Source organism: Phoxinus phoxinus (genome assembly GCF_949152265.1).
Source record: "Phoxinus phoxinus genome assembly, chromosome: 6".
Classification (NCBI taxonomy): domain Eukaryota; kingdom Metazoa; phylum Chordata; class Actinopteri; order Cypriniformes; family Leuciscidae; genus Phoxinus; species Phoxinus phoxinus.
Window position 1 is genome coordinate 29,620,638 of NC_136881.1, and position 60,948 is coordinate 29,681,585.

The following is a 60,948-nucleotide window of genomic DNA, read 5'->3' on the forward strand; positions in this document are numbered from 1 at the left end:
CGTAGTTTCGACTTTCTCCGTGAAACGGGGAGGGCGTCGATGAAACTGTAGCGAATAGCCTCTTTTTATAGTCTCTAGCACCCATTCTGAGACCCCGGGAAGTCTTTCCCATGCATCTGCACGTGTGACTAGGGGTTGAATGTAATCTGGGCCCTGGTCGCGAAATGGCGGCGACACGAGAGCAACCGTGTGCTGTGACATGGACGCCGTGGCGTGTGAGGCGGGGGGCATGTTTAACACAGTATGCATCCCGCGCGCGCTCAGCTCTCTGTGTCGAGAGAGAGCGCGCGGGACGAGTCCCGTAGGGCTCGTTATGTTTGTGAATAAACGTGGGCGCTTGGTGGCGGGCACATTTATAACACCGGGAACACTGTTTTTGTGTACTGACTGACCGTTCGTTAGTTTCGTTTTTACAGAAAACCGCGGAACGTGCAGTGTGTAGTGGCTGTGGGCACTTGGCAGTGGGCACGCTCACTACACGTAAAACACAATCGGCATGAGCCGATTTTATGTGTGCAGACCCTGTGTTGTTCAGGGCTGTGCTTGCACGGGTTGAAAAACCGGGCTCTGGTCGCGAAATGGCGGCGACACGAGAGCAGTCGTGTGCTGTAACATGGGCGCCATTGCAGCGTGATGCGGGGGCGCGCTTAATCGAGCGGGCAGCCCGCGCGCGCTCTCAGCTCTCTCAGCTGAAAGAGAGAGCGCGCGGTGCGAGCCCCGTACGGCTCGGCATGTTTGAGAATAAATGTGGGTGCGTGAACGCGGGTACATTTATAGCACTGGGAAGTACTGTCTATTAGAACTGACTGACCGTGCATTGGTTTCGTTTTTACAGAGACCACGGGACATGCAGTGTGTAGTGATTGTGGGCACTGAAAAGCGGGCACGTTCACTAACTTACATGTGAAGCACAACCGAGCTGAGTCGATTTTATGTGTGCAAGCCCTGTATTGTGTAGGGCTGTGTTTGTGTGTACGAATGGGCACTAGGTCGTGGGCATTACGGATACACACATTACATCATCGGCTGTGGCCGGGACACCGTGTAGCACAGAGAGTACTGTCTATCAGAACCGACTGACCGTACATTCGTTTCGTTTTTACAGAAACCACGGGACATGCAGTATGTAGTGATTGTGGGCACTGAAAAGCGGGCACGTTCACTAACTTACATGTGAAGCACAACCGACATGAGTCGATTTTATGTGTGCAAGCCCTGTATTGTGTAGGGCTGTGCTTGTGTGTACGAATGGGCACTAGGTCGTGGGCATTACGGATACACACATTACACCATCGGCCGTGGCCGGGACACCAGTAAATACATTTTCAGATTTACCTGGGGCGTCGTGAAAACGGCGTCTGTGTGCAGGCAAACGGGCATTGATGTCGATTTGGTGACTGCAAAATACACTGGCACGGTCGCGAATGTTGGGACTGTGCGAGCGAGACATTTTTGTGAAATCCGGCCGCGGCGGGATTTTAACACTGTAGCTTTCCTCGAAGCAGAAATGCGCATCCTGGCTGAAAACTGGGCTTTCCGGGACTCCGCGATTTCTTCGTGAATTCAGGAAGAAAAAGGCGCGGGTCGTGAGGACGGTAACGTACGTTCCTCTGCAGAAAAGCAGCCATCCAGCCGGTAAGCGCATCGATGCTGGTCTTTCTCCGTCGACGCTCACGAGCGGCGGGGGAGGGGAGATCCTCGGAGCTCGCCCATCCCTCGCTACCCGAAGCGAGGAGAGAACAGCAGTCGTCCTTCACAGACACGGCTTCATCTTCCTCGTCCATGACGGACGCGGCGGCACACAGCGGCCCTTGTCCGTCGGTCAGAGAGTCCAGCGAAGCGGGCGGAGAAGCTAGCGGCAGCAGCGGCGAGCACCTCGTGGTGAAGGGAGGTTCCGGGCTCCGCTGAGCACGGCGCTTTTCACGGCGCGGCACTACAGCGGGCGGAAAAGATGCAGCTTCAGTAAATGAACGCCAGGCGAGTCCGCAGAGTCACCGTAGGCATCAAATCACAGTGATGGCAGCCGCCATCGACGAGAGCTGAAGCTGCGTGATACTCACAGGCAGGAAACACAAGCACGTGGTCCCCGTCGCTGAGCGGGGCTCTACACGAGCCACAGGAGGTGCGAGACATCTTGAAAAAGACGCTCGGCTCTTTTAGTGTGGAAAAACTGTGTGACGCGACGGCGAACACACACACAAAACACACACACATAATGTAAAGGATATTCCACGCCGGAGAAGCGCAGCAGGGAACGGCGGCTGAAGGCGGCGATGACCAGCGGCTTCAGGTAAGGGCTCGTCCTGCTGAGGTGCTTGTATCCAAACGGCTGTGGCGGCTCGAATCAATCCAGCGATGCGTGCAGCTTCGTTGAATTTAAGAAAATCGGCGTGTTAGACAGCTATGCTCGTATTTATAGGCCTAGGCCACGCCTGTTTGGGCGGGAGGTGACGCAGAAGGGCGCGAAGCGTCCTCATTGGTCAGCGTCTCTGGCCTCGCATAGGCTGTGCTTTTCTGGCAGAGCAGCCAATGGGTGAGCTGTATTGCTCCGCCTAGGTTGTATGCTTCAGAAAAGCGTTTTACAATATTACAAAATTAAGGATTAATTTTAGGCTTCAATCTCGACAAAGAAATATCTTTCCCGTAGCGTTCTTTCGACGCAGTACGAGAGAACTCTACGTAAGAGAACCACATGCACAGCACCAAGAGCACCACTGTCATCCACATTTGATTCCATGGCACAGTTAAGAGAAGCAGTGGCCTCTGAACTCAATGTTTACATTTACATGCCATGTGTAGACCATGGAGAAGATCCACTGAAATGGTGGAAGACACACAAAGTCAGCTTCCCTAGGCTATGCAAACTAGCACAGAAATATCTGGGCATACAAGCAACAAGCTCTGCATCAGAGAGAGATTTTAGTGCTAGTGGTAATGTCGTGTCAAATCATCGCTCCTGTCTGAAACCAGAGAAAGTCGATATGCTTGTGTTTTTGTCAAAGAACCTCTAATGCGATAAGATTAACTGTTTAGAAAGAGGATTTGGAAGTACCAGTTGGTCATTTAAGATTTAGTGGTTTGGGTTTTCAACAGTTTATACAGAGAGTATATGTTACATTACATCCTGAGTAAATGTCCATGTTTGTTTGGACAAAAATGTTAAAAAATCTTATTTTTGTGAAAATGTGTATGTTTTTATTTGTCTTATTTATTTAGCTTTACTTTTGAGAAAATAAGTTTACATAAATACAAATGTTCATGTTTTTATTTATTTTGAAACATTTCTAGTTTTACAAATACACATTTTAACATTATCACTAATCTGTGTGTGCATTTTCCTTTAAAACCCATCAAGTTGACTCATGATACAATTTATTATAATCGCAATCGCATATCGCAATATTAACCTCAATAATCGCAATATGACATTTTCCCCAAATCGTGCAGCCCTATGTCAGAATCAGCTACATTATCAATTGTGCTGTCAGGAGTAATGTCAGAATTGATGGCCAGCGTGGAATGACCGTAATTGTATCCTGACTTTATGATAAAATGTCTTTAAATGTAAATAAACTACGGTAAAAACGGAATAAATCCACTCTAATACTGAATAAACTAGAGGTTTACTTACTGAGACCACTTGGGGGAAGTAGTTGTTAAGAGGGATAGAAAGAAGGAGAGTAGAAAAAGAGAAGGTTGTGCATGAGTTCTGTATAACAGTGAGTAATAAAGAAACATGTACCCGTTCACCTGCCTGGCCTGGTTTCGTATTGATATCTAGAACACAACAAGCGTATTGCAAAATCACAAACAAAAACCCCCGAGAGACAACATGGAATCAGCACCCTTAACGCATTAAAAACTCGAAAGCTTATACTTGCATATGGTTCTCTTGTGTGTGCTGAGGAAAGGAGGCGCGCGTGTCCTCGGAGCAGGTCGCAGGGATTTTGAAAGTCCCTTGCAAGTGAAGTTACCGAAGAAATAATTCAGGAAAGTTAATTTCACTCGTAGGAGGACGTGAACAAAGGAGAATATGAAAACAAAGACTAAAGACTAAAACTAAAGCTAAAAAGAAAATAAACGGAGAAGAAAAGGATGCTCTCTTTCTGGCGGACTGCCCAGAGCGAGGGTCAAGGACTGTTAAAATGAAGAGGTTCGAATGTAGACTAATTTGGATGGATGTGAAACACAGCAGACAGTCGGTCAGAACTGTGTGAGTTGACTCTTAGTTGAAATGACACACCAAGCAGGGTATAAGTTCACTTAATTTACTGAAGGGCTGGTTGAGTTGCATGCATGGTTCTATAACAAATTATACAAGAGAAATAAACATTAATATATATGTATATATATTCTACAACATAACATTTCAACAATTATCAGTATTTACAACAATCACATCAATAAAGCAATATTGGACAATGTTGAAGAATTATTCTGGACATCGCCACAAGAAGGCGCTAGTCGCACATAAATGCCGCTCAACTGGGCATGCCATTACGCATGTGATAAACAGCTGATCACCGTGTGATAATAGTCTCTAAATTAGCGCGTGCATTCGTTAATAATAATGTCCAACATATAAACTTCTAACTTCAAAATAACAGTAATAATAACAGAAAAAAAGTCAGTCCAAAATACACTGACTAGAAATAGTAATACAGTCAGAATGATACTAATCGGTTACTGTCTAGGCTGATAAACAAACTACGAGTCTCTTGATATCATCAGGAAATATCAACTTACTTGACATGTACGCACACAGCAACTCAATATATACTCCAACTGAATAATACTCGAACAACTATGGATGAACTAATGGAGCTGCCCAAACTTTGCACTCTGTCATGCGCTGCATTCCTTTTCTGTATCCCAACGCGGTTCTGCTTTAACGCAGGTGATGCCATGGTAACAATGTGCGCTGTGATTGGCCAGGATAATACGGGACATTTAAGGGCATCCGGGCCTTTTGTACAATTGTCTTTATGGACAAGGTTGTCTTTATAGCATCGATGTACTTTGCCTTACTGAAACCTGGCTTAAACCAAATGACTATTTCGGTCTAAATGAGTCCACTCCACCAGGATACTGTTATAAGCATGAGCCCCGTCTGATTGGTCGTGGCGGCGGTGTTGCAACAATCTATAGAGATATTCTTAATGTTACTCAGAAAACAGGTGACAAATTTAATTCGTTTGAAGTACTTGTATTAAATGTTACGCTCTTAGATGTAAGGAAAAAATCCCTATTATCTCTAGCCTTGGCTACCGTATATAGACCGCCAGGGCCCTACGCTGATTTCCTAAAAGAGTTTGCAGATTTTCTCTCAGATCTATTGGTCAACGTCGATAAAGCATTAATTGTTGGAGATTTCAACATACACGTAGATAATTCAAATGATGCGTTAGGGGCTGCGTTTACAGATTTATTAAACTCCTTTGGGGTCAAGCAAAACGTCACCGGACCAACTCATCGTCTTAATCATACACTCGATTTAATTATATCATACGGAACCGATCCAACCGATATAGATATCATTCCACAAAGTGATGGTGTCAGTGACCACTTCCTGGTAACTTGTATATTACGGACTACAGTACTATGTCATACTGCGCCGCGTTACCGACCAGGCAGAACAATCCTTCCATCCACCATAGATAATTTCTCAAATTGCTTATCTGATTTGTCTCAGTTACTGCCTGAACCCAAACAAACAGACGAATTAGAGGAAGTAACTAGCACTATGAGCACCATTCTCTCTAGAACATTGGATATTGTTGCACCCATTAGATTAAAAAAGGTCAGAGAGAAAAGTAAAGCACCATGGTACAACAATACTACGCATGTTCTAAAGAGAGAAACCCGTAAATTAGAGCGTAAATGGAAACAAACTAATTTAGAGGTCTTTAGAATCGCGTGGAAAGACAGTATGTCACGTTATAAAAAGGCCCTAAAAGCGGCAAGGGCTGAGCATCTCCGCAAACTAATAGAAAACAACCAAAATAATCCAAGATTTTTATTTACCACCGTGGCTAGACTAATAAATAAACAAACGTCACCTGACCAAAATATCCCGTTACAGTTTAGCAGTAATGATTTCATGAACTTCTTCACTGAGAAAATAGAAAGCATCAGAACCACAATTGTAAACACTCAATCTTCAATCGCGCCTTATAAATCAGCCTCAATTATCACCCCGCAAGAACAATTACAGCGCTTTACAACTATAGAACAAAAAGAGCTAAATAAACTTATCACTTCATCTAAAACAACAACGTGCTTATTAGATCCTATACCAACTAAACTACTGAAAGAAGTGTTACCTGTAGTGGAAGAGCCTCTACTCAATATTATTAACTCGTCTCTATCTTTAGGTCACGTTCCAAAAACATTTAAACTGGCAGTTATAAAACCACTCATTAAGAAACCACAATTAGACCCACATAATCTAGCAAATTATAGACCCATTTCAAATCTTCCATTTATGTCTAAAATATTAGAAAAAGTTGTGTCCGCTCAACTGTGCTCTTTTTTGCAAGAAAATGACATCTATGAAAAGTTTCAGTCTGGATTCAGGCCGCACCATAGCACTGAAACTGCGCTCGTTAAAATCATTAATGATTTACTTTTAGCTTCGGACCAAGGCTGTATCTCAATACTAGTTTTACTTGATCTTAGTGCTGCGTTCGATACTATAGATCACACAATACTCTTAGATCGACTACAAAATTATACTGGCGTTCAAGGACAAGCATTAAGCTGGTTTAGATCATACTTATCTGACCGCTACCATTTTGTCTATTTAAATGGAAAAAAATCGATCATAACTTCAGTAAACTATGGAGTGCCGCAGGGATCTGTGCTAGGCCCTCTATTATTCTCAATATATATGCTGCCACTTGGAAATATTATAAGGAAACATGGAATTAGTTTCCATTGTTATGCTGATGACACTCAATTATATATTTCATCACGGCCGGATGAAAACGCTAAATTATCAAAATTGACAGAGTGTGTTAAAGATATAAAAGATTGGATGACGCGTAATTTTCTTCTATTAAATCCAGACAAGACGGAGGTACTACTCATCGGTTCAAAAAACCGCCCACAAAACCTCTCACAATACAACTTTAACATAGTAGGATGTCCTGCTACTTTATCCTCTACAGTAAAAGACCTGGGTGTCATACTAGACTGCGACCTGTCTTTTAAAAATCATATTTCATATGTTACAAAAACGGCATTTTTCCACCTTAGAAACATTGCTAAGCTACGTAATATGCTATCAGTTTCTGATGCAGAAAAGTTAGTTCATGCATTCATGACCTCGAGACTAGATTACTGTAATGCTCTATTAGCTGGTTGTCCTGCATCCTCAATAAACAAGCTACAGTTAGTCCAAAATGCAGCCGCTAGAGTTCTTACCAGATCAAGAAAATATGATCATATAACACCTATCTTATCATCACTACATTGGTTACCTATAAAGTTCCGTATTAATTATAAGGTATTGTTACTGACTTATAAAGCCCTAAACGGCTTAGCTCCAGTTTATTTAACGGATCTTCTATCGCCCTATAATCCATCGCGCTCTTTAAGATCGCTAAATTCGAGGCTTTTGGTTATACCTAGGATATCTAAGTCCACCAAAGGAGGGAGAGCATTCTCACATTTAGCTCCAAAACTCTGGAATAGCCTTCCTGATACTGTTCGTTGCTCAGAGTCGCTCTCCCAGTTCAAAACTAGATTAAAGACGCATCTCTTTAACCAGGCATTCATATAAATGTTTTAATCTTACAGTTAAATCCGGCCTCTAGTTCATAACCGCCAGAGGAGAACTGGCCCCCGACTGAGCCTGGGTTCTCCCAAGGTTTTTTTTTTTCTCCATTAGGTCACCTGATGGAGTTTTAGGTCACCATTAGGTCACCTGATGGAGTTTTTCGTTTCCTTGCCACTGTTGCCTTTGGCTTGCTCAGTTGGGGATATTCAATTTAATGAATCAATCAATATTACTATTGATTAGCATTACCAAACATGGACGTTTAATTATTATTTTAATTTAATACTGTGAAGCTGCTTTGATACAATCTGTATTGTGAAAAGCGCTATACAAATATTCTTGACTTGACTTGACTTGACTTTATGTCACACCTATTTTCCGGTTATTAGAAACTGAGGCGGGAAAAACTTTCCTTTGTTCGGACCGTCCAACCCCCTTCTTAATTTATGGTGGTCTCAGAATATGAGCCTTATACTTTAGAAAGGTGATTCATATAGTAATAATCATATCATTGCAATCTATTATCGAGATTCAACTCCGTTAGGTCTCAAGATTTAAAATGATATCAAACACGTCATATGAAAGATTATAGGAATACAAACTACATAAGATATGCATTTTAGGAGCATTTAAAGTCTGATTAATACACACTAACATTGTAGACACCCCAATATGCCATGGCACATAAACTGCAACACAGAAAAGTATCATATACATTTGGTAATGCCTTAATACGATTAGTTTAAAGAAACGTTTGGGTGTGTCTGAGTGTCTGTCTGTGTGTGTGTGTGTGTGTGTGTGTGTGTGTGTGTGTGTGTGTGTGTGTGTGTGTGTGTGTGTGTGTGTGTGTGTGTGTGTGTGTGTGTGTGTGTGTGTGTGTGTGTGTGTGTGTGTGTGTGTGTGTAAGTGTGCGTGTGCGTGTGTGTGTGTGTGTGTGTGTGTGTGTGCATTCCGGAGGTCTTCTTAGTCTCTGGAGAGGCTCATTGGGTCGTAACAGTGTCAGGCTATACTCCTATATGGGGAGGCTGCAGACCTTTACGCCCCTGGCAGTTTTACGCCCCTGTTGTTCCTGATGCGTCCAGTAGGGAGATATACTGCGAAATAACATCATTAAATCGACGCTAACACATTAATAACCCGTCCATAGACTTGACAATTTTGTGTTTTTTGTTCATTTAAATATAAACGCTACAGTGTAGATCTGCACGGATTAAAATAGGAAAATAGATGCAGATATTCAGTCGGTGTTCACTCTCTTCACTCAGCCTACAGAAGACTTTTGTTTTTGTGAATTGAAAAATTAAAAATACACATAGTTGGATCAACTACGTGTTATGACAAGTAATGATATGACCTACTGCAGTTATAGGCCTATTCACCGTATGTTTTTATATGGAGACTAAGTGAAATATGTTGTTGTGAATTTATATAAAGTTACATTTAGATATTAACCATATTTAGACCATTAGACATACAGTACCGTGTAATCATATGGATCCTCGATTTAATATCTGCTGTAGCCTACTATTCTCTATTGGTCGTCATACAGCTACAAAACAGTGTCCTACATAGCCTACGTGGTAAGATAAATTTAAGCCAGATCGTCCTGAACTTTTTGGTAAATTCTGGGCAAGTTTCATCTGCATAAAGACAGAACCATCCAATGTCAAAACCTTTAAACTCAAAGGTTTCTAAAACAAATAATATCCTTGAGTCTGTTGTAAAGAACCTTTCATTTTTTATTGACAAAATGTAATATTGTATTGATTTGTGTAGCCTAATTCAATCTCTTCTGATGTCCGTATACCCCCCTTGTTTTTTTTTTGTCTGTTTGTTTTTTCCTCTTCTCACTGTTAATGTCTGTATCCTTTCATTTGCAATACAAAATAAATAAATAAATAAATTTTAAAAAAGATTAAAACATACCTCAATTCGTGTCGCTGTACAGTCTCCCCCTACTGGACGCATCAGGCACAACAGGGGCGTAAAACTGTTTGGGTCCTATATCTACCGGCTCCAGGTCTGCAGCCTCCCCATTCTCGTGTCAGGAGGCAATCGAAACCCAGCCATGTCGGAGCCATGGCGGTGCGGTGCTTTAGATGGTCGAGAGTCTTGATTTACATATCTGAGTTCAGAGTGTAAAAGTAAGGAATGTGCAGTTTGTGCAGGGAGAAATATAATCATGATTCTAGCCCATTCGTTACACAGGCTATTATGCAGCCATTGACTACAGCATCTGGCTATTGATATGTTTGCTTTTTTGTTGTTTTTATACCAACATATGTCACCAGATGTCACTAAAGTTAGCACATTTTTAGGTTTTGGCTGTCTGAACCTAATGGAATGTTTTTTTTTTTTACTGAAGTAAAATAAATATTATATATAACATAAAAATAAGCATATGTTACATAACAAATATGGTACTTTTAGAGGTAATACATTTTAAATACCGCAAAAATCACAAAAAAATTGCATAAATTGATAGATTTTATTTTAGCGAAGATGGTGATACGGTGATTATTAAAAAAAATTGGGATCACAGTCACCTGAGACCTTCGTGCCCACATTTGTCCACGAAGGATGAATTAAGGGCTACACAAAGGATGATTGAGGCTTCAAACAGAACGTTCAAATCAGGGTATTTCTGAATGATAAAAAAAAATGTTTTAAAAATCACACTAACATAAGTGCACCTCAGGAAACTATATAAAACAATAAAAAATGCAGTTTATGATCCCTTCAAGCTTTATGATAATCCCTGGAATTATCCTTTTGCCTTTTAGCTTCTGATACATTTGATATCTTTTTTTTCTGTACTTCACCAAATAGCGTTTTGAATTTTGCAAAAACATTTCTCTATCACACCTTTTTATAATCTTATTGTCCGTTTATTTTCTCCCAAGTCTACATTCATCAGTTTTGGAGGTTTCAGATTATTTTCATTATTTTATGTGTTGTTGCTTGGTAGACTTAAGTGCATCGATAGTGGTTGCTTCTGTTCTCTCAATTTTCAGCTGCAGACAGCAGGAGAAACAGATTGGATGGTCGTAGCAACTGAAAAAATGTCTAAAGGCCAAGGAATGTTGAAGCTGTGCAAGTAAGAGCTTAGTTTGGAGGCCAAGTTGTTACTGAATTGATTTGTGATTGAAAAACGTATAGTTTCCAAAAAGTTAGACACTACTCATTTCAGAAAGACATCAATCTGAGAATGTTATGCCATAATGGCAATTAGCAGCTACTGACTCTTGTCATGAAACTGCACATGGAACAAACAGTGGTGATCCAAATGCAGGCTTTAATAAAGGATGATCCAGAATACACACCGAGTACACAGGCAGAGGGCCAGAGTCCAGGTAAGCAGTCCAATACAGCAGAAGTACAATACAAGGGCAAGGCAAACGGGTAAACTAGATACAGGCAGGGAGTCCGGGAACTGAGAAACACGAAGAAACTAGGAAAACGCTCAGTTTGCAGTATGACACTAACAACACTTAGCAAAGAGACCAAGGAAAACCAAGGCTTAAATCATAGAAGCTAACAAGCATAATCAAAACCAGGTGAGAGACATAAAGCATAATCAGTCCAAATCAAACCAAAAGTAGTAATGAAAAATAGAGAAGGAGTGCCCCCCAGTGGCTCAAGCGGGCACTCCAGCCGCTGATTGTCACAACTCCATAGATTTGTTAAACGTTTATGTGGAATTTTATCTCAGGTGATCAGAATCAAGGCACAGTATCTAAAAAAAAAAAAGAACTAAATTAAAGTATTTACTTTACCAAAGTACATTTATATACTTTGATAAAAAATGACTGTTTAGAGTTCATGAAAACAAATACAAATTAAACTTTAAAACCATCTAGCTCAATTGCCTCAGCATGCAGTGCTGCTTTGTTTCCTGGATGGCAGTCATCACCATAGTCACAGATTAGGAGACTCAGAGAAGATGAACTCAAATCCAGGTTTATTGGAGGTACAGTAGGTGAAAACTGTGGTAACAGGTGAGTAGAACTGATGTGAAAAATAATAGTCAGGGGAATGTCAGAGGAATCACACAAGGAAATAACAACAGGCAACAGAGGAATGAGGAAACAACAGAAAATCCACAGAGTAAAACACAGGTGAGTAATCCACGAGTACACCGGGGTCCTTACAATGATACAATGAAGAGACAGATAATCAAGAAGGACATCAAGGCACGTCCGAATCCAATGTTAGTTTTGCTTCCTGTCTCCTGAGATATGTTCAACTGACCGATTTTTGAAGACAGCATAGACCTTTGATATCCCACAATCCTGTGGAAATTTATTGATTTCCATTGCTTGACAGCTAAGCTAAAAAATCTACAAAATGTCTGAAAGTTACAGTTGGTTACCACCTTTCCTGGGCTTATAGGAAAGCCACTATACACATACTATGACATCGGCTGCCTAAAACTCAGGCAGGCTGGAGTTTTTAAAGAATCGTTTTCAGAGGAGAATTATCCGTTTGTGTGTAAACAAAGGGCACAAATGAAGGGAAATGTCTCCGTTTTTCAAAATAACCGTATGTGTAAACGGGGCCTCAGAAGTGTGTGTAGTCTTTGATTGCTGGTAGATGAGGAACAGGTGTAAGGGAGTAATTAGTCTGGGGAGAATTAGTGTTCATGGAGTCAGAGAGCTGGGTGGAGTGGGATGTGATGTGACCCATGAATAAAAACAAGTCTAGCAGGTTAATGGTCCGTAAATATAAGGACAGAGAAAACGAAACTCTTCTAGAAAAGAATGCAGTTTAGCAATTGGAACCTGGACCTGGATTATTTGCTTCTGTGGCATTCGAGATATGGACAGACAAAACACCGACTACGCCACCCTGGGAGTTTCACCCAGGGAATGATTTTACTCCCTTATTGAAATTATATTAATACAATTAAGGACACACAGGTACACGTACAATACAGCCAAAGACGGGTTCAAATTTGAAGAAACTACTTTTATTTCAATGATTTAAAACCATCTCTCGGGGAAGAGAACACAGAAAAAAACAAAACAAAATAACAAACGTATAAATGCTGAGGCTTACCGATGGAGGAGAAAGGAGTCAGAGGCAGTAAGAAATCCCAGGGAAAGTTCCCCAGTAAACACACAACCACACCACAGTGAACACAAAAGATGATGAGAAAGTCAACAGCACACCGGAAGGGGACACTACCACCCAGACACCAACACCACCATCGGCTCTCAGTCACTGTAACAAACAAAGAAGAATGAAACAAGCACACACACACTCCTTTAACAAGGATTCACCAAAAAGAATAGAAAATACAGAAAATCTAAATCTTTAAATGAAAGGAACACTTATCAGAAAGTACAGACAATGACTGCCAAAACCAGCAATGGTTATAAAAGGGCAGTATAAAGAAAACTATATATATCTAAAGATATATAAATCCAGTAATCCGAAAAGAAAAGAAGGAATAAAACAAAATATAAATACACTTATTAATCCAAATTGGAATGAACAAACAACAAGAAAACAAACTTCATAATCAGCAAAATTATAATATAAAGCCCCAACCCCTTGAGCTATATTCAGACATCATAAAAACAATAGCCCACATGAAACAAATGACACATACTGTTGGCCATGCAGGCGTAATGGCCCCGTAACGTTTAGTATTAAATGGCAAGACGAGCGCACAGCAATATGCTCCAATTGCTGGTACAATATAAATATAATGCAAACAGTAGTTCAGGGGAACCAACAGTCCAGGAAAGACAGCCGTACAGGTCAAAACAGCCGTGAAAGCAAAACAGTGTCTGCAACACAGTCGTATAAGCAAAACAGTGTCTGCAAAACAGCCGTGAAGGCAAAACAGCAGCTAGCGAATCAACAGTGTTGCTGGCGACGATCTCCAGTTACACCGGCCTCATTCCGATCAAGCAGCATTCATTTACACCCGAGGGAGACAGCTCGACGCGTGCCGACGTCACCGATAATGCAGTAGCGTTTATTGAATGTGCTGACTGACGAGATGGAAAACTGGGCCCCGAAACGGAGATCTATGAGCGTCCAACACATAATAACCATCACTGCAGATAAGAACAATATATTGGTGTGGAGACAACGAAGCCACTACCCTACCTGTCAGCACAGCAGAGCACCGGAGAGAGCGACCCGGAAGCACAACACAACTTCCGTCACTGACGAGCAAGAGAACGCGTTAGAAGGACTACTCGCGATATTTATAGGATGGAGCCTCACATGAGGATTGGCCAAAAGTACGCCAGATACACATTACGTATTAATTAATACTGCTACAATCTACCCCAGCTTTTTGTATCGGCGCCCCGACGATAAGCAACTCTTGCTACTCACTTCCAGGGCCTAAAGAGGGCAGCACAACAGTAGACACAGAAGTCACGCACCTAAAACCATTTACGAGAACAAGCGACACACAAGTCCTCCAACATGATTAAAACACGAGTAAGGCACTTGTTACAGGTCCTCTGCCTTTACGGCTACTCGACGAGAAACAAGTGATGCCCAAGTCCTCTTACCATGGCGGTTAAATGACGAGAAACAAGTGATGCAAGAGTCCTCAAACATGGCGGCTAAATGACGAGAAACAAGTGATACACAAGTCCTCTTAACGTGACGGCTAAATGATGAGAAACAAGTGATACACGAGTCCTCAAACATGATACAAGTAAAAACAGAACCCTCAGCGGGGCATATTTTTAAGACTCGAACTGGTCACTCCCTAAACGTGCATGAGCTCGACAAACATTAAAATTACACTCTGTAACAATAGATACCATTCCGCTACTGTTGGTCAACACGAAATTAAAATCCACCCAACCATTTGACAAGATGGGGACCTGACAACCCTACAACCGGGTAACGCATTAGAGGGTGCGAAACTAGGTCCAGGGACGGCCGCAGCCTGTTCCTGGCGCAGCCTCTCATTATCGGCTCTTAACTGCTCAATTAAGTCGCTCAACTCCTGTACCTCTCCCTCCATACTTACCCTACCCAACCAAGGGAAACCCTACCCAACAAAGGGAAACTCTACCGTTAGGAGATAGGAAGGCGGAGGAAGGACGCCAGCTGCTGTTTTGCCTATAACACAAAAAAACACACAAAAAAAAAAAAAGAGCGAGAAAGACAACAAACAACAAAATTGAACACGTCTTGGCGTTAAATTGTACCCTGCCGACTACGCCAGATTGTGGCATTCGAGATATGGACAGACAAAACACCGACTACGCCACCCTGGGAGTTTCACCCAGGGAATGATTTTACTCCCTTATTGAAATTATATTAATACAATTAAGGACACACAGGTACACGTACAATACAGCCAAAGACGGGTTCAAATTTGAAGAAACTACTTTTATTTCAATGATTTAAAACCATCTCTCGGGGAAGAGAACACAGAAAAAAACAAAACAAAATAACAAACGTATAAATGCTGAGGCTTACCGATGGAGGAGAAAGGAGTCAGAGGCAGTAAGAAATCCCAGGGAAAGTTCCCCAGTAAACACACAACCACACCACAGTGAACACAAAAGATGATGAGAAAGTCAACAGCACACCGGAAGGGGACACTACCACCCAGACACCAACACCACCATCGGCTCTCAGTCACTGTAACAAACAAAGAAGAATGAAACAAGCACACACACACTCCTTTAACAAGGATTCACCAAAAAGAATAGAAAATACAGAAAATCTAAATCTTTAAATGAAAGGAACACTTATCAGAAAGTACAGACAATGACTGCCAAAACCAGCAATGGTTATAAAAGGGCAGTATAAAGAAAACTATATATATCTAAAGATATATAAATCCAGTAATCCGAAAAGAAAAGAAGGAATAAAACAAAATATAAATACACTTATTAATCCAAATTGGAATGAACAAACAACAAGAAAACAAACTTCATAATCAGCAAAATTATAATATAAAGCCCCAACCCCTTGAGCTATATTCAGACATCATAAAAACAATAGCCCACATGAAACAAATGACACATACTGTTGGCCATGCAGGCGTAATGGCCCCGTAACGTTTAGTATTAAATGGCAAGACGAGCGCACAGCAATATGCTCCAATTGCTGGTACAATATAAATATAATGCAAACAGTAGTTCAGGGGAACCAACAGTCCAGGAAAGACAGCCGTACAGGTCAAAACAGCCGTGAAAGCAAAACAGTGTCTGCAACACAGTCGTATAAGCAAAACAGTGTCTGCAAAACAGCCGTGAAGGCAAAACAGCAGCTAGCGAATCAACAGTGTTGCTGGCGACGATCTCCAGTTACACCGGCCTCATTCCGATCAAGCAGCATTCATTTACACCCGAGGGAGACAGCTCGACGCGTGCCGACGTCACCGATAATGCAGTAGCGTTTATTGAATGTGCTGACTGACGAGATGGAAAACTGGGCCCCGAAACGGAGATCTATGAGCGTCCAACACATAATAACCATCACTGCAGATAAGAACAATATATTGGTGTGGAGACAACGAAGCCACTACCCTACCTGTCAGCACAGCAGAGCACCGGAGAGAGCGACCCGGAAGCACAACACAACTTCCGTCACTGACGAGCAAGAGAACGCGTTAGAAGGACTACTCGCGATATTTATAGGATGGAGCCTCACATGAGGATTGGCCAAAAGTACGCCAGATACACATTACGTATTAATTAATACTGCTACACTTCCAAAATGAGAGGTGAGAGAAAGAGCATGTACACATATTAAATGATTTAAAGCTTGTGCAAGCTATAACGGGGCACACAATATTAATACAATATAAACAAGGAATAGTGGCATGTACAAAAAGGGCATGTAAAGTGAACTATAAGTGAAATACTAATCATTGAAATCATTTGAAAGCTTTGTAATCCACTTTAAAAGTATTGCTTTTGTTTGATGTAACATACTGATTTTTACTCCTTTTCATACTTCACTTTCTCAACAGATATGGACAACAATGAGACTTCTAATGAACAAAAGTCAAGGGGCTCTTTTTTGCACTACCTTTGCATTGCATTTGGTATAGTACTTGTTGGAGTAGGGATAACCCAGGTATGTATGGCATTTAATATAGCCAGAAACCATATAATTATGGGTATGCTCCATTTCTTTGATACACCACTTTACCATTTTAAATTAGATTCCAAATGACGGAGCATATACAGCAACTTTATCGTGTGGAGCTATGTCTACCGAGGTGGGTAATACATCATACACAGTATCATAAAGCAGTTTGTGTTTCTCGTTCTTTCTCGCTCGTTCTCGCTTCTCACGAGACTTCCTATTTTCAATTTACCGGGACGTTAGTCCCAATGTTGCAAGGCTGGTTTTCCGCCTGGGAACGCTGGGGGGAGCGGGGAAAGTAACCATTCTCACCAGAACAGATTATTTAACCATCCAAATGATTTCTAAACGGATTTATTAAGCTGAAAAAGTTACCAAGTGCACCTTTCAAGAAGAGCGTGCGCTGCTTTGCCAGAGGAATAATAGGAATACACTTTAATTTTTTTTATGTTTTAAATGTTGAATGTTTTTTATTGTTTCAGCATGTTTATTAATCTCCCATTTCTGTTAATATAGTCATTGCATGCTATAACCTTAAACCCCGATGATCGATTATGTGACTTATATGGTTATTTTTGATCAACTCTGAAAATATTAAAAAACGTAATTTGATTTAAAGATGGAGATTGCACAGGAAAGTAAAGTGAGTGAGTGAAAGCAATTGGGACATTGCTTAATTTTTATAATCTTTAGGCTACTCTTATTGGTGTCGTGCTACAGACCTGATTTAAATATTAATAAAGTAGAAAACAGAAATCCGATCAGTTATCCATACAGAGGCTACTTAATATGAACAAATGTAAACGCACGGTGTCCTGATTGGCTAATGATCCGATCTGCTTGATCGGATCACGGTGATCGCATGTTAATGCCAAGTGTAAACGCAGCCTATGTTTGATCACTTTACAGGAAGTGGAGAGGAATATTTACTTCGTAGTCTTTGCACACCACCACCTCAGTACTAAGGAAGTTTATCTCAAATAAATGAGATGTATTTGGATCTCTGGTATTATTGTAGAGTTTAATGAATCTTAGATGTGGTTTATATACAGCAATTTATACAATTTATAAATGTAATTAAATCTAATATATATTTTACATACAGTCGTGCTCAGAATTAATGGCACCCCTGGTAAATATGATCAAAACTGGCTGTTAAAAATAAATCTGCATCGTTTATCCTTTTGATCTCTAATTCAAAAAATTGCCAAAAAATCTAACCTTGCATTGAAGTAAAAGAATTGAAAGTGGGTGGGGGGAAATCACATTATGAAATAAAAGTTTTTCTCCTAAACACGTTGGCCAGAATTATTAGTACCCCTAGAATTTTTTACAAGTAAAATATCTGAAGTATATTCCTATTTAATTTTTCGATTTTTTTAGCACACCAGGGTGACTAGGAACATGAAACCATGACTTCTTGTTTCACAGGAATTTAAATATGAGGAAACACAAAGGCCAAATTCACTTAATCATCCATCACAATGAGTAAAACCAAAGAATATAGTTCTGATGTGCATCAAAAGATAGTTGAGCATCACAAAATAGAAAGTGGCTGTAAGAAAATAGCTAAAGAATTGAAAATCCCCATTTTGACCATCAGGGCAATAATTAAGAAGTTCCAATCAACTAAAGATGTTACGAATCTGCCAGGAAGAGAAAGTGTGTCTATATTGCCTTAATGGATGGTGAGGATGAAAGTTTGAGTGACCAAAGAGTTTAAGGATCATGGAGAATTGCAGAGATTAGTTGAGTCTTGGGGTCAGAAAGCCTATAAAAAATAAAATTCAAACAACCCCTTCATCCCCACATGTTTGGGAGGTTTTCAAGAAAAATCCTCCTCGCTCATCCAAAAACAAACTCCAGCAAATTCAGTTGTCGGGCACGACTGGAACTTCAAACGGCACAGGGTTCTGTGGTCAGATGAAACAAAACATGCTAGATGGGTTTGGTGCACACAAGGATAAAAAGTCCCCCATGTGTACAATTTAATATACCGTTGGATCTTTGATGTTGTCAGCATATTTTTCTGCTGGAGGTCCTGGACTTCTTGTTCAGATGGCATCGTGGATTCTATCAAATATCAACAGATAAAAATCAAAACCTTGACGCCTTCTGCTAGAAATCTTATAATGAGCCGTGTTGGATCAGGACAACGATCCAAAACAAACATCAAAATCAACACAAAAATTTGTTACGGAGCACAAAATGAAGCTTCTGCCATGACCGTCCCAGTTCCCTGACCTGATGAGTGGAGTGAACTGACGGGGAGAAGCACCAACATGGATCTGGGAATCTGAAGGATCTGGAGAGATTCTGTGTGGAGGAATGGTCTCTGATCTCTTGTCAGTTGTTCTCCAAACTCATGTCAAAAGGAGATTGCAAAAAGTATTAAATAAAAGGGTGCCAATAATTGTGACCAACGTGTTTTGGAGAAATACTTCTAATTTTTATTATGAAAGATCAAAAGAATAAACAATGCATATTTATTTTTTACAGCCAGTTTTGATCATATTTACCAGGGGTGCCATTAATTCTGAGCACGGCTGTAAATACACATGGTGTATTATATGTTTATACATTTGATTAATATTATACACATTAATATTTGATTAATATTATAGGTAACACTTTAATTTAGGGTCCAATTATCACTATTAACTAGTAACTATGGATATTGGCTGTTTATTAGTATTTAGAAAGCATATATTAATGCCTTATTATGCATGACCATATTCTACATCCCTTAATCCTACCCAGTACCTAAACTTAACAACTACCTTAACTATTAATAAGCAGTAATTATGAGATTACTGAGGCAAAAGTCGTAGGTAATAGTAAGAGTGATAATAGAATATTAATAGTGATAATTGGACCCTAATCTAAAGTGTGACCATATTATATTTGCTTTACAGATATTATATATTATGTCATTATAACTGAAAGTTATGTGAGTTTCATCTGCAAGTTGTTCCAAATGATCACATTTTCTCAAGTGAAGTGAACTTTGACAGATCACCTACTCAGTGAGGATGTGTACAAACTAATATGTGATGTGAAATGATGTATAATATGTCTTAACTTTCAGATATATGACGACAAACTAAATCAACAAAACCACAATTCAAGTGATTTAGGTACTGTTTTTTTCTGTTTTTTTTTCTTCTTAAATACAGGTCTTAAAATATTGATTGATATAATACATCTTTTTTTATACCTTTATGATGAAAAAGATAGGCTATATGAGGGCTAAATTAAAAGTAATTCTTACTAATCATCCAGGTGAACCGCTCCGAATACTTTTGGTTGGAATGACAGGGGCAGGAAGAAGTGCAACAGGCAACACCATCCTGGGAAAAAAGGTTTTTAAATCTGAGATATCATCATCCTCTTTGACTAAGCAATGTGAAAAAAATAATGCAACAGTTAATGGAAGAAATATATTAGTTATTGACACCCCGGGTCTGTTTGACACCAGCTTAACTACAGATGAAGTGGCCAACAGAATTAAGCGTTGCATTTTACTCTCTGCTCCTGGTCCACATGTCTTCTTAGTTGTGATTCAGCTGGGCAGATTCACAGATGAAGAGGCAGAAGCTGTTAAAACCATTCAAGCAGTTTTTGGTGAGGAAGCCTCTACATACACCATGGCACTGTTCACTCATGGAGATCGATTAGAGGACAAGAACATTCACACATTTTTGCGGGACAGCCCAAAACTGCTCAGTTTCATCAAAACTTGCAGTGGAAGATTCCATGTGTTCAACAATAAAGAACAAAATCCTGAACAGGTCATTCAGTTGTTTGAACAGATTGACAAAATAGTTACTGGGAATGATGGGCAACATTACACCATTACAGATGCTTGAAATAGAGAAAGCGACCGAGGCGGAAAAATATCACATCCTGAAAGAGAATGAGGAGCAGAGAAAGAATGAAACAGAAGCTCTGAGGGCTAAGCTTGAAGGTGAAGCTTTTGAAAAAGCAAAAGAAAAACTGGACAAGGAATTTGAACAGCAGGCACAATGGCAAGCTGAGAAAAATATTCGTATGCGAAATGGTGGCCTCTCTTTTCTTAATTATGTAAGATCTTTTTTTTCCCAAAAGAAACCGTAATCTTGAAAAGAGCAAAAATAAATCAAATCAAATAAAACATTTCACTAAACTAAAAATGTAATAAATTAATATATATTTAAAAACAAAAGTGAAACCGAATATATAATATGCAAAAATCTATAAATAAATAAAACTATATGTTCACATACACTACTCTCCAGTGTCTGTGACTATGCATTCCTTGCAGAGGAACTGGAAATAAGTTGGGTTATGAAAAAAAAATGCTGGGTTGTTTCAACCCAAATTTGGGTTAAATATGGACAAACCCAGCCGTTGGGTGACATTTTTGTCCATATTTGACCCAGATTTGGGTTAAAACAACCCAGCATTTTTTAGAGTGTAACAATATTCTGCATTTCATTCCATAGGAGCACATACTGTGTTTGGTGAAATGTGTTTGTGATCAAATGTTTTAAGGGTATAAAAGTTACAATTAATGACATGTGTACTGTTGTAAACATTTCTTTTTGTCATTCTTGATGTTCTAAACTGTTTTAAAAGTAGAAAAATACTTAAAATGAGATCTAGTACTGATAAAAAAATAATATATATATTTCTTTGTGATTCTTGATGTTCAAAACTGTTTTAAAAGTAGAAAAATGATCTAGTACTGATAAAAAAAATTAAATTTATTTGTGATTCTTGATGTTAAATTTTTATTAGGCAAGGCAAGGCAAGGCAAGTTTATTTATATAGCACATTTCATACACAGTGGTAATTCAAAGTGCTTTACATAGAAGAAATAAAAATAAAAATAATTACATAGATAATAAAGGAAATAAGAATAATTAAAACAGTTTAGAAAATAAAATACGGTGCAAACAGTCGGACGAACAGTGGCACAGTGCTCATTCAGTAAATGCAAGGCTAAGCAGTGGTAATTCAAAGTGCTTTACATAGAAGAAATTAAAATAATCAAAAGAAATAAGAATAATTAAAACCGTGTCTGAGATGGAAGTGATTGAGCAGGTTCGCGGTGCCACTGGACCTACAATCCAGGGACGTCCTCTGCTGGGGTGGTGTACCACACCAGTATTGCCCCACTGGGCCCCCACAGAGCACGTTTCACTTTTGCTGTTTTAAACAAACAGCGAACCTCTATACTCTCCGTAGTATAGATAATCTTCACTCGCCTCGTCGGAGTGAAGCTCTCCCGTTCCCCTTCAAAATCTCTTCCAATCAGACAGCCCTGATAATTAATAATCACCCCTATCTGAGATGGAAGCGATTGAGCAGGTTTGCGGTGCCACTGGACCTAATCCAGGGACGTCCTCTGCTGGGGTGGTGTACCACACCAGTATTGCCCCACTGGGCCCCCACAGAGCACGTTTCACTTTTGCTGTTTTAAACAAACAGCGAACCTCTATACTCTCCATAGTATAGCTAATCTTCACTCGCCTCGTCGGAGTGAAGCTCTCCCGTTCCCCTTCAAAATCTCTTCCAATCAGACAGCCCTAAAAATTAATAAAATCTTCCTGAATCACAGTTTGGAAAATAAAAAAAATAAAATAAAATACAGTGCAAACAGTCGGACGTATTTTATATCGACCGGTATCTATTATAGATCTTTCTTTTAAAAGGATCTTCTTACTTACATGCATCAACTTTCTTTTCTCTTTCAATCTTCTTACCATCTATCAACTTTCTATTCTCTTTCAATCTTCTTACGACTTTCAATCTTCTTACCATCTATCAACTTTCTATTCTCTTTCAATCTTCTTACGACTTGCCATCTATCAACTTCCTTTTCTCTTTCAATCTTCTTACGACTTCCCTGTATCAACTTTCTATTCTCTTTCAATCTTCTTTCAATCTTCTTATGACCATTTATCAACTTCCTTTTCTCTTTCAATCTTCTTACTTACCATCTATCAACTTTCTATTCTCTTTCAATCTTCTTACGACTTCCCTGTATCAACTTTCTTTTCTCTTTCATTTACTTGCACATTCTTTTCACTTTCCTTAGCCCAGCATTCACATTCTTAGCTCTTTCTCAGACTAAAACTTTAATATCGAACAGTGGCACAATGCTCATTCAGTAAATGCAAAGCTAAAAAAATAAAATAAAATACAGTGCAAACAGTCGGACGAACAGCGGCACAGTGCTCATTCAGTAAATGCAATGTTAAACAGAAGTGTTTTGAGTCTGGATTTGAAAGTGGCTACTGTAGGAGCACACCTGATCTCTTCTGGAAGCTGGTTCCAGCTGCGGCTGGCGTAATAGCTAAAAGCGGACTCTCCTTGCTTTGAGTGAACCCTTGGTATTTCTAGTTGATGTGATCCTAATGATCTCAGTGATCTGTTGGGTTTATATTCAGTGAGCATATCTGCAATGTATTGAGGTCCTAGGCCATTAAATGATTTATATACCAGTAATAATACTTTAAAATCAATCCTAAATGTGACTGGAAGCCAGTGTAAAGACCTGAGGACTGGTGTGATATGTTCATATTTTCTGGTTCTGCTCAGGATCCTGGCGGCAGCGTTCTGTACGAGCTGCAACTGTCTTATGGTCTTTTTGGGAAGGCCAGTGAGGAGTCCATTACAGTAATCCACCCTGCTGGTGATGAAAGCATGCACAATTTTCTCTAAGTCTTGACTGGAGACAAAGCATCTAATTCTTGCAATATTTTTTAGATGATAGTATGCTGATTTAGTTATTGCTTTGACATGACTACTGAAGCTAAGGTCTGACTCTAGAGACACACCAAGATTCCTGACTTGATTTTTAGTTGTTTGACCTCTAGAGTGGAGGTATGCATTCACCTTGAGAACTTCATCTTTGTTTCCAAACGCAATGACTTCAGTTTTGTCTTTGTTTAACTGAAGAAAGTTTTGGCACATCCAGCTGTTTACTTCATCAATGCATTGGAACAGGGAGTCAATGGGGCTGTAATCGTTAGGCGATAGGGCTAAGTAGATCTGTGTGTCGTCTGCATAGCTGTGGTAAGCAATTTGGTTCTTTCTCATTATTTGGCTCATTGGAAGCATGTACAGGTTGAATAGGAGTGGCGCAAGAATTGAGCCTTGAGGAACTCCGCATGTCATGGATGTCCACTCAGACTTATGGTCTCCTATACTCACATAATAACCTCTCGCTTCTAAGTATGACCTGAACCATTTTAGGACTATCCCAGAAAGACCCACCCAGTTTTCCAGCCTGTCAAGAAGTATGTTGTGATCAACAGTGTCAAATGCAGCACTGAGGTCGAGTAGTACCAGCACTGATAATTTGCCTGTATCAGTATTTAAGCGAATATCGTTAATTATCTTTATGAGCGCTGTCTCTGTGCTGTGATGCGATCGGAAACCAGATTGAAAATTGTCAAAGTATCCATTCGAGCTTAAGAATTTGTTCAGCTGATTGAAAACAACTTTTTCAATGATCTTGCCAATGAAAGGAAGATTTGAGATCGGTCTATAATTGCTTAATATAGTCTTATCAAGATTACTCTTTTTTAGGAGGGGTTTGACAACTGCAGTTTTCAGGGAGTTTGGAAAACTTCCAGAGAGAAGTGAGGCATTTACCACTTCTAGGAGATCTGCTTCTAAGCTGTTTAACACACTTTTGAAGAAAGATGTGGGAAGAGCGTCAAGGGCGCAGGTTGATGTTTTAAGGTGCTGTACGGTTTCTTCCAAAATTTTGCCATCAATTTCTTTGAAATCAGACATAGTAACTTTCTCAGGTTGTGGTCTGATCTGTCTGACCCTAGTGCAACTCAAGGATGTGCTGATCGCCTTTCTGATATTATTGATTTTCTCAGAGAAGAAAGAAGCGAACTCACTGCACTTGCTGTCTGAGAGCATTTCACTGGGAATCTGGCTCGGGGGGTTTGTCAGTCTCTCTACAGTAGCAAAAAGAGTGCGTGTGTTGTTTAAGTTGCTGTTAATAATATTTGAGAAGAAAGTCTGTCTAGCTTTGCCTAGTTCCATATTGAAAGCATGGATGGTAAAAAAATGGATGGTATTACATGGTAAAAAAAAGTTAATGAAATGTATTGTACTGATTTTGAAAAAAGCTTAATATAATAGTAAGCTTAATATTCTTGTTTACTATTTTTTCTCAGAGTATAAAAAGTTGAAGTAAAATCCTTTTATGACACATTGTGATAGTGCTTAAAATATTAATCCTGTGAAAAATGTGAGAATGTAATAAATTTGAATGTTTAATAAATGATAAAGAGCATTCTGGCCTTTTTAATGTGCTGTATGGAGTACAAATTTGCCATCATAAGGTACAAAACGCTTGTCACAGTACCCTTAAAACGACAAATTTGCACCTTAAAAGGTACACTTTTGTCACCAGAGGTACATATTTAACTTTGAAAGGTACATACTCCAAGGGTACTGATATGTACATGTGAAAGGGTACAACGGGTGTACCCTTGATGGTACTGCCCCAGTGACAAGCCATTGTACCCCTGAAGGTACAAATTGTGACAGTGCGGAAAATGCAGTTTTGCCAAACTCAGAAAATGCTCTAGGAACAATACAACGTAATTTAGAAGAAGACCTAGTCCTATAATTACAAGTTTAATAAGAGGTTATAAATAGAAGTTGGCAATTTACCTAATAAAGCCTTGGCAATAAACAGCAGCGTTATGCATTTTTCTCCTTTGGTACAATGAGGATCAACCAACCAATTTGGACCAAGTACAGTGATGGTTATGTCATTCTACTCATTTTAAATTGAGTAGCGTTATAACTCTGATTATAAACTTATAATGTGATGTAATTGACTATTTTATTATAATTATCCTTTTCAATTATGTATTGAGGGAAGATTATTCTATTGTACTTTCAGGCCTTTACATCTGCCACGTGTATACATGTTCCATCATTCATATTGTCACCATTATGTTCAGTTTGTTTAGTTATAATGGACTTTTAGTTTGCATTCACTAATTTCTGTCTCCCTTTGTTCATTTTCCCGCCAGTCCTTGGTCGTCATGGTTTCTGTCATTATGAAATATGTTTGATCATATGATCACGGCCTCACTACCACTTTACAGTTTAAGCTATAGGCACTACACAGCAAATAAAGTGTAGTGTTCACTTTATCCATAATCCTATATGCAACATGCAACATTTTGACTAGATAATGAATTTATAAAATGTTCATTTGATGAGCCATAAATGACACCTTGTAAAGTAAATATGCCATATGACATGAATAACTTCAATTACTGAAATTGTGAACTGAAAAAGGCGAGGGGAAAAGGGGTTGGCATGACATTTTACCCAGAACTACTGTTGGGAACACAGTTGGCCGGAAAGACTGGCAGTGGTGTAGCAGACGAGCACGCAGGGTAAAGCAGATGTTTTTGATGGGTCATGAATAATTAGGCATGTAACTGTATATATTTTTTATGTTTCGATAATTGCTTCAGCTTTTATCATGATATACGGTCTCGTGTAATTTAAATAAGTTGCAAAAAAGGTTGCAAAAGAACTATGCATTGTTTTGTGTATTGCTTTTTCTGTATTGAAATGTTCAAAGTAAACAAATGTTTCAAAAAGATTAAAGTGCAAATCATTAAAAAAGAACAATATAGGTTAAACATTTTAAACAGTCAGAACATTTTCAAACAATAACTATAGGGCAGGTTAGTCCAGATTAGAATGTAAAAATGTTTAAATTTGAAAATAAATAGCCTATTTTTTTTTATTTTTTATTTTTTTTATTAATTTCACTTCAAACAAAGTCAATGTACAGATAGAATTGCAATATAAACAAAATAGAGAAAACAAAAAAACAAAAACAGACAGCCAGGGGGGGAGGCTAAACATTATATAAAAATATCAAAGGATTCACAAACCAAAATAGTTTTAATTGCTTTCTTATTGTGGGAATGAAATATAGTTTTGATATATAATTGCATTTCTTTTTCAAGAACCAAAAACAAAGGATTGGTTTTTACTGTACTTACATTTATGTATATGGAATTTAGCAAATATTAAAATAAGATTTATAATATAGTATTCTTTCCTTTTATTTGAGGGGATATAAAAAAAAAAATAGCCTATTAAGTCTTTAAGTATTTGGTGCTGTGATAAAAAACAGTGTGAATACAAAAATATGAATGGCTGTTTGCATAGGCCCAAATTTCATCCAACAGTTGGGGGGACAATAAACATAAAATTTCTCAAGAGTATTTTTTGAAGAGGACACAAATATTACTGCCGAAATTGTACTTGTAAGGATATGTGTACACAAAGGAAAGCTACGCTACAGTATTAAACAAGCTACAAACAAGCTAGGTAACGTTATAATCGTTAACATAGCAGACTCATGGAAAAATACATTTTTGTAATGACTAATTTATTATTGACTCAGCATCATCAGTATCAACTCTTTCAATATATCAAAAGAAAGAACAGACCCTCTGCTTTATTCTAGCTTCATGCATTCTTTTTTTTTTCAACACTTGAATGTCGGTAATTTTACTTAAAAAAGCAACATTTTGAGCAAAAGACATTTTGAGTACACATATGGCTGTTTGAAACAAAATACTGTTCAGAAACAGTGGGTTACCAATGTAATGGCTGTATTTCTGTTGATACATAAGCGCCATCTGCTGTCAGTGATTAACCTATGTTTGGAGCATAAGGCCCATAAGAAGTCCTCCCTAAGGTGAATTCATGGGGAGTTAAATCAAACCACCCAGGACTCACCCAAAATATTTGCTTCATTAAGCTAAAAAAAAAAAAAAAAAAGGATTAAAAAAATCTCCACCGAGCATACAGCAGAATCATACTGATATAGATTTCAGTTGCAAATGCACTGTGCATGTATTAGTGAGTACAGGGGTTAGACAATGAAACTGAAACACTGGCCAATATTGGAAGTTTCACTCCAATATATGCAGGGCCTGGTGGCCAATCTTCACTGATTTTGCATTTCATCAGTAGAGGAGAGTGTGAAGGTTGAATTAACAGAGCAACATACACGACATAATGGAAGACGTAACAGATTTCAAAAGAGGACAAATTGTTGGTGCGCGTCTCACTGGCTCATCTGTGACCAGGACAGCAAGTCTCTGTGTTGTTGTATCCAGAGCTAATGGGTATCCAGGGTAATGTCGGCAAACCACCGTGTATAGCACAAACCACATCCAACAGGAGTAACTGTCGATGCAACAGGAAGCTGTCTGAAAGGGATGTCCAGGTACTAACCCATATTTTATCCAAAAAACATTAAGCTACAGCTGCCCAACTCGATGCGCACCACGGCTCTCCTGTTTCCACCAAAACTGTTCATCAGTATCTCCACAGAGTCAATATTCATGGTCGGGCTGCTATAACCAAACCTTTGATCACTTGTACCAATGCCAAATGTAGGTTTCAATGGCATGTGCAATTCTTGGGGTGTGGACAATGTGAAACATGTATTGTTCTCTGATGAGTCCACCTTCACTCATCTGTAGGAGTTACGGTGGAGAAGCCTCATCGAGGCTTAACAGCCAGACTGTTGCTGCCCAGAGTAAAGCTGGAATATCATTGCATTCCCTACTTTGGTTGATGGGTGCGTCACTGCCAAGGACTACCGAAATATTCTGGAGGACTGTGCACCTAATGGCTCAAACATTATAGCCTACCCTGAAGGAGGTGCCACGTATCAGCATGACAATGCACAAGTAACAGCAAGACTTGTGACAGAATAGTTTAATGAATATGAAAATGAAGTTGAACATCAATAGATTTGCTTTATGTCCAGGAACAGACCAGAGCAGATGATGCAGGCATACAGTCAGATCGATTTCAGGTGGTTACCAGCAAGTGATCTCAGATAATAAAGATTAAAATCACTTAAAAAAAAAAACATATAGATTTGAGTTTGATTTATCTTAAATTAATCATAAAAAAAATAAACTTGAACAACATTAAAATACAGATAAATTAAAGACTTATTAAAAAGAAAGGCTAAGTTGCAATCCATGTTTGCTTTCTCTGGCCAATTTGATCTAAACTGAGATGCATTGGCATTTGAAATACATGATACTACAGACATATCTTCCTGTGATAAATGCTCTTACAAAATAATCATCCATTCTTTGAATGAAACACATGCCCCATGGCCATGTACGTGGGCGAGAGTGTGGGCGTGGTTTGTCGCGCGCGATGAAAGCTGTATAACTTCCTTAAACTGTGATCGATGGTTTTTAGATACTCTCTGGCAACACATAATGACGGATCGGTCTAATGTATGGTATAAATAACGGGACACACGTTTTTAACCTCTGCTCCGTGGATTATGCATGAAACAAGCCATCTAACATTTGTTGAAAAGTCATTTAAAATTATTCGCGTGCGCACAAGTCCCCAGATGACGATCATCTAAGAAGAGAACCTGTCCCAACGACCCAAAGGATATTTCAAAGAACATTTGTTTGAAGTGCAAAGTAAGTCTAACTTTTAAGCTTATACATTCTATAATCGTCTTGTAATTGCTAACATTTCAGTTACTTATTCTCCAGTTGTTCCCAGAATTTAAAGTGCTGCTGTTTCTTGATTATTAGGATGTGTTAAATATAAAACCAGAGCTTGATAGACAGTCTGACAGACTCAAAAGGTGCGTCTCAATCAGCTCACTAGCTCCCTAGGTCGTGGATCAGTAAAACGTCACGTGTTCAAGAATTTGGGTACAAGGACCCTGGTAGCCTACTGTACAACGATACTGGCCTCGTTGTACAACGATCTGTCATTCAACAACATAATGATTTGTAATGCTATTTAAAGTATTTCATGATAAATACTTTGTTACATAACCCATTTTAGCTCTAAATTAATTAAATGATTATGTTCGCCATCTGTATGTTTATGCTGAATTATAGTTGAGTAATGTTTATTTTTTTTAAATCATTTATCATATTTAATGATGTGTATTGATTTGGCTCGTGCAATTATGTGTCTCAGTCAGAATTTCAGTTAAGGAAACATAGTGAAGTATCCATGCTTTCTGGTTTTCATGGTGCATTGTGGGACTTTTTAGGGAGTGAACGTTTCAGTGCACTGGAAGGATTTTGCGATTGAGACAGCCCTTATAATGGTGGACTCTCTGATCATGCTCTGACTACTGAACAAGGAAGATGATTGAGATGCACCAAAATATTGAACTTTACATGATGCAATACATGTGAAATCCTGTCAGTTTCAAAGCATTTTAAATGGTTTCCCATTGTCTTAAGTTCTGCTTTCACAAGGGAAACATCTGTAATGGAGGCATGTCCATTTTCTTCCAAGTCCTCAATGTGTTTATCGATCTGAACTAGAAAAAAACAATAAGTCTACATTGGCTTTTTCCTGCTGTCTGGACTTTAGAATAAATATAGATTCTATAGCTGTGTCATTTACCAGTTGTACATTTCTGTGAAGTTATGCTTAAATTGACTGCAAATGTCATGTCCATAATGCTGGAATAGCTCATATCTGCATTATTATTTGTGTTTTTTCAGCTGACTTGGAATCATTGCATAACAGTGATGGAGCAAAGAGAACCGTCAGATTCAGAAAAGGTATCGTAATTTTTTTTTAATTCTTTGGTTTGCGTGGTCATCCCTAAAAAATGCATTGTCGCATAATGCAGTTGTAGGGTCCATTAAAAAAGATTGGTATACTGAAACTGAAACCCCAGCAGGTTCTCCGTCCACACACAAGCAGCGATCTCACTCATCTGAGTTCTAATCATGCACAACTGTCAGTCATCGTCACTGCAGTCAGGACACTTTAAAAAACACCACTTGCGTTTGTGTCCTACCTACCGTTTGGTGCTTTTACCTGCTCCACGTTCTCTCCTGCGCTGTTGTCCCTCGTTATCTCCATTAGTTTTAACTCCATCATCCTTTTCTCTTAGAACAAGGTCCTGAAAATAGAAAAGACTGTTAAAGGAACACTCCACCGTATTTTTAAATAGGGCTTATTCACCGTCTTTCCTACATTTAGATAGTTGGGCAAATGCATTTTTGTCTCAGTGCATGCATTGGTTTAGTTTGGCAGGGTCGCCGCTAGCTTAGCTTAGCATAATGAATGGAATCCTTTGTTGCCAGCTAGCATGTCCTGAGTAAAAGTGATAAAAAATAAATAAATAAATAACCCACCTAATTACTTTTTGAGGCCTGCATATTCACAACGAGTACAAATAGCGATGCAGATTAAGACTAGGCGATTTCCTAGGCAGATATTGACTTGGGCCTATATTAGGGTGAAGCACAGGCGAAGCACTGCTACTTGGGCGCAGAGATATCACGCAACACCTGAAATACGTCAACATACCGACGTGACCTGCACCGAGTATCTTCGCTTTTGGATTGTGTTTATTTTGAGAAGTTACAGCAAACATGGTAATTGAAAATAATCACTTACTCTGTGGACAGCTGTCCATTGGGTCCATACGGCGTGCAGCGTTTTTTCCAGTTTACTTTATCGCACCGGAAAAAAAAGTGGAGGACTGCAGGATGGATCAACACCGGGAAATCCTCGTAGTGGTGACACAACTACGGGCACGCTCATCTTGATCTGACACGTTGAGCCTGGTCATCGATGGCAGTAGCTTGTCCCACTCGCCACAGAGCAGGCAAACTCCTCCTCCTGTCATTCTATTTCCAAAGCACGCAGCTCCTCTTCTGAAAACTCTGGTTCATAGAGGTATGGTTCTGGATCTTGACTGTCTGAGAAGTCACCCTCTTCCGAGTCTTCGTCTCTCACAAAATCAGCCATTTTCATCGCCATTCACTATGTCTACTGTAGGAAAAATATCCAGCTACTATTCACGCTGGTATGTTGACGGAAGTTGTGGGATTTCAGGTGTTGCGTGATATCTCTGCGCCCAAGAAGTGGCAGGTGCCTGTGCTTCACCCTAATATAGTCCCAAGTCAATATCTGCCTAGGAAATCGCCTAGTCTAAATCTGCATCGCTATTTGTACTCGTTGTGAATACGCAGGCCACAAGAAGTTATTAGTTTTTTTTTTAAATCTCTTTTACTCAGGACATGCTAGCTGGCAACAAAGGATTCCATTCAATATGCTAAGCTAAGCTAGCGCCGACCCTACCAAATGTCACGGTTTTGTTCACGTCTTGTCTGTTTCCTTGTCTGTCATGTGACCCCTTGTAGTCATGTGACCCTGCCATGTGTCTTGTCTTGAGTTTATTGTCTGATTGTTTGATCATTGTTCACAGGTGTCCCTTGTCTGGTCGTTAGTCTTGTATGTATTTAATAGGGGTGGGAATCTTTTACCATCTCACGATTCGATTCGATTCCGATTCTTGAGGCCACGATTCGATTCAAAATCGATTTTCGATTCAAAAAGATTTTCGATTCAAAACGATTTTCGATTCAAAACGATTCGATTTTATCCATAATGATTTCTAATCGGGTTTCTGATCATGATCTACTCTCATCTGCTTTGCTATACAGAATGACAAACGTAGACTTTAAAGTGTCTTTTTCACATTTATTAAGTTCAATTCTCAGGGAATTGTCTGGTTCTCAATTGCTACTCATTAGTAGCTAGCTATAAAATAAGTTGGAACAAAACAAAAGTGCTTCTTCATAATACAAAATGGTTGAAAATAGATGCAGTTTACCACAATATATCGGCTGACTGTACGTTCACATCGCCGCCGACTTGAGCTGCAAAAAAGCTATGGCCACCCTGTCAAGGACGCTTGTCAAAAAGTACGGGGAATCTTGTTGACGCTTTGGCCGCTCTGACGTAGCAGCATTCACAATGAAATGTAAACAGAAAAAACAAGCAATGCATTCGGCAGTTTAGGATATCGCACAAGATTTGTCAACACAGAAAACATTTCATCACTGGAGAGTTTTTTTCCCGACACCATCGTATTAATTGATTTTGATTAATATGCGCGAGGGAGAGAGAGAGAGCAGACAGCGCTCGGGTTAGTGCGCACGCGCGGCCGGCTCTCTCTCTCTGCTCGTTCTTATGCCCTGTCAAGCGCGCCCTGTTAAACTGACAGGACTTAAAACACATGCAAATGGTAGGAACGAAAGATCTCCCTCTCATCCATTTGCTTCCTTTTTGTTTTAGTGATTTGCCGCTCACGTCCCGTATAGGCTAGTTACAAAAATGGAGGCGAACAGCCAGCTGATTTTATTTATTTATTAAATCGATTCTTGGACATTTCAGATCGATTCTGAATCGTTGCAAATGAGAATCTAGATTCTTCTGTGAATCGATTTTTTTGGCACACCCCTAGTATTTAAGCCCTCATGTTTGCCTGTGTCTTTGTCAAGTATTGTTTCCTGTAACCACTGTTTGTAAGTCTTTCTCCATGTCATATTTTCATGCCACGCCATGTTTTTTGTTTATTGTTATGTTTTGTTTAATTAAAGCTGCACTTGGGTTCTCTTAAAACTTGCCTCCAGTGGATCCATATTACAGAATACTTGACCAACAACCATGAACCCAGCAGACCTTTCCCTCCTAAATCTACGCCAGAGGAATCGTCCCCTGGAAATTTATGTGGAGGAATTTTGTGGACTATGCTACAAGGTTGGTTTTAATGATGTGGCTCTTAAGGACATCTTCCGCTATGGGCTGAACGAACCGCTGCGCTCATCTTTGCCAGGGGGGGAAATTCATTTTTCCCTAGAGCAATATATTGACTATGCCCTTCTTTTGAGTGGTTCTTCGTTTACTGTGGGCTTTGTGGATGAGGTGCCCCACAATCCCACAGTAACCCCCAAGCCTGAGCCGCTTCACGTCATGCCTGCCAAGCCTGAGCCGCTTCACGTCATGCCTGCCAATCCTGAGCCGCTTTACGTCATGCCTGCCAAGCCTGAGCCGCTTCACGTCATGCCTGCCAAGCCTGAGCCGCTTCACGTCATGCCTGCCAAGCCTGAGCCGCTTCACGTCATGCCTGCCAAGCCTGAGCCGCTTCACGTCATGCCTGCCAAGCCTGAGTCACTTCACGTCAACCATGAGCTGCACGTCACGTCTGCCGAGCCAGAGCTTCACGTCACGTCTGCCGAGCCAGAGCTTCACGTCACGTCTATTGTGCCTGAGTCTCTCCACACCTGGCCTGAGTCGCTCCACACCATGTCTTCAGACAAAATGGCTGCCGCGACATCTGAGCCAGCAATAACGTCAACATTTACCATTTTGGCCACAGCCATTTGGTGTGTGTGGTCGGCTTATACAGTGCCTGACCACGTCTCGTCTGCCCAGCCAGAGACTGAGCTTCACGTCCCGCCTGCCCAGCCAGAGACTGAGCTTCACGTCCCGCCTGCCCAGCCAGAGACTGAGCTTCACGTCCCGCCTGCCCAGCCAGAGACTGAGCTTCATGTCCCGCCTGCCCAGCCAGAGACTGTGCTTCATGCCACGGTCCAGGTCCGCCCACGCCTTGCCACGGTCCAGGTCCGCCCACGCCTTGCCACGGTCCAGGTCCGCTCACGCCTTGCCACGGTCCAGGTCCGCCCACGCCTTGCCACGGTCCAGGTCCGCCCATGCCATGGCACGTCCCAGGCCCGTCCACGTCACGCCACGCCCCATGTCCCGTCCCCCTGCACGGGCCTGGCCCACCATCCCTCCCCCAAGACCACCTCCGCTCCACCACCCACCTGGACTTTTATGTTTTGCTGGGCGTCGGGAGACGCCCTTAGAGGGGGGGATTCTGTCACGGTTTTGTTCACGTCTTGTCTGTTTCCTTGTCTGTCATGTGATCCCTTGTAGTCATGTGACCCTGCCATGTGTCTTGTCTTGAGTTTATTGTCTGATTGTTTGATCATTGTTCACAGGTGTCCCTTGTCTGGTCGTTAGTCTTGTATGTATTTAAGCCCTCATGTTTGCCTGTGTCTTTGTCAAGTATTGTTTCCTGTAACCACTGTTTGTAAGTCTTTCTCCATGTCATATTTTCATGCCATGCCATGTTTTTTGTTTATTGTTATGTTTTGTTTAATTAAAGCTGCACTTGGGTTCTCTTAAAACTTGCCTCCAGTGGATCCATATTACACCAAACTAAAACAATGCATGCACTGAGACAAAAATGCATTTGCACACCTATCTAAATGTAGGAAAGACGTATGGAAAGACGTAGGAAAGAATAAGTATGAAGGTATTTTTGGTGCAAATCAACTGAACGCCTGTGACAGTGGAACTTGTAGTTGTAGACAATAGCCACACATGTGTATCAGTGAATTTGAAGTCACAGAGAGAAATGTTTTAAGAGCCTGCAATCTTCAGTCATTGACGAAAGCCCAAAACGGGTAAACTAATAAAAACCTTATGAACTTTACGAAACGATAGACAATTGTAGTTTACGGTCGCGCCTTTTTTTAAATAATCCATTAAACCTGCTGAGAAATGAGGAGCGTGAACTAAAATGAGCAGTTTGACACGCGCATGCCCGGGAAACTCATGAATATTAATGTCGGCTCCGCCCACTGCCTCTACAGATGCACGACTCACTTTTGCTCCACTTGTCTCAGTGCAAAAGGGAGAGCGCGCGAAACTTGTCACTTGAAGGCGAAAACAGTGTTTGAGATTCGTCACAGCAGATTCAAGCAGTTGTAGTTATGTACTTGTGTTTGTGCTAGAAATATATCCAAGACATTTGTGAGAAAATATTCTACAAGTGTGCAACTCTCATTGGATGAATGCACACACTGATTTGCGGATGTGCAACATTTCTCCGTGACTTCACATTTGTTGATGCGGGTGTGTGAATGCGTTTTGCACCATATTCACTGCAGCAACTGTAGCAAAAATGTGAGCGTACAAATTTCTTAATTTGTGATTTGTAGAATGGGATTTGTGCACCTGCAATGAAGAATTTGAGAATGTGTATCTGTTGTGTTGTGTTTGTGGGAGAGAAAAAAAAGTCTACAAGTTTGCAACTCTTAAAACATTTCTCTCTGTGACTTCAAATTCACTGATACACATGTGTGGCTATTGTCTACAACTACAAGTTCCACTGTCACAGGCGTTCAGTTGATTTGCACCAAAAATACCTTCATAAATAAGCCCTATTTTAAAAAACAGTGGAGTGTTCCTTTAAGTGTTTCTAATAGCATTGTCAAGAATCAAGATCGTGGTGTTATCTACGTGCTACTTACCTGTGTTGTGTGAATCTAAATAAATACCAGCGTTTGGGTTCACTCTCTGTACTGAAATGACCATGGAATTAATAACTTGATACAATCCACTTATTGTGTACATAAATGTTTTTACATTGTACTTTTATTTGAAAAATACCTGCATAAAATTACATCCATAATTCATTTATGTAATTACATCCATAATTATACTGTTGAGCCTCCCCTTACCCCTTAACCCACCCTTAAACCTACCCATACCCCCAAACCTGTCCCTAACCTTACCCGTATCCCACCTCAATAGCAGCAAAAGTGTTTTGCAATACAACATAAACACATTAAATACATTATACCTGTAACGATTCCACTGTAGGCAAGTAGAATGCAAACCCATATTCAGGTTTTTTTTATTTTTTTTTATTAAATACGTAATACAAAACAAACAAAAACAAACCCGGAGACTTGAACATGAACATTGAACATTGAACATTGAACATGAACATGAACATGAACATGAACATGAACATGAACATGAACATGAACATGAACATTGAACATGAACATGAACATGAACATGAACATGAACATGAACTCACCAACAGAGGTTGGAGGGAACAAAGCTAGACAAGATAACAATGGAACCATGAGGGCTATTTATACACCAAGACTAATGACTAACAAGAAACATGATCAAGACGATCAACCAATCAGAACATGACACATAAGACTAGGGAAGCACAAGATATGATCACATGATGGCAAGGGAAACGCATGACAAACAGGAAACATGACTGAGAATTTCGAAATAAAAAGCATTAACACAACCTAGACCCAAACCAACGTGACGGTACCTAACAGTCATTTTTTTTAGGCATATAGTTGTTAAAGAAACCTAATATAAAGTGTGACAAACTATTTTATATACAATTAAATAATATCAATATAATAGATTTAATGCACAGAGAAACGTTGCTTTAGCGAGAACAACACAAACAAGGATACTGCATATGCTAATTCTGTGACAACACATTTGTTTGCATTAAACCCCTTTTTCTTGGCAAAGAGTTTCCAAACTAGTTTTTGGGATGTTTGAAGTCTAATTTATGCTCTAAAGTTAAATGAAAAAGATAATTGGTAAAAATTCTCAACATCAATTTTACATAATTTTCATTATATTTTCAGCATGCAGAATGTTTCCCACAAAACAGAACCTCAGAAACGTGGAAAAAGCTGAATAAAATGGATGACTGGACGAAAGAGGATGTCCATCAATGGCTCATGAAGTTAAAGGTCCCTCAGAAGTATGCTGATATGCTTTACAATGAAGATGTTTCAGGAGCCGCTCTCATTTTATTTGATAAACAAGACTTCCTAGATCTTGGTTTAACGCATGGACCTGCAGTTCAAATCGTTAAAACCGTGGCCCTGTTCAAGACATCCTCAGAAAATGTTGAGCACAGTGCCATACCCAAGGACACAGATGGATCAGTAAGGACATCTGCAACACAGCATTATCAGCAAGAAAAAGCACCAGCTGAAAGTCCTACCATTGGATCTGCTGAAATGGAGACATCAGCACACTTCAGCATTGAAGAAGATATGGGTGGTAAATCAAGTGTGCGGAGATGGTCAGTAGACATACCGAAATATACAAGCAATGGAATGGAGTCCTTCTATGATGCATCACCTTTTCAAGAAAAGAAGGATCTACTATTGGAGGAACGGGATGATGGCATATACACAAAAGGAGATGGGGAAAATGGTGCACAATCCCTGGCTTTACCTTTGACACACTGCACAAAACAAACAAATCATGTGGGGAATGAGACCAAAGAAAACCTGAGTAACTTTAGAAAGCACTCAGTGGACATGTCAAAAAGCTCTGTATTTTGTTGGTGTAAGCCTCGGCCCTTTGATGAAAGCAGCACAACATTTGAATACGTACAAAATTATATACTTCCACCTGAGACTGGTCCAAGCAATCTTATTGACCCTCTGCATGAGTACAAGCTCTTGACAAACACAAAGAATGCTTTAGAAAAGGATGTCTTGAAAAAATTCAGAGATGAAACATGTTGGTTTTCTGCAGCATGTGTGAATTCTCGAACAAATGGAACTATCCATTTTGGTGTTGGAGATGAGCCTCTGTACAAACATGGACAAATTATTGGACTAGAAGTGCCATATCAGAACAACTATATCAATGAATTTTATAAGGGTCTGAGGGAGCACTTCAAAGAAAATATTAACATTGTAATGGCATGCATTAGGCCTCCTAAGTTCGTTAAGGTAAAATGTCCAGACAACGAGGACAAGTGGGTTATTGAGATTGACGTTGTCCCAAAGTATGAATTAACTGAGAATAAACTTTTTTACACTACATTAGACAAGAAGAAAAGGAAATCAAAATGCCTTTTTATTCGTTCTGGTGCAAACACCATTAATTATTTACCAGAAAATGATCCTAAAATTTGTAAGCAAAACAACAAAACATTAACACGTGATTTGGGATTATGGGTTTTATTTAGACAGTTAGCTGAAGACCAGGGACACGCAGCAGCACACAAACATGACAAATATTAAAAATAAAAGGATTACAATATAAAAGATTATTAGCGTACATAAAGATACAGTGAAATCTTGTCCCGCAGATGGTCTGCTCACGCATGAGCAGATCCGCGTTCAGTCTTTCCACTTGCAAATTCCGCCATGTAAATAGTGAATCCGCCACGACGCGAGCGCAACTGGCTATAAAGGGAATGGGAGATGAGACTCTGATTGGTTTATTACACGTTACGCCCAAAACACACCCATTACTCATTAAGAGAATAGGGACAACCCCTTTAGACCAGGCGCCGACCATTTTTCCCGTCGTTAAACTGGACAAGTAAACTTGCACCGTGCGCTTTAGACCATGTGCTTAGATCGTTAAAATAGAGCCCATGGTGTACATTTTGTGTTCAAATAGCATAGGTTAGCAAGGAACTTTATTTGTCAGTGTAGAGGCCTTTCTGAGCTAGAGTTTGGTTTTTATGTTCTTTGATTTGGTGCCACTCCCCTTGATTGTTTTGTACTTGACTTTTCTTTTATTCCTGTCTTGATATATATATATATATATATATATATATATATTAGACACAATTGTTTTTGTTACTCTCCTTAAACCCCTAATTAATCTAACCGTAACACTGTCAAGCACACATCAGACTGTGGACAGATGGGTAATTGCACCTGTGAGTGAGCCCACTAAATGAGTTAACAGTCTACCCTGCTGAAAAATCCAACACAGTCCAGCATGAGCTCCATGTTGGTCCAGGCTGGTGTCACTGACTTTTAGTTATCTTGCTCTTAGTTTCATTTTCAGGAACTCTTAGTTTGCTTTCATTAGTTCCTGTTGTCCTTTGTTTAGTTTCCTGCCACTTATTTGTTCCTGCCACTTATTTGTTACTGTGGAGATACTGTGGAGATTAATCGCAGGTGTCATTATTTGTCATTATTTCCCTCATTTGCTTTGTATTTAAGTTTCAGTCTTTTCAGTGTTAATTTGTCCGTTCACGTTAATGCATCGGTTGAGTTTATTTGCCCGTATTATTTGGATTTACCTTCTGAGTGTGTGTTATTAAAGACTTTTAAACTGATCTTCCTCTTCATCGTCTTTTTGCTGCAACCGAGAGTGACAGCTGATTTATGCTGGTGTAGGTGGTGGGCCAGCTTAGACATGCAGTTCTTAAGCAAAAATGGAGCTGGTGAAGCTGGGTTACCAACATGGTCTTTCTGGTGAAGGTGGTCGACCAAGCTGGGTTGAGTGTGAGTATATAGGCCAGTTGACATACAAACAGCGTCGTGGGGACAAGCATTGTTTTTGATTGTTTATTTCTACATTTAATACAGTAATGATATAATGGGAAAACAGTGAAAGATTAAAACATAATATATATTTTAACTTCGTAATTTTTTTTTGATAATATCTCTTGGTTCCTCTTGAAATTAATCAATGTCATCTGAAGTTTTAATTCACACAAAAAAAAATAAACCTGAAATGTGATTTACAGTTTATTCATAAAAAATAATATCAGTAAAAAAACAAACAATGTTCCTCCAAGAAAAATTCAGTTTCGAAAATTCGTTCCGAATTTAGCGTGGTGTAGCTTAGTCTACTTCCAGGACTGAACATTTTTTTTAAACAGGAGGAATCTGCTAGACTGCTAAAGAAACAGTATCCTGTCTTTCCAAGCAGGACAATCCGGAGCTCACCTTTTTGTTCTGTTAGAGAACATGAATCATCACATCCAAGACGTATATACTGTTTCTGTTTTCTATTATTATATATCATGTCATAATAATAGATCAAACAAATAATAATAATTAGGAAATAAATAATATGAAAATAATTTTCAAAACAATTTAAGTTAACAAGGCTAGGTTACAAATCACAAACACATCTACAGTTGTAAAAGGACCACCAATCTAAGATATTGACAATTTTACCAGTCTCCGTTTCTTCCAGATCACCATTGAATGAAGTGTTGGTCTCAGGTGTCCTCAGCTGCAAATAAGAGTATAATACATATTATATACATATGTTATGGTGGGGAAAAGTGCTAATGGCCAATCAAATCAAACAAAACAAGGCTTACTGTTCACAAAAGGCGAGTGCGAATTTCAACGCAGCAGCACCCCCCCCCCCCCACACACACACACAACCACCCACAACCCCCAACCCCAAAAGAAAACAAAACCATCCCAATGTTCAAGACATGGTTACAGCCTTGTTTTATAGAAATTCTTAACTGACAACAGGCATTTTCATTGTATACAGTTTGGAAAGTACTGCATATCAGGAAGAACCCAGTGGCCAATAAAGGACCATCTTCATTCTAAACAACATATTTAGAATATTCCATCACTGCCTAAGGTCGGGAAAAGTGCAACAGGAAACACCATCCTGGGAGAAAAAGTCTTTGCATCAAGTGATTCATCTTCATCTGTTACTAAAGGATGTAAAAAGGAATCTGGGATTATTAATGGAAGAAAATTTTCAATTATTGACACACCTGGTCTTTTTGACACAAGTATGAGCAAAGAAGAGGTAGAGAAAGAGATTAAGTTGTGTATATCTTATTCTGCTCCAGGTCCTCATGCCTTTCTAGTTGTTGTTAAACCAGAAAGATTCACAAAAGAAAATGCAAAAACAGTACAATTAATTGAGAGAATATTTAGTGAAGAGGCAAGAGATTATACTATGGCACTGTTTACTCGTGGAGATCAACTAGAGCAGGACATTAAGACATTTATCTGCGGTAATTCCGCATTACGAGCATTTGTCAGGAACTGTATAGGACGTTATTTCGTGATTGACAATAGGAAGCAGGATTCAGCACAGGTTATGCAGTTGCTGGACAATATTGATAAAATGGTTAGTGATAACTGCGGTGAATACTACACTAATGAGATGCTTCAAGAGGCAGAGAGAGCAATTGAGGAGGAGAAAAAACGAATCCTGAAAGAGAATCAAGAACAACGAAAGAGAGAGATGGAGGCTCTGGAGAAAATACATCTAAACAATAAAAACAAAGAACAAGAAAAGCAACTAGAGAAAGTGAAAAAGCAGTTAGCAGATATCCAGGAGAACCAGGCAAGGATTCAAGCTGAGAACAACAATTATTTCATCCGTTGGGATCCATTTAAATTGCTTCAGGACATCATCCGATTTTTGTTTTCATAATAAACATTTAGTTTTGTTTCATTATCCCTCACTAACATATATCTCAGAACTTCAGAAGAACAGATGTTTTGAAGCAATTTTGTTTAGCTCTGTGGTAGCGATTATCACTTTCCACGGACATTTCAAATCAGTTTCAAAGAAAAAAATGACAGTGAGTTTTTACATTGCCTTTTTTAAATTTATTACATTTTCATAAACTCACTGTCAATTATTAATGCTGTTGTTCACCAGAGAATAATCATAGTGGTAACCCTAGTGAAAAAAAAACATACCAAAATGCATTCAAAATAAATTTATTTCATATTACGTATACTACAAACCATTAACATATTTACTGACATATCGCTTGAGACTTACTGATATAATGAAACTTTATTGCACAATGCACAATTTATTGCACAATGCACGTTTCTTAACATTAAGCCTCAAAATGTGTTAGTAAGGATATTATTTATCTTTACTGTCTTTAAATGCAAGATATTTAAAGTATACTTGCAATAGTTCCACTTTAACACAATCAAATATACTTAAGTATATCTTTAGTTAGACCTCAGCACTATTTCCGGATACCTAAAGTACAAAATTAGTTGTTCAAATTTAGCAGACTTTAAGTATACAAATTTAGTATACCAACAGTACATATGTAGGGTATTTATATTAAGTACACAAATATGTAAATGTTTTTGTAGTATATAGCATAAAATAAATGTATTTCAAATATATTTTAGTATATATTTATTTTTCATAAGTGCTTTGCTTTTAGAGAGTCTTTTAGAAAGAAACAAATCTACACAGTAATGTGACAAATGGAACTTATAAACTTTAAGACTGGATTGAATACAACTCACTAATCTGGATAGAAGATCTCCAAGAAAGAGTTTGAACACCTTGACAAAACTTATCCTCCCACCCATCTACGAGCTCCCCTCTCCATTCTCCCCTCCTTTCCACAAGGAAATCACTGAAAGTTCACCAAACAATGTCTATAATACCTATGATGTATCTTATGAATCTATTGTTTTTTTCCTTTCATGTTTGGTATAATTTTAAATGTCTCAGTGCAAAATGGTCTCAATTTCACATGCAGCAGTCACTTGCATTTCGAAAAAGATTGAAAACTTATGAGAATTCTGTTCTCCTGTTGTGAGTGGTGTCTCTTCAAGATATCTGATGATCATTGCTTCTCTTTCCAGAACCAGCTGTGACCCTTTGGGGCACGAGAGTATAGGTCCAAAATATATATATTTTTAAATATTGGTGTAATAAATATGTACAACTCTTTTGTTCTGGTCTGAGTATTTAAGGGACTGGTAGACAGAAAATGCAGTGCTGTGCTGAGTCTGTCTTATAAACACTCACACACCACTGTGTGTCCTGCTGTCAGGTATGCATTTCTTACTCATTAATTCTTCGAGCAATTGATGTTATGAATGTATTATTTCTGAATTGGCTTCTAATTGTTTAATTTGGTAATTGGCAGGATACATTTTTACCTGAGAAATAAAATGTTATTGATTTATTCTGTAATTGATACAAATTAGGCAAATGAAGTTCGGAATGTATTGTGCAGATAACCTGTACAACCAAAGAAATTCGGAAATGTATTTTGTGTAAAAAAAAAGTTATCATTGATTTCGTTCAAAAATCTGTGTGAGAGCTTGTGTCAGCTGTAGATCGTCATGTTTAGCGGTGACTCTCCCTGTGTCCACTGCTTCTGTCGAGCAGACACTCTCAGCAAAACTTATGCCAGAAATACCACGGGACAGACTCGACTTTCAGCATTAGCCAGCCTTGATAGAAAAGACTTATTGTTGGAACTGAAACGCACAGATAACCTGTACAACCAAAGAAATTAGGACATTTATTTTGTGTAAAAAAATAATCAGTAGGTTTGGTGGGTTGGACTCTCTGTACAAATGAAATGTACGAGAGTCTGGTCGGACCACATTGTAAATCTCAGGTAGACCAACAAGAGAAAATGCAAAAGAAATTAGCAGAGAGACAGGAGGAACTGGCAAGAATCCAAGCTAAGAAAAACAATTCTTTACATTTCTATATATTAAAATGTCAATCTGATTGTTTTTCTTTATTTACGTTCTTTCTTTTTTAATCAATATAAGTTGAGAGTCATCCTGTTGGGATAATACCTTGTTTTTTCAGACTTTTGTCTGTTATATTGTTACATTTGAAGAAGAATAAAATGTATCAGCCATATTAAAACCTATTTTCTGTCCGTTTTGTTCCAGTCTAATCATTTTGCTGACAGACAGTATAGAAGAGTGGGAATGGGATCATGCAGTCCGGATTGCAACCTGCATTCCAGCTCTTCTATGGGTTATGAGCACTGTCCACTCGGTTATGGCTCTTAACAATGCATTTCCGTTTTATGATTCAGCTCTGTAGCTATATCCATTTCTGTCAACATTTCAAATCAGTTTTAATGGGAAAAAAAAATACATTTTCTACATTCAATGTTTTTTATTTCATGACATTTTCATAAATAACAACTCAATGACATTTATTAAAGCTGCGGTTCCCCAGAACTAATAACAGTAATCATAGTGATAAGTGCTTTGTTTTCAGAGAAAGAGGTTCCCTCTTAGAAAGAAACAAATCTTTACACAGTAACATGGACCTTTCAAATCCATCCATGCCCCATCCGCTATAACATCACTTCATCACTGACACAAAGAAGGCAAGTTCTGAATGTCTGTGCTGTATATATTACACACGATCAGTTCTCTTGCGTGCATGGAAAATTATAAATTAATCAGATATTTCATAATCAGCTTTCTGACTTTTACAGCCCAATACGTTACTTCACAGATTAGTATTAGAAAATGTACTTTTCAAGAATTTAAGTTAATTCATTTTAACATTTCACTCGCCAAACTATAAATATAACTTTCTGCTTAAAGCAAGAGCACTTATTGCATCCATATCTCATCTGAATTCAGATCCGAATAAGACAAAACGCATTGAGACAACTTCCCTTCTGATGCCAGTATGAAGGGAAGTTGCAATGCGCTAGACAGCTTTATGCCTATTGTCATGCATTAATATGTACAGATCACTGTTTTGTACAGTACTCAGCATGCAGATACTTCCTATGCTCATCTTATAACATAAGCAGATGTACGTTCACAAGCATGAGGAAATTCAGTGAACGTATTTTTGAGGTTTAATCTGCACTTCAGCATTACAGACCGTCTAAGATTCTGCATAAAGTAATGCAAAAAAACTTTGCAGACTGAATATGAAAGCAGATTTGTTGATCATATGTGTTGGGGGGTGTCATATAACTGTCATGAGTAAATGTCAGTGGCATCAGGAAACACTTTGTGCAAGATGCTATTTTACTTTTTTAAATACAATTCCATACCTTGAACATCACAAAAAAAAAACTGAACTAGATCAAACATGAAGGTAAATGTTCTCAAACATCACTCATGTAAGAGGAATCTGTTTTTTTTTTTTTTTTTTAAATAACAGCAGCAGTGATCTAACAAGAGTGTGTCCTCCTGACCACTAGGGGGAGATAAAAAAAGTTTCCTGCTATCCTCTACAGGCACTCCTACACATCTTCATTTGTGTAAAACTCAAAACATGGAAGTTTTCATTAAAAGAAAACCTATTAAACAGTACATTTTACAGAATTACTGATTTACTGCATACATTGCATCTAAACATACAGGTGTATCACAAATTTGTATCAACAAATGTCTGACATCAGTACTCAGTGTCACACACCCTAGTCCACTCTCACAGCAAAGTGAAGAGCACTCAGTCCTTCAGAGGAATGCTTATCTAATAAATAAATACATGAGATAATACACATAAAATGCTTGACATGCCACTATTTTCACATAGGTCACCCTTATAACAAACACTTTTTTTTAACAGTGGCTTTGAGTCAATCAAACATTTATGGAGCCAAAAAGAGCACACAATAAAAAGCAGACAGTATTGTAAAGTGATGATATTACGTTATTTTGAATTACAGTAAAAAAAAAAAAAATACCATGACAAAGAACTGGCACTATGGTACCAGCATGCCTTTCATTTCTCACTTTTAACTTGTGTGTATCTAATGCACACATTTGAAGGTATAGTTCACCCAAAAATTCTAGGACTGCACAAAATATTGCAATTTGAACATTTCTATATTTAAAGGGGGGGTACAATGGTGTTTCATGTATTCAGAGTTGTTTACAGTGTTAAAGAGATGGATTCTCATGCTAATAATGGCCAAAGTTTGAAAAGTTATTTTGAACGAATAACAGAGAATTTCTGTGCTGAAAATCATACTTCCGGATTGCAACACGTTTCGGCTGGTTTTTTTCTATCGTAGATCTAATGACGTAGACCAGAGTGGAACTCCTTATATGAGCATTGCTCTCGGAAAAGCGCGTTCACGCACACGTCGACCAGAGGAGAGAAAGACCGCGCTCATCGATGCATAGACATCATATATCTCTATATAATATCTATGCATCGACGCGCTACTACCGGAAATCATCATCAGCAGCGCTAAATAGGAATGGTTGATGTTAAGAATGTCTCCAAAAAAGTGTGTTTTGGGATGTGAGGGAAAGTTTACCTTGTTCAGCTTCCCAAAGAACCCAGTGTTACTGGAACAGTGGATGCAGTTTGTATTTCCGGGACAGCAAAGGAGTGTGGCAAGTGCGGTTTTGTGTTCTGGTCATTTCAGTGACGAATGTTTTATTAACAAGGCCGAGGTCGTCGCTGGATTTGCAAACCAAATACTATATATATATATAGTAATATGGCCTACCGCACCACGATCGATAATAAGCAAACCTTCCCGGGCGCTCCCGCTTGACTCTATAGCTCCGCCCACGCCCAGAATCAAGGACCTCGGCTTTTTCCGGTTAGAATCGGAAAGCTGTATTTTTATTTTATAAATATGATGAAACTAAAGACTTTTTGGAGATATGAAGGACGCACTATTACTCTATAGGTACTCAAGATTAACATGAGATTGACTGAAACTAAGTATTTTACCCCCCCTTTAAAATAATAATAATAATTTTAGAATGAAGGGTGATTTTGTATGGGAGTACACCTGCATAGAAAATGTAAAATAATTATTTAAAAAGATGAACTTTTTTGAGTGTGAACCATTCTTTTAAGGGCTGAACAATTTGGGAAAACTTGTGGGATCAATGTGGGTGTTTTAATAACTTACTCAAACCTATATCAGACAGTAACTATAAAGTTAACTTATCTCTTTCCACTTAAGTTTGCGTTGGCCACGTTTTTGTGGTTTTGTTTATTGTGATTATTATTAAATAATATATGGTAATAATACTATTGTACTGTAAAACAAAAAGTATTTAATAAAAAAATATTTTATTTTATTGTAAAACCATCAAATTATTATACTAATATTTGCATCTTGGTTACTTTATTTCCAAAGTTAAACCATCAAGCTTTTATTTTGGCAAGTTGCCAGAAAATAACTATATGCACTGCCTGTTTTCAGAGTAAAGCATGGCACTGTATTCATTTAAATGCAATCCGCTGAAACTGGTAGTGCATATATATTTTTTAAATAAATTGCAGCCTGCACAATTTGACAATCAAACTAAGCCATATCGCAAAATTGAATTTATTTTGATATACTGTGTAGCCCTAGAAAATGATTTACTCACCCACATGTCAAAAGACTTTCTTTATTCTGTAAAACTGTATTTTGAAGAACGTTTCAATTGTTTTGACCAAACGATTAAATATCATTGGACCTGATTGACTTTCACAGTCTGAACATCATCTTTAGTGTTCCACAGAATAAAGAAAGTCGTACAGGTAAATAATGACAGTTTTCATTTTTGGGTGAACTATACCTCTATTTCAATGTTTCATCCCACACTGCATCCAGTAAGATAACCATACTGACATCAGGGCCTGGCTGTGTTGTGTTGTAAATATTGAGCTGTTTCTGAGATGTTGCAGTGGTCATCTTTAGGTCTGGGCCTCTGGCAGAGGTAACCCTGGCTCACAGGTTGCAGTGGATATAGCCAGACCCGTTGCTCCCCGACAGAGCAGTCCCTTTGCTGTGGCTGCAGACGCTTCCCCTCTGTTGAAGTTCCTGTAAGGTCTTCGTGGAGGTCCACGGTGCGAGGGAGGTGGTCCACGCAGGCACAAGGAAGGGAAGCTGAACCCAGCCAGACAACAGGCCGGACATGACATGACATCGTCTTGTTCATTAGTGGGCTGTAAAGGCTCCGGGGCGGGGCCTCGGTATCCTTTGAGTCTAGCCCATGCAAACGGCCGCACAGGCCTCAGCAGTCCATTGTTGTTGTCCAAACGGGGAAGGGGAGGTAATAACGTTGGTCCGTTTGAGATGGGCGTAGCCCAACCGTTGGATTTTAAGGACGGGGAATAAGTAGAACCGCTAATAAGCCGCTTTCCTGACACGTTTCCTTCTGCTGTGTCAGGCGAACTACTACAGTCCATGGGCTCTGTGAGGTTCAGGCCCTCCTTCTCCACCTCTTCCTCCTCCTCTTCTACCCGTTCTAAAGACACCATATCTAAGTCCAGAACCAGGCCTGAGTCCTCCACCACATCTTGCCGTCCTTCCGCCTCTTTCTCTTTCATTCCATCTCCCAGTTCTTCATTTCTCTCATCCTCTTCCTCTTTCCGGTCCTCTTGGTCCCGGAAGGGTAGCTGTCGACCCAGATCAGGGGTGCACGGCAGGGACCGACACCTTCGAGGGGGTCCTCGGAGCCCCGGGCTCCCGTTTAGTGGTGGGGAGGCACAAGGGTCTGGAGGTGGTGGAAGGGTAAAGGTAAGAGAGATGACAGATTTGCTAGGGGTGTCGAACAGCTTGATGCGACCGCCGTTGAGGTCTTGGCGAAGAGAGAACGGGTTGACCCGAGCAGGAGTGCCTAAACATGGTGATGTGGCAGGGGGCAATACGTCTGACTGACTACGGGACAGGCGCTGGTCACCAGGATAGCATGGCGAGCTTCTTCTCCTATACGGGCTGACATCAATGGCAATGGGTTCTGAGAAAACCACAACAATGACATTATTTCTTTAAGAGTGGTAAAGAAAGTGTTGTAAAAAAAGTTCAAGTTTAAACCAGTAAATTTACTATATATATATATTTAAAATTTGCATATAATATACACAGTCTTTCAAAAGTCTGGGGTTGGCAAGAGTTTTTTTTTTTTTTTTTTAGCTTTATTTGTTCAAAAATACAGTAAACACAGTTTCTCATTTCTTATTTTGAATGTTAAAACAGTACAACTTAATATTTTTGATTTATATATATTTTTTCAAAACTGCATTTATTTGAAACAGAAATCTTTTGTAACATTATAAATGCCTTTACCATCACAATTTAATGCATCCTTGATTAATAAAAGTATTAAATTCTTTAATTTAAAAATAAATAAACTGACCCCACACACAACATATATGCACGTGGCCTTAAAAGCAATTATTTATTTATTTAAATAATGATTATAAATAATCATTCATTACACTGATTTAGCGCACTGATCTCCTGGCCATGTTATTTGTAACACACTTACCTAGGATGACTGGAACTTCACTCTTCACTCTTTCTCTCTCGTTTCTCTCAAGTGTCACTACTATTTCAGAAAAGGCAGGGCGACTGTCTGCACTCATCTACCATAGACATAAAATAACACGTAAAAAACATAAAATAACACATAAAAAACAATCTCAGTGAATAACATGAACAGTTTAATAAAGATCTACAGTCCTACAGTATGTGTTTTTGAATTTACAGTTTTATTTTATGTTTGGGTACGTAGCTTACATTGCAGCAATTGACAGCCATGCGAAGAAATGGAGGTGGACAGTCTCCCACCATATGTCCAAAGGCTTCCACATCCAGTCCAAAATCCTACAGTCAAACAGAACATTTTATTTCATATGTATCACAGTGATCAGGCATCTTCAAACAGAATACCAATACACACTTGTGTTATTTTATTCAACTTCAAGTATGAACAACGTGTTGCTTTCTAAAATGAAATGAACTATGAAAAATCTATTTTGTAGAAATATGCTTGACCAGCAGAGGGAGCAGCACTCTAGTAGTCATGCCCAATTTAACGTCAGATTTAGATTAGATGTTGATTCATTATAGTTATTCATATGCACATGCATCATGTTTATAAAAAAAAGTACCGGTAAGTGACATAAGGCCAAAATAAATCTAATTATTTCTGCATTAAGTTCGTTTTGTTTACAGATACAGAATCAATACAATTCAATAAAAAAAATTTGAATATCAATATTTCTGTTATCATACCCTAAACAATAGACTTTCTAATAGACTAGAAATAGACTTTCAGACAAGATTTAAGATTTTGTCTTGAACAAAAATGTTCGTCTTTCCCCCCCCCCAACTTTAAACTTAAATTTAGCAAAAGTGTTAAGTGATTTTTCACACAATCTCTAGGCTTGATCTATATCTGATAAACCAGCTTCATGATTCTATGATTGACTGTGTTTCATGTGGTGTTGTACAGCTGTATGATGTACCTCTGTCCGTGGGAGAATATCTGGGTCAGCCTCAATTCGAGCAATAATCTCACAAAGGATTATTCCATATGAAAAGACATCCGCCTATGGTATGAACATGACATAAATAAAGTTACACAAGCACATGAGCAGAGTTGGACATTGATTTGTTAGTTTTCAAAGACAGGATACCTTCTCATTGTACAGCTCTCCTCTTAACATTTCTGGAGCCATCCAGTAGGGGGAGCCCACAACTGCCAAAGGCTGCTTTTCAACACCATCACTGTAGACAAGCAAAACAAACATTTCATGCATGTCTTCAATCAGTATTTTGAGTTATATTTGGAATAACAATCTGAATATAGTCTTCCCATATAAGTGTACCGGTAATACTTTTGCTTGTGTTTCTGGGTTAAATGTGTGTCATAAATCTGTATTATTTCTGTTATATGTAAGATAAGGTATGCACTGACCTATAATCAGGGATTTTCTCTGCCAGCCCAAAGTCCCCCACCACAGCTGTAAAAGCACCATTGTCACAACGCACCAGACAATTCTGTAAAAGAATGTTGTGTCAGAGTGTATATCTTAATATTCTGTACAGTCTTAACCTTTTTTTTGTCCAATAACAGCAAAGCACAGTGAGTAGACATAGGTGCTGGTTAGAGTTGCCAACTGTTCCGTATTAATACGGTATCATCCCTTATTTAAGACATCAAAGTAGCAGTAGTGTAGTCTAGGCACATAGACATATGCTATTTGACCACCAAGTTTTAAAGGGATTTTGCGGATACTACCTGAATATGATACGCACTTTATTGCGTGTAATGCCACACCACTAATCCTACCCAAGGGGTTTACAATGCGTATCATGCACGTAAAAACTAATTTTTGCATATAAATTGCACGATAAACAATGCGTGCTATAGATAGATACGCATTTCATGAGATCGGGTTGTACACAGTAGTGGCCAAAAGTGATGTTCGGCATAGAAAAATTCTTCACCCTTTATTCAAATTATTAAAAAGATTTAAAAATTAAAGATTTTGTAAGCATTTTGTGTAGTTGTGCTTGGAGCCAATTGTTTTATTTGTGATAACACAATAAAACATGCCAAATTGTGTGGACATCATTTTTGGCCAGGCTGTCATGCCTGTCATGCCATATGAAATATTAATAACTGATTATGCTGTAGTCAATGTATGCTTTTTTTGTGAGCTTTTTGTTTTCCAATGCATTTTTTTCTATAGTAAAATAAAACCTTTACCTGTAGTTTACCCCTTTTTTTATTTAATTAAATTGTACAAATAGGTTAAGCAAAACAAATCGGTTGCTGTCTGAGATTCATTTTAGCATTTAATTCAGGCAAAAAAAAATGACACACTTAACTGCAAACACTGAAATGGCATACACTATACGTACAATACAACATTTTTGAATGTCCTTTATACGGTTAATTCTTTTCCCATAAAGAACCAAGATTGTCCCTTATTTTCCTTTGCTGAAGTTGGCAACCGTAGTGTTAAAAGAATAAATCAGTGCATTGTAATTGTGTCAGTACCTTAGATGTAAGATCTCGGTGGAAAATGCCCTTGCTGTGTAGATATTGCAGCCCTCTTGCAATGTCCAGAGACAGACCTATCCTCACAGTCCATGACAGATATATGTCGCTGTCCAGCAGCTGCTCCAAGTTGCCCCCATTTATGTACTGTAAATGTAGTCACACTACAGTTATCATCACACCAACCAGACAGTGCATTAACTCCTGTAGTCTGGATTTCTGTGCAGTGTCTTACCTCTGTTAGAGCATGAAGCTGTCCTTCGTGAACACATACACCCAAAAACCTAAGAAAGATCTCAAGGTGAGTATTGGATTTTAATTTTTTTTTTTGCATTCCTTTTGTAAATATGCATTTTTTAACCTCGGATAATTCCCCCATGTGATACATAAAACTAACAAACACACAAAATATACCACCACAATCTCATTCTCATCAGACTTTACAACCACACACAACTCAAGTAAATACCAAAATATAAAAACTGGTGTAGTGCTGCCATTGAACAGTAAACAATTCATTGTAGTGTGGGGAAGCATTTCATGTTAGGCTGGGCGATATACATTTTTATTTTTTTATCGATAATTGCCTTAAAAAATATTGCGATATCCGATTACATCTTCTACCCAAGCCTTGCCGGAGACAACACAGCTGATATACACTGGAACACACCCCATTATGAGTTTGACTGCACTAATTGATAGCCTGTGATTCAGTTAGTTTAATGTAATTATTGAAACGTTAAAGGTTTGCTGTTACTGTATGTAAGTGTTGCAAATAAGTTGAAAACTATTCTTATCGAATTTGTTTAAAATTAATTTTGTTTCATGAGAAGATCTGTTTAATACAATTTAACAGAACCCAGTTTTGAGTTCATGGTGAAGGTGGACATTCTGGTGGTTATTGTTAGAATGATAAATGCTTGTTGATGTCACATAGCAATGCCTATTTTACCATAAAATTATTTGTTTCTTTCTTTTTGGCATTATCGCCACATTTCATGATCATTAGTTTAATTTTCCTTAATTATAACTTGTATAGCGCTGTTTTTAAACTTGTAATAAAGCTACAATGTACATATATAAATCAGGGATTAAAAACAAATTGGTTCTGCATGAGAAAAACGGTAAGGTTATTTTTTTCTTTAAGTTCCAAAAGTCTCTTTAGGTCACTTATAACAAAATAAAAATTACTTCTTTATTTATTTAGAAACAGAAGTAAATAAAAAATCATTTTTGAAGTATAACACTCCTAATAAGCTAAAACGGAGCTGCCAACATCGGAAACTTCAAACCTAAAGAAAGAAAGACCTCAAGGTGAGTATTGGATTTAACTCCAATTTTGGATTTTACTGAATATTGGAGTATTGGTATGAGATATTCAAAGCACCGCAATTTCTTAATCTTTTTGCATAAAAAAATAATTGAAAATGAATAGCAATGTTAACTTAGGAATCGTTCTGTCATGATTATGTTCAGTTAGTTTCACTTTCAAAGACTTATAGTTTGTTTATCATCCGTTTCCTGTTTCCTTTGTCCTAGTTTTCCTGCCAGGCATCTGTTACCATGGATATTCATTTAATTATCAAAGCTGATCATTATTGAGTTTGTTATCATTGAGTTTTTAAGTTCCTCATTCCTTGCTGTGTTAGTCTAGAATTGTTGGTGTTTGCTATGCACTCTGTCTCAAATTCTTTGCTTCAGTAAATAAACCTTGTTACTTTTCGACAACCCTCTTAACCTTCCATCATCATCCTCTTAGGAATCTAAACATGACAGAATACCAGACCAAATAGGGACATTGCAGCTGTAACCGTTGCGCCTAGAAGCTATCCAGAACTTAGAGGAGGAATTGTTTTTATTTTACAGGGTGGCAGTAGTTTGGAGGACTATGTGGAGGAGTTTATCAACATCAGCCACTGTGCGACGTGTGATGACCTCTCCTTAATGAACGGTTTCTGGTGTGGGCTGGACAAGGACGTCAATTTCGCTCTATGGGTGGATGGATCCTCCTTTGTCACTGGCAAAGTAGTGGATAAGAACATTGCGATCCAGCCCCACCCAACATCCATAGACATGTCGCCGAGCACAGAGCCCAGCCAGCCTTCATCTTGCAAGACGGATACAACGCCAGAGCCCCCACAGTGAGTCTGACCAGGTGTGTGAGCTGGTAACATCTGTACCAGAGGGAGTATTGGTGGAGCTGGACACAGAAGCATGGCTGATCGATTGGGAAACAGAGATAATGCTCCCAACCCAGCCCTGCCCTGTATCTACTGTGTTGACACCATCACTGCGGGTGTCTCCAGCCCTGAATCTTCTTTTCCATAACTGCTAATCCCACCCAGCCTCGCTCTCTTGCCTCCTCATCCAGATTCAGCTAACCCTTCAGCCCCACCTCAGTTGGTTCTATTAAGCCCCTCATCTTTCCCCTGACGCATTGCAGTGTGGATGACCCTCGAGTCTTACGGTTGCTAGCTTGACCTAAGTAAGTGGTTCCCCTCGCCTCCGACATCTGTGCCCATCACTCCACCTCGGCTCCCTCATTCCACCAGCTCCACCTGGGTCAGACGTCACCCCTCCTATGTCACGGACTTACATTTGCTGCTCTCCGTCTCTCCACCCCTACGACTCTGTCTGGCTCTGCCCTCCCTTTGGGGCCACCTCGGCCCTCATTTGCTCCGCCTCAGTCCACTGGCATCCTGGTTCCACCTCGTGGGGTCAGTGCTGTGGCTCCGCCTTGGTCTCCTGAACTATCGGTGTCACTTGGATCCATCAGCTCTCCATCTGCATCTAGGGCTCCGCTGTCAATGGCTTCTCCGTCCGTCGTCCCCTGAATGTTGTCTGTTGAGACTCCATCATGCCCCCTCCCTCCGTCGACTCCGCCATGGGCCTTCATCCTGACTGTGCTCTGGATCTTTGCCTCCTTGATTCCTACCACCATCATTGTCACCATCGTTCCTTCCACCGGGGCTTCCTCCTTCACCAGTCCCTCGTCCACCTCCGAAACCACCTCCTCTTTTTTTTACGGTGCGAGGCCATGCCTTCCTGGAGGGGGCGTTCTGTTACGATTATGTTCAGTTAGTTTCACTTTCATGGACTTGTTTTCTTTGTTCTAGTTTTCCCTGTAAGTTGTTTTTCCTGTAAACCTACTGTTAACGGGGATATTTTAACAAAAGCGACTGTTTACGGTTATATTTTGACAAAACTGACTGTTTTTCGGGGATATTTTGACATAATTTTGTGTGTATTTTGTGTGTAGTAATGTGTGCAATTATTATCAATTTCTGACCTTACATAATTGGAATTGATTTTCTATTCCTAACACTACTAACTACTAGCCTAGCCTGTAGAAGATATTTAATCCATGCTATTGCATGTGAATAAATATGTATATGGTAACTATGGGAGAATGTGAAATATATTTGTCATTTTTTCCAGATATTGTCGATGATCATCCGATAACTGACAATTATAATGGACATCATGATACTCGACATTGTCGATATACGATAATTTTTTCATAACACCCAGCCTTAATTCCATGCATCCAGAGAGAAGTTTTTCGTATTTTGGATAACAAAACATTTTTTTAAAAGGGAAAAAAGGTGAGTGCCACACCTGAGGATGTTGGGGTGGCAAAGGCGGTTCATGAGTTGCACCTCTCTCAGCATGTTGGCTTTGTTACTGGCCATTGTGTTCATCTTCAGAGCCATCACCTGCCCTGTGATCCTGTGCTGAACCTGCAGAACACACAGACATAATGATTGTATATTCTATCCCCTAACCTTAAACCTACCCATCACAGAAAACTTTCTGCATTTTTTCTTTTTCAAAAAATATAATTTTGAATGATTTGTAAGTAGTTTTTTTTCTCATGGGGGACCAAAAAATGTCCCCACAAGATAAAAACAATTCTGGTATCACTATCCACTATGGAATACCTGATCCACTGATTCAGTGACACTTATACAATTTAATATTTTGTATGATACACATAGTAGACCAGAAATTCCCAAACCATGGTCCATGATCTTTGATTTGTCCCACCATGCCATTTCAAATGAGGGTGGGGAAAAAAAACATGCCAATGAAGCATAACTTTCTTTTAGATTTAATTAATATTTTTGTGTTAACATTTTTGTAAAAAATGTCAATATTATTATAATATAGTTGGATATAATGCAAAATATACTTTCAGGCCATGGTGCTTACACAAGTTTGATTTTTGTCCCTTTGTAGTAAACGGTTTGGGCTCCTCTGCAGGTGACAACATTTAGTTTTCTTTGGTCAAACTAAGGTAAGGTAGTATATATTAATAATGTATTTTTTCCAAAGAAGATCATTTTTGTCAATGATTTGATTTATATTATTGCAATATACTGAACACAGCTTATATATACTCTCCAATACAGGAGTTAAATCTATAAATTGATTTCCTGACTCAAAATCCCATACCACATCTTTTTCAGTGAAAATAACAACTAATAATTTTGTTAATCAATATCAACAAGCATCTCTATCTTTGCTTATATCTCATTCTTTACATATTCTCATGAAAATCATGGATACATAGCAAACATAGACATAAAAATATTCTATTATAATATAATTATTATATTATAATGTAAAAACTTCCACAGCGGGTCTTCACAACAGCATAAGTGCTTGATGGATCATGCCATTTAGTCAAGCTCTAATTGAGGATGCAGTCTATACACATTTGTGCTAGAGTATCTAAAGCTTTTTCTGGGCCTAAAAAAAAACGGAATTACTCTGAAGCATGTCAATTAAAATGAGGAAAATATAGGAGTTGAGGATAGAGAATCTATGACAATGATGTTGAATGAATGACTGGGGAAGCTGGGATTTGTATGCACAATAATACAATAGTTGTCTTTAAAGGTGCATAGCGCAATATTCTGAGTTTTTGCAGAACTATGCCACCTCTGGCGGCAAGCGAAACTGCAGCCAGAGATGTGCACGCACTAGACAAAAGTTTTCTTTTTTTTATCTTACGTGGAGTTTGTGTTGGTGTTTGAAATGAACTACAAGCAGGTCTCTTACAAGCCATCTTCTACGGAGAATGCCGGCGAATACACAAACCTGCCAGACATAGCTATGTGAGCGCGCCGTGAACGCGCATGACGTCACGCCCAGTCTAAAATTCCGGCCCGAATCCCTCTTATTTATTTTACTTTACAGGATTATAGAGACAATCTCAGTGATCAGAGAAGGGCTCATTCAGCCCACCAGGCAATTGTTTAAGCATGTATGGGTTAGAAAACGGGTATTTTTAACATGAAAAGTTGCTTAATGCACCTTTAAGTAAATATGGCTTTTTGGTTTGTCTTCTTGTGAGAGAGTAAGGCAGAGATCCAGGGCAGTATGCTGAGTATTAATAGTCATTAGGCACTAATAGGCTTTCTGGATTTCCCGTCATCCCAACGAACCAGCTGGAATCCCGGATATCATGACAATGACGTCACATGCAAAACTTAACATGGGCTTCACCCACTCCCACACATGATCCATCACCAAACACCACAGCATACATCATCCCACGTTTAGAAATCAGATATCGAACTGATTTATAACAAGTTGTGAACCGTATGCCAACAAACAGTACATTCATATTTCATACTTAACAAAGAGTCATTTGTCAGTCAGACAAAGTTCTTCTATGACACCATTTTGTTCCAAATAAATTTAAATTAATGGTGACATCGTAAAAGGAAAAAAGACACATGGCAGTTTCCTTAAGATGGCACAAACCACTTTCATGAAACATTACATGTATTAAAAGTTAAATGCTCAGCTTTCTGCAAAGTTTTAGTTGTCTACTGTAAGACAACATATTAAAAAATGTGTGCCAAAAAAATCTGTTTTTCTTTATTTATAGAGATCAAAAAAATTGGTAATATTTTCAGATCTCAGAAGTTATTAGTTATGCCCACATATCTGCGGTACTGCAAAAAAGCTGTAATACTGATGTAACTAACCACTAATTAAGAATAAACAACAAGTATTATATAGATGTAATATTATGTAATACTGTAAGTTATTATGTATTAATATTATTTATTTATGTATTACTACTATTTTTTTAAATTATTAAATTTGGGATAGTTTGACTTTGAACTTCATGACAGTCAGTTTTGGTCTTGGTTTCACTTACACTGTAAAAAATGTGGCTGCGATTAGTTATAACAACTTACAATTTGTTGAGATAACTTAAATATCCAACTTAACTAAACTTAATATTTTAACACATGCTTTTTAAAGTTGAAAACAATGTTGGATTTTAAGTTGTGATAAATAATCGCAGCAAAACAAAATTATTTTCAACAAATAACCCACAATATTTTTCATCATTCACTATCAAGAAGAAAATCAGAGCCACCAACTGTTGATAGAAGCAAAAGACATGGGCCAATAAACACACATACCCCTCTGTGATGAGGCAGACAGATTAGGGCAGGTTGATAATCTGATTATGCTGTCGAGTGGAACCGTCCTGTCTTATCATTAATCACAGAAACCGTTGCTCTTAACATGGACACGTTTGACACTGTTCTATATACAACACATGATTATCGAGAAGCAGTGATAACTGATGCTATTATACATTGTAGTTCATGAGACTTTAGGACCTATATATTTGTTTAAACGCACAGACATTTTTTTGGCATAATATTTAAATGATCATAAAACTAAAACATAAAAACTTAATATTAATTATGAATTATTATTCATATTATAGTTGCTGTTACTAATAACAATAATAATAATAATACAAATTACTAATTAATATTTCTCACAATATAATAAAAAATATTTTTTAAATAAAAATATTTTTCTTTATAAAAGTTACTAGTGAATACCACTCTTGGGTGCTAGAGACACACCAAATAGTGCCATTTATTGGTAGACACAAAATAATAATAATTATAATGATCATAAACATTAAAAATTTTAAGTTGATAAGTGTGAATATCCGTTAAAAACTATACAATCAATGCTATTTTTAATTTATTTCGCTAGAACTTTGAACTTTGTTAATGATCATAATTATGCATGGTATCCATCCATGGACTGTTCAAATCATGCAAACTCCCCTGCTTTTATCCCAAACTTAAAGTCATCAAAAGGTGCAACCAATCTATCAGGCATGACCACTGCAGTATGACAGTGGATAAACGTTTGTGGATAAAAAGAGGAAAGGTTACCTTAAAGACTTCTGAGAAGAACCCAGAACCGATTTTTTCACAGAAAAAATCGTCGATTCGTGCAAGGCTGGACACCGCACTTCGCAGTGCCCGGTACGATGACGGCCGCATCCGGTTGGGCCCGTAAAGGGCATGAAAAGGTTCTTGGTTTTCATCTTGATCCATTATGATGGACAGGGAGGCAGCGGGTCCCTTCAACGCAGCCAAATATCCAAAGTCCAAATATCCATATCCCGAGTGAGATGGACTACAAATAATCACTTAAAAAAGCAGCTCAATGATTAATAAAAGGACGTGAAATACCGAGTAGCCTACCACATAGAACTACTCGATTAAATATTCTCCAAAAAGGGCAAATAATTGCACGTGATGAGAGTGCGCTCGGGCTGTTTCGCGATTGATGCGGTTGCCATGTTTCATATTCCTATATTCCGGTCGTTAAATCAGTCTTTACTCCAAAGAGGTTGTGCGTTATCGCTCGCAGTTCCAGATATAGCCTCCCCAATATCTGTAGTTTCACTCCGAACAGCTTTTACAAATAAATCCTGCAAAAAAAAAAAGGTTTTAAAATGAGTAATGTATCATTGCTCCTTTAAAAATAAATAAAAAATAGGCAATGTGCTGATTGGCGACAGAACGAGTAAAATGATGGAGAGAGGCAGCACGAGCAGTAGGCTATAGAAAAATCTGATTGCAAGCAAAATAAGAATACAGCAAAACAATTCCAATAGCAGTAAATGCGGTGTGTCCGCACCATCTGTCAAGCCTGGCTACAGAGAATCCATTGCGGATTGTTTCTGACCGCTATGCCAGGGCTTGCTCTGAATGCAATTTATGTTTCGCCTTTATCGACTTTTAAAGCGACACCGTTTTACAGACTAAGCTGAATATTATTTTCTATAAGACATGCGAATTTATAATAAAAGCATCTTTAACTGTGCACATGCAACCAAGGATGGCATGCACGTAGCCGGGCCCATGCGGCTGCCACAGAATACGGTATGGCACTGTACCTGATTTCAGTAAGATCGAAGAAAAGACTTTCTCGTTTGGGGACCAACGTTGCATTTAGCAGATCTTCAATGTTTTGTCAACATCTCGTTCGCAAGCTGTCACTGTCCGTCTCGGCCATAGTGCTTATGCCGCTTGTAAATTTGCCCGTTCCGTTCATTGGTGAAGAATAGGGGCAGGTCTTGGCGAGGCTGGACATTGCGCGTCGAGCATGCGCACTTGCGCAGTAAATGCTCCAACGTAGGCCAGTGTGATTCTGCACTATTTAGGTAGGCTACTTTCAGGAGAATGACAGTACAACAATGGGACGTCACGGGCTGCAAGTCATGGACATCTTAGCTTAATCGAGTTCGAAAGCATTTTAAGCATTTTAGCCAATATTTACACAACAAGAATAAGTTTACATTTGCCTTTATTCTTGATATGAGCATTCGTATTTGGGCTTCTGATTGGCCGTATTATACGTCAATCAAGCATTAAAGCCAATGAGCGGCCAGTGCGCTGGCGTTGCTGAACAATGATGTCACTTTTACATTTCAATTCACAATGCAACGTTAATAACATGCAGACAGTGACCGTGGATGATATCATCGTCGTCGTGAGTCAGCACTGCAGTACTTAAAAAGGCCACTGACCCATTATTTTAAATGAAACTAAAGTATTATCAATTTGGCCACTGTTGTGCAATTCATGTGCTTCTGACATTCTGGTGAAATCCTCTCACCTGAAGACACTTTTAGCCTACCATTTAAGTTAAATCAGACTAAATGATTGTTCCAAAATAATTGACAAATTATTGCTTTGTCTTCAGTGTCATTATTCAAATGTTCAGACCAATACATTTGTCCATACGTTTAAACTGAAATAA

The 60,948-nt window shown here is 38.8% G+C and overlaps 4 protein-coding genes, 1 long non-coding RNA gene and 1 pseudogene across 6 annotated transcripts in view; 4 read left to right on the forward strand and 2 right to left on the reverse strand.

Moving 5' to 3' along the window:
• The window catches only part of LOC307000524 (E3 SUMO-protein ligase ZBED1-like), a gene marked incomplete at its 3' end in the record, with an annotated part of 9,210 nt that extends 5,670 nt beyond the window's left edge, over positions 1 to 3,540 (forward strand). Inside the window, exon 4 of the mRNA XM_079616167.1 lies at positions 3,489 to 3,540. Coding sequence (XP_079472293.1) covers positions 3,489 to 3,540 — 52 coding nt within the window. The remainder of the gene's footprint in view (positions 1 to 3,488) is intronic.
• A 9,193-nt stretch (positions 3,541 to 12,733) lies between these two features.
• Positions 12,734 to 16,455, reverse strand: LOC306999892. Its single transcript, XR_013797932.1, has 3 exons — positions 16,304 to 16,455; positions 13,901 to 16,221; positions 12,734 to 13,818 (listed from the first exon to the last, which is right to left on the reverse strand). It is a non-coding gene; the product is annotated as an uncharacterized lncRNA (long non-coding RNA).
• Positions 16,091 to 21,180, forward strand: LOC306999891 (GTPase IMAP family member 9-like; annotated as a pseudogene). The gene is made up of 5 exons (XR_013800689.1): positions 16,091 to 16,496; positions 16,746 to 16,852; positions 16,941 to 16,997; positions 19,953 to 20,001; positions 20,147 to 21,180. The product of XR_013800689.1 is annotated as a GTPase IMAP family member 9-like (transcript).
• A 7,939-nt stretch (positions 21,181 to 29,119) lies between these two features.
• Positions 29,120 to 39,628, forward strand: LOC306999890 (sterile alpha motif domain-containing protein 9-like). Its single transcript, XM_079614994.1, has 3 exons — positions 29,120 to 29,382; positions 30,436 to 30,495; positions 37,216 to 39,628. Exons 2-3 carry the CDS (start codon positions 30,463 to 30,465, stop codon positions 38,614 to 38,616), a joined length of 1,434 nt encoding a protein of 477 aa, XP_079471120.1. The 5' UTR covers positions 29,120 to 29,382; positions 30,436 to 30,462; the 3' UTR covers positions 38,617 to 39,628.
• A 170-nt stretch (positions 39,629 to 39,798) lies between these two features.
• On the forward strand, positions 39,799 to 42,214 carry LOC307000525 (GTPase IMAP family member 7-like; the record flags this gene model as incomplete). Its single annotated transcript, XM_079616168.1, has 2 exons — positions 39,799 to 39,840; positions 40,949 to 42,214. 2 exons carry the CDS (start codon positions 39,799 to 39,801, stop codon positions 41,756 to 41,758), a joined length of 852 nt encoding a protein of 283 aa, XP_079472294.1. The 3' UTR covers positions 41,759 to 42,214.
• Positions 42,215 to 45,246: 3,032 nt separating this feature from the next.
• On the reverse strand, positions 45,247 to 60,238 carry tesk1a (testis associated actin remodelling kinase 1a). The gene is made up of 11 exons (XM_079615636.1): positions 60,083 to 60,238; positions 59,070 to 59,614; positions 55,462 to 55,583; positions 52,079 to 52,127; positions 51,844 to 51,990; positions 50,755 to 50,837; positions 50,474 to 50,564; positions 50,303 to 50,386; positions 49,572 to 49,658; positions 49,321 to 49,417; positions 45,247 to 48,789 (listed from the first exon to the last, which is right to left on the reverse strand). The coding sequence occupies exons 2-11, from the start codon at positions 59,232 to 59,234 to the stop codon at positions 47,744 to 47,746; spliced, it is 1,971 nt and encodes a 656-aa protein (XP_079471762.1). The 5' UTR covers positions 59,235 to 59,614; positions 60,083 to 60,238; the 3' UTR covers positions 45,247 to 47,743.
• Between the last annotated feature and the right edge of the window lie 710 nt (positions 60,239 to 60,948).

Coding starts and splice junctions, on each gene's coding strand:
- tesk1a (XM_079615636.1), bottom strand. CDS start 59,234: ATGGATCAAGATGAAAACCAAGAACCTTTTCATGCCCTTTACGGGCCC. Junction 50,838..51,843: donor ACCGAGATCTTACATCTAAG/GTACTGACACAA, acceptor ATTCTTTTACAG/AATTGTCTGGTGCGTTGTGA. Junction 50,565..50,754: donor GAGAAAATCCCTGATTATAG/GTCAGTGCATAC, acceptor GCTTGTCTACAG/TGATGGTGTTGAAAAGCAGC.
- LOC306999890 (XM_079614994.1), top strand. CDS start 30,463: ATGGAGCAAAGAGAACCGTCAGATTCAGAAAAG. Junction 30,496..37,215: donor AACCGTCAGATTCAGAAAAG/GTATCGTAATTT, acceptor TTATATTTTCAG/CATGCAGAATGTTTCCCACA.